This window comes from Gavia stellata, chromosome 7 (genome assembly GCF_030936135.1).
Source record: "Gavia stellata isolate bGavSte3 chromosome 7, bGavSte3.hap2, whole genome shotgun sequence".
NCBI classification, from domain to species: domain Eukaryota; kingdom Metazoa; phylum Chordata; class Aves; order Gaviiformes; family Gaviidae; genus Gavia; species Gavia stellata.
The window spans coordinates 7,646,524-7,718,339 of NC_082600.1; the positions used below are offsets into that span (position 1 = coordinate 7,646,524).

A 71,816-nucleotide genomic window follows, 5' to 3' on the forward strand; every position below is an offset into this window, starting at 1 on the left:
TATTTAAGAGAGGTTTTTTTATCGTTACTACCTTAGGGCTCAGTTGTGAACCTGAACTCCATTTAACTAGGTACAATACAAGGACAGAACAAAAAGGCAATCCCCACCTCCAAGGATTCACAGTAGAAGTACATGGTATAACCATATTACCACTTTGCAGACAGCTGCACTGCTTTTAAGAGATTACAGCTCCCAGCTGCCATTGCTGTCCCGCTGCTGGAGGTTACTGGTCTCCAGTTAAGTTGTGGTCATGCGTGTAATACCTCCTCCTCATCTACTGGAACCCAGAGTCAGCTAAGTTAGCTTTCCGTACTTTCAACAGTGATACAAATTAACCTTACCGACTGCACCGAGGAATGAGGAGCTACTGCACAGTCCATTTACTGTATCTGCACCATGGGGGCAGTAACTGCAAATAACAAGTGGTAATGAGCAAATAGCACTTTGCTCTCAAGCAGCCCCCACTACAGTGACAAGAGGATCTCTGTCTACACTTTCAGACCAGAGATAGATGTAGTGAGGTGGGTACGTAAAAGACAAAACAAAATTACATTGGTCAATGATGTGACACATGTTAGTCTTAGCAATCCAGCAACATGACTGCTATTGATTTTATAGGCACAGTAACAAGGGATCATATTTAGGCAGAATTTGACAGGTACTAATGAAAAATCTCAGTGCATGTTTATAAGCAGATCATGCCCTTAGATCTCAGAAAAGTATCCCAAATACCAAGTGATTGCCCTTTCTGAAGTAGCTTTCTCTTTTATGTTATTGATCAGCCTATCCAATTTGTGTAAGTAAACATTCAGCAAGACCTAGAAGTGTGGTTTCCCCAATTTCAGCCAGCAGCCTTGACTACTGGACTGTAATGGCAGGGACATGGATGACAGAATTCATCAGAAGACAGAAAAGCAAGCTTCAGTTACGGAATAACTGAGCAAACAAAATTGTACTCTCCGGCTTTCCAAATGATCTCAGACTATCTGCCAGTAATGTACCCTAAAATACTACCCCAAATAACATAGACAGGCTCTCAAACTTGCCTCTAGCTTATGTTTTTCAGATTGCAAGGTATGCAGTAGATCAGAAAAACTGTTTAAAATAGATTAACATGGAAACCCACATTTGGAGAGCATGAAGTCCACCAAATCCACGTGGCTCACTTATTAGCTGGATCTCAGCAGCGCTTCACTAAAACGTCCTGAATCCCTCTCCAGTTAAAAAAAAAAAAAATCAACTTTCACAAATGTCTAGGCACAAGTACTTAAGGAGAAGCTGGGCTGCACAAAAATAGTCCTAAGGCATTTAGAAGTTTGGCAGAAAACAAGTAGTGCCATAGATAACCAAGCTGTTGGTCATTCAGGGCTTTGCAAGTCAGCAGAGGGAAGGGGACTCTACTCCTGTTTGGACTTTGTCGATATTTTATTGGCAGACTGTGCAGACTATACTGGTAGGATGCTTTTTGTCAACTTGTCCACTCAGTCCATGTGCATTTCTGATTACTCTGTACATTTGCAATGTGTTCTGTGAAGTCTGCTGAATGATGTGGTCTTTTCTTTATTTGCTTCGCTTCCTTTTCAGCATTTTGCTTGCCTGCTGTCAGGCAGGGTGTTTGCTTCATAGTAAGTGACTGAGAAACCCAAGTTCCCGTATAAATTCATAAGGAGTTTCAAAAATCAGTAACCTATGTTTCACATGTAACAGAAAAAATAAATCAAAAGTGATCTGGTATTTCCTTCAAAGGCCATAAATGTGAAACTGCTGGTTCTAGAGAAGATGATTCTGAGGGATTCACAGGGCTGTGGTGGCTCAGAACAGTCAGCATTCCTTGCTGAGTAACCCTGATATTGTCTTCACAGCCAGCCATTCCAAAAGTAAAGACATTTGCGGAGAACTGGTGGATATACTTGTACTGACCACAGTTAGACTTTGGGAACTGTCTGCTTTTGTATCTTTTTTTGAAAGATTATAGATAAAGAGGAAGGAACTTGTTTTCAGTGTTTCAAGTCAGAAAGACAGAAACTGAAATGTTAAGTATTATAATTGCAACATTATTTCACATCAGATATTAAGAAATACCTAGAAAACTTTACATAAAATTAACAAAAGTGTTTATTTTAAAAAATTCATAAATATTCTGTGTATAACAGCTAATTTAAGAACATTGTCTTTAACTCAAATTCAGCTTTTATTGCTACAATAAACAGGTACCCTTACTAACGCTTTCTATAGAAGTTATTAGTTTATATCAGAGGCTGAAAGTACTCATCTATAAGTTTAGATGCGCTCTCACAGATATTGAATTAACTCAACACACTACCACACTACTGTAAAATGATATTTCTGCTGCTTGTAAGTGCCAACTTAGCGACAGCATATCATAACCTTTTATGAAAACAACATATTTAGAAACTAAATATGAAAAATAAAAGCTGCATCTCAAAGCATGTGTGCCTGATGAACATACACATGCTCTTGCAGCAATTGCAATAATGTATTCTTACATGAAATGAAAGGAGAAGATTAAATGCTTTGTACTTTAACTTAAGAAACTGAAAACATTTGTCAAGGCTAAGTAGGAAAAGAATTTAAAAGGAATTCAAAGGTATTCAAAAGAATGTAAATGGCTTTGTATTTTGTAAGGAAGAATGAAAACCTTTCACAGAAGGAGACTGTGATGATCTCTGATCCTGTCCAAATGCAAATGGAAAACTAAAGTCATCTTTTCCATCTCCAAATGCATGAGAAGTCGATTCCGAGGGGAAGGGAAAGGCAAATGCATCCTCACTTTCTGATTTCCCAAACAAGCTTCCTATATGGAATACATATTATATTTATTATTAGATTAAATTTTATTGAAAGAATACTGCATTTAGCATAATATGTTTCTTTAATGATATTGTACTCCCAACATCCCGCTGAGTATCAGCCTACAGTTGTGTGTTTATTTCTGCACTAGAAATGGTACTTCCAGGAGGGCATTATTAGAATCTACATAGAACAAAGTGTGAAGTACTTGAATGATTTAGAACAAAACAACACCTCTGCATGATATTCTGGGTGAAATATTTTGAATACTAAGCAACAGAGGTCTTTGTAGACTGACACATTTTTGCAGATTCATTCTTCTCTAGAGAACAATGCAATCCACCACTGAAATACTTGGAGAAACAAAGTTACTGACAGAAAAACACCCGAGTTTTACATTTAGTAACACAAAATTCACACACTTTTCTCTACAACAGTTATATATGAATACAACCTTATATTCATCTGCTTCAGAAAAAGTAGCTTTGCACTTGCAGCACCTCAAAAAAAACAGTAATTACAGTTCCCTTCAGAAAAGTGTTTGATTAAGAGTAAGTTTTGATCCTAGTGATATAATGAAAAATTGGCTTTTCATTTCAGTAAAGCCAGGATTTCACACAGAATGTGTAAATGTGCGTGGCTCGCTCAGTATGAGTGGAAGATACTGTTTATTAAGTCTGATTCTCCTCTCTCTTACTTGTGCTATTTTTATATTGTGTACCTCCAACGGTTTAAACTGATGGAAGTCAGTTTACTATCGAGATTTCTTTAACCAAATGGGAACTTTATTTTCATTTTAGTTGAGGGAGGAAAAAAAAACAACAGATGTACTCTTTCCAACACTAAGCTGGTAGTCTTAAGTTAAAAAGTAGTATTTACCAAGTACTATAGCTTTTTATATTAAAAGAACTGTTCTTTTTATCAGTAAAAAAAGCTTTGACACTTAAATTTCTCTTCTCCCTTGCAGGTCCTCTCAGTTTGCTTCAAACACGCCTAACATGATCCCTATTTCTATCTCATGCATTTGAAGCCAAACATGCAGGGAAAGGTTTAAGCTAGTCAAAACGCAAATGAACACAATAAACCACTGAACTACAATATCACGACTGAACATCCTTTTAGGCAACCAAAGGTGCCCTGTTAAGCAGGATCACAAGCTTGTCAGTCACATAAGCACAAGTAGAAGACAGCTGGTACACACAAGTACATCTGAGTTTCAGACTTACCAATATCTTTGCGTGGGGACAGAGGGTTCAAGTTTCCCACAGAATAACTTTCCTCTATCTGAAAAGTAAACAGCCATTTTATTTAACAAATGAGAAAGGCAAAAGATAAGCTGTAATGCTGATATGTAATAAGTTCATTTGCTTTTGGTGAGAAAGACACTGTTCCAGTGAGTGTCAGCAGCCTTCACAAAATCTGCATTTAAATGTATGTATGAGTCTCTAAAGTTGCAAGGTAAACTCTTCAATGAGATAGGTTTCATGATATTTGCTTACATCTGCAAACACACTCCCTCCATTCTTCTGGAAAAGACATCAGATTGAGAACAGACCAAAATCTCATCTGGATTACTACTGTTTTTTAAACTGAAAAAGATTCAAAATTACTTCATTCTGTGACATTTTAGAAAACCTCTAAGCAATAACTTAATTACTGCCTACATGATATTGCCAGAAAGAGTAGCAGAATAACCCCTCATCACTCTTGAGAAGAGTTCTTAGACTACATTTATAACAGATACCCAAGTCCTTCAAAACTACCATCTAACTTCAGAGAACCCTACATGACTGCTACAGGCTGGTAAATTCTTGGTTTCTGCCACTGAGCAGGCACAAAATAATGTGGGTTCTGACAGCACTAGACAACTTAATACCTACCTCGTTCCTAAACAATTCACAAACTACTCACCAGTGTATTTTCTCCTACACACAGCTGATGCTAGGCAATATCAACAACAGGTATGTTGCCAAGCACAAAATAAAATGGTGTTTTTCCTCTTCCCTCCTTCAGCTTTTATCTAGTAACCTCAAGACTGAGCACACCCACAGAAATAGGAGATACCTGGGTTCAAATCCGTTATTTGCACAATGGAGCTTGAATCTACATTGCCAGCACCTAACCACACAGGATAGGCAACTGAGTTGTGAATTCTGCTAGGGTACCTAAAGTTTTGCATCACAACGCTGAACCAGAAGCCTTTTTGTGAATCTAGTCACCTGTATACTTGCACAAGATCCAGTCTTGCCCATATGGGAAAGATTCATACTTGATCAGAAGTCATCACACATCGCCAGGAGAGGAGATAAGCATTTTCAAAGGATATCAAATGTAAAATAAAGCAAGCTATTAAAAAAACTATTTGCTACAAAGATAACCAGTCTGAAAAACATCATTCACTGTCAATGCTGTTTTCTTAGCATATTTCACTTTGTGGAAGTTTAATATTCTCAAGTACTCATTTTTACCTCATCAGATGAATTTTCTCCCCCAAACACAGAAGAATCAAATAAATTAAAGCCAGGTGACTTCTGGGAGAAGTTCATGAGAGAAAAGAAAGCAGGAGATTTTGATGTTCCTTCTTCACAACCTAGATTGTGAATACTGTAAAGACAGAAAGGAAGAAACTAAATTGATAATTTTTAAAAGTAGTGTAGATGGCTTTTTTGATCTATTTTTTCTTTTTCTGTTTTGTCACTTTTTTAGATTCCCATAGCCGCCATCAATAATTGCTTCTTGCAACACAGAATGGGTAACACAACTCTTTAAAGCAAAGTAAGTGGGGTGGTGTTCTAACCAATTCCCTATCTTTTTACTAAAAAAACTGTTTAAAGATAGAAATTGGTGTAACAAATATTACTGCAGGAAAAGACAACAATTTTAGCAAAGGACCTAAAACCTATCTAAAACCTGTGTCTCTCATATTTCTAAGCAGACTCCCCCTCTTTCAAAAAAGCTTCAAGTGGAAATGATACTGTAAGAAGAAAATCTAATAAATTACTGAGCATAACTCAGAAAAACATTTTAATATTTTCAGAAGAGCTTTCTAGAGAAGACTTTCTAGAGTATCTTTCAAAAACAGCAGAAATGCTTCTACAATAAACATCAATACAATTTTGCTCAAAATCAAAATAAAAGCTGAAATCATACAAGTCAAATGGAGCGGTTTTAGAGAACTGGGTTTTCTTCCCCTTTGAGTCAGGCATTCCTACAAACTCAGGTGTTTCAGGTGCTCTTAAAAAATGTTCTGCACTTTCTTCTGCTGTGTCAGGATTATCTTCGTTTGCCTTAAAACATGTATGTATGTCCTATTAAAAAGAAATATCCAATAATGTTTATGGCATATAAAATTTCCCAAAAACATCATTAACCATTTACCTATAAACATATTCATTACATGTTTTAGGGTTAGTTAGTTATTTTTATTCTCATGAAAAATAAAAGGATTTTAATAAAATGCTCACAGTGACATAGTCACCATACTTAAAACTGTAACGTTAATTTACCTAATTTAAAAAGGACTTCTTGTGAATGAAACTATACATGAAAATTTTCATCCAAAAAATAAAGAGACTCATGAACTGACTGAAAACACTGATTTTGAATAAAAGAATTATTTCACTCTAAAGTATGTCTTAGCATAATGCTTAAAGTCACACTGGAATCCTCTTGATACTCCCTAGTGAAATAAAGAAACATCACCATCAGAATATATTTCAATTGACTGAGATATTTCCTCTTCCTCAGAAAATGTTAAATGAGAACGTACACTTGGATTCTGCGGAGCAATTTCCACCAGACTCAATACTGTTTTACAGACATTCTTCTCCACCAGCTGCCTGCAGGCATCAGCCTGTAGTGAGCCAACCAGAAGATGAGGAGTATCTCAAACTTGATCTTGTGTACTGGTTTTGGCTGAGAGTTCATAGCTTGCACGGTGCTATGTTTTGGATTTGTGATGAAAACAGCGTTGATAACAGAGGGATGTTTTATTTACTGCTGAACAGTGCTCACACAACGACAAGGCCCTTTCTGCTTCTCATGCTGCTCTGCCAGCGAGTAGGTTGGGGGTGCACAAGAAGTTGGGAGGGCGCATAGCTTGGACAGCTGACCCCAACTGACCAAAGGGGTATTCCACACCATATGATGTTGTGCTCAGCAATAAAAGCTGTGGGGAAGAAGGAGGAAGGTGGGGATGTGTGGAGTTATGGCATCTGCCTTCCCAAGTAAGCGTTATGTGTGATGAAGCCCTACGTTCCTGGAAATGGCTAAACAACTGCTTGTAGATGGGGCGTAGTGAATGAATTCCTTATTTTGTTTTGCTAATGGGCACAGCTTTTGCTATACCTATTAAATTGTCTTTATCTCAACCCACAAGTTTTTGCACTTTCACCCTTCTGATTCTCTTCCCCATCCCACTGTGGGGGGAGCGAGCAAGTGGCTGTGTGGTGTTTAGCTGCTGGCCGGTGTTAAACCACATCTTGATACCACCTATACATGCAAGTTGTACACACAACTGGCTTGAATACTATGGCACGGTGAGCTTGATCTCACATTCAGGCACAGCTAGTAAAAGCAATGCTAACAGAGCCATACAGACTCTGTAGCCAGCACAGAGCCTATTTACTATAGTTTTGTGGGAGAAATGAGTTTCAAATGCAAACATTTCTTTAAAATGTTTCATCAGCTCACACTGATGAAAATGATACGCACCAATTTATACAAAAATGATGATATGCATAGGATAGTCATCCTAAATAGCCTATTATTAAGGTAGCATAAAACCCCGCAGAACACTGACATGATCAAGAGCAATGATCACTATATTAGTAATCAGAAGGCATGGATTGGCTTCTCACCTATTGGGTGCCTTATAATGAGTCACTTTGCCAATTTCTGAGACTTACCTCTTGTCAATAGATTGAAATATGTCAAGATACTTAGACTATTCTAAATAAAATAATTACTCACAACATAAGAAATGCTTTGCTTACTTGAGGTATATACGAAGAATCTTTTGGCTCATCTTCTGCTTCTTTATCACCACATTTCGCCTCTTGGTTTGCTATACAAAAGAGACAGCGCTGCTTGTAATATAACAGCATTTTAAATGCATGAATAAAAATTACCTTGTGGGAAAGAATCCTTGAGAAAGGTTTACTAACTTGGCATCGCTATTCATAAGGAAGTGTTCTGACTGTAGCTTTCATAATAACTCACTTTGTGGCTATGTCCATAATAGTTACCTCTCGTTCTGCCACTTACTCACTATCATTAAAGCAATGCTTAGGCAGCTTCATATGGTTTGGTATGTTCTTCAAATCTAGCTATTGTTCCCTGAGAGTGCTATGTTTGTCTAATCCAGCTATTGGCCTCTGAGAATGCTAATACCGGTCAATAGAAACCAGGTAGAAACAATATAAAAAGCACATCCATACGACACCAATGAAGTGTATCTTGAAGAACTGGCAAAAACCAGGATGAGAAATGAGAAAAATGTTATCAGACTTTCTGCTCTAAGTTTCAGACTGTGCATCATTTCAGGCACTGTGAGTTAAGATCCTGTGTTTCAGGACACATAATTAGGATCCTGTAATTTTTGACATGCATCTAAATTGGCAGTATAATTAGAAAAAAATATATTTAAACTGAAGCTCAGTGACTTGTGATTTCAAAAACTATAGGTGTATTTGTAACTACCCTGTTTTGTTTCTGTAAGCATTCTGTATGTATTTCTCAAGTTAATTTTCATATTTAATAATCTTAATCTGATGCCTCAAGATTCCTAAATTACTGAGTTTATTGTATCCCTTTTCTTTGCATTTTCTCATGCCTTCTGGGCAGATTTTCAGACTGGATTTCATTTTACCCCAGTAATTTGAGACTAGAGCGTGGATTTACAAAAGATGCTGGAAGGTTCCTTTCATTAGCAATGGTCAATGCAGAATGAATCCCACATTACTGAGCAGTTCAATCTCTATTTAAATTAGGACACTGCCTGTCTGCTATACTCAAAGTTTGAACTAAATAATCAAGGTGGTGGCCCACTTAATACCAGAATGAAAATTTGGCCTGTAGAATTTTCTCTCCTATAATTATCCAGATCCAGCATATCCAGATCCAGCATACAGTGACAGCAGAACCTATCAAAAAAATGACAGTGGTACTTTACCTATTACTGCATTTTCACTCTCAAACTCTTGATTAGAAGTCTTCTGCTTTGGAGGAATTACCAGTCTAAAAGACAAAAATTACCGTTTGTCTAAATATGGATTATTTCCATAAACCTCAACCTCAAGAATGAAACCTACTTTATTAAAGAAAAGTTACCTGAATTGCATTTGGTTTTGTAAGCTTGCTATTGATGGAACTTGGGCAATTTGTGGGTTGTTAGTCCCTGCAGTGTCAATAACCATCTAAAACACAGCAAAAAATTCAAATTATGCAGCATATGAAATTGTCACTTCAACAGTATCGCTCTGATTTCTCCTGAGACTGTGGAAATCCCTTCTTTTAACCACTCTTTAGGGGTCAGGTAACATAAAAACTTTTTTGCCTATCTTTGCTTTACCTACATTTTAACAGCATGATATGCAAAACCACTTCTATAATTTTTTATGAAGTCTCATTCACAGCACTGATAACTAGATATGAATAATTAAATTTTCTGTTGCCCAAATAACACTACATAATTTACAAACTTTATCCAGGTTTTCTACTACTGCAGCCAGGTTGCTCCTGCTTGACAACACAGAAAGGGCTGGAGCCAGGCCTATCTCCACCTCCGAAGGCCAAAGTGAGTCTGCACATGAGTGAATATGTCTCCTGTGTGGATTTAAAAACTACAGAAAACATGGAAATACTCCCGCCTCACAGATTTTCATCAGATCAGAAGGCCTAACTCTTATATGTAGTATGTATTTGTGCCTTAAGGGCAGAGTGGCACTAGGAATCTCTGCCTCAGCATCACTAACACATTATTTCACAGGGAGCTGCTAGTTCTGGTTTGTTCTTAATTTGCAAAATGTATCAAATTGAATTAAATTTGGGGTGGGAGACAAAAGGGCTGGTTATGCAGAATCTGTGTGCCACTCAGCTCTTGTAGCTTACAGCATGCCTTTTCTGAAACATAGCAACCTTCTTTCTTCCAATCTTTTTATTTTTCGTTAGACTCCATCTTCTTTTCCTTGTTGCCATCACCCTTTCTTAAAGTTCCCTTCACCTTGACTTACTGCTTCCCATTATACTCTAAGTGCAATTCTAGGTCCCAGATTCCTATCCTCATCTCTGGATTACCCTGGCAACAGCTCTTCCATCATCCTCATCACGTCCAACTCCCTCAGCCAGTCACAAATCAGAATTCCTTGAAATTTCTTCTGGTCTTGTTCCACCCAGTCTTGCCATTGCCCTTCATGTTGTCATATCTTATGAAGTCATCTTCTTCTACCACAGGCTCCATCCTAAACCATTTAGTGATTCACTCACTTCATCCTTCATTCTTAAGAAATTCTTAAGAAAATCACAACTGGTTGTGTTAATTTTTCACTTGACAAATTTTGTTTTTCATTAAAATTTGATTTTAAACAGATACAGCAAGATGCCCGTTATAAAGAAAGGTTTTCTTATAGAAACTTCCCCAAACTTCTGCACAACGAACACAGTTACAAACTATTTCATCTCTTCTCCCAAGTGACAAGTGATAGGACAAGAGGAAATGGCCTCAAGTTGCACCAGGGGAGGTTTAGACTGGATATTAGGAAAAATTTCTTTACTGAGAGAGTGGTGAAACACTGGAACAGGCTGCCCAGGGAAGTGGTGGAGTCACCATCCCTGGAGGTGTTCAAGGAATGTGTGGATGTGGCATTGTGGGACGTGGTTTAGTGGGCATGGTGGTGTTGGGTTGATGGTTGGACTTGATGGTCTTACAGGTCTTTTCCAACCTTAATGGTTCTGTGATTCAGTGATCTCCTATGGCCTTACCTTATCCGAGCACTCCTTTTATACTTTAACAATCTATTGGTCCTATGCATGTTCTTGCACTTAATGAGATTTTATTAGTGGTTTTCATAACTGTGCAAGTTGTTCTCCAACTTGTTTCTGGATTGTTTTATTGTGTTTGTATATATAAGATATTAAGCTGCAATACACTTCAGCTTTTCAAACAAGTGCCATAGGAACTACTTGTTTATGGGTGAGAGATGGAAAATGTAGTTGTGGACTGCTCAAGTGTACAAAGCAGTGCTGCTCGTGGTTTTATTCCTCTCAGCCCAGATTTTTGTTTCTGGTTGAACCTCAGAACTGAGCTGTTAACTGTAGGCAGTCCTGTATAGCATCCCGCACATTTAGTCCTTTATGAAATGCTTCATTATGGAGTAGATGACTGACAATTAATCAGTAATAGAAGATTATGTTCCTCCTTTAGAATTCCAAAAATTTGCTACATACAAGCAAGTGAATCTACAAAGGTTATTCTAAATTTTAAAAACTATTATACAAAATTATTTGGATAGATGGTCCACCTCAAGTTTGGCTACCAGTTGCACTTCGTAAGAACATAAATATTTTCAGTTGAATTAGAAATGGCACCAAAGAAACATTTTCATTATGATTACCAAGTAATAGCAGATTACCAAGATTAGCATCCTGGTTCCAGTGTTAACAATTTTAATGTAAGATATAAAAGCACCAGGTATATTTGAAGTGTTTTAAATCTAAACAACCACATAAACCAGATTATATAATCTCATGTTTTTACCAGTGGGAGAGCTGCATACCTGTGACGAGTTTTCTGCAAGGCTGGAGGAACTGCTAGTGGCCACTGAAAGTTCCATAGGTTTTTCTTTTTCTTCTCTCCCTAAATTAACAAATATTACTTAATATTGTCAATAGGTTTAAGTATCCAAAGCATGGCATTGTTAAACTGGACTTGGAAACAAAGCTTATAAATTTTCTTGTTAATAGAAAGCTAAAAGAAAATTATCACAAAATACGAAAGTATTGATCAATTTACTGCAAATAATACTCGGTTAATATTTACTGCATTTATGCGAACAGTGCTAAAGGTATGTTTCTGATTTTTCTGACACTATGCATCAGGTATACCTGTCGTGTTACTTTACTCATTGCACAGTTAAGAGAGGAATTGGACATAGAAGATTTTCACAACATAAAGACAGGTAAGTATATAACTTCCATTGAAAGCCTGGCTTCAACTGTCACAGCAGGAGTGGTTCACTAGGTTTATTATCATGGTTTCCATTCATTTACACAAAAATAATCCGAAATCCTCGCAGAAAGACCATTAAACACACTGCACCTGTTTCTGTTTGTTGCATTGAGAATCTAATACTCTGTACAGACTGGACTAATTTCCGAGGAATGCTTGGGACATGTAATGATTTATACAGTTGATGTTTCTCATTTAGCAAAGATGGATGTTCGCTCTCTTCAAATATCCTAAAAAAAAAAATTAAGTTAAAAAAAATATTAAGTTAACAATTGCAAAAGAAAGGAAATAATAAAATACAACTGTTTCAAGTAAGTGGAATTTTCAAGGGAGATGCATGCTGCGAGGGAGGTTCTACCTCTTTTTGCTCCAGCAGTTGATAAAAATTGAAGTTTTCTTTAAATAATATCAGACAGAGAATATTGCTGAAAGCAGAAGACATAAAGTAGTAATAAACCAATCATAAGAACATTACTGACTTAAATTTTGTCAGCATCAAAGAAAAGTTTTAGTAGTTTGGGGTTTTGCTCTTTGATAAAAGTACTTCACTATTGTAGTTCTGAAATCACATTTTCATATTTGAAACCACTTTTTATCTCTCTGAGATTGTCTGGAATACTCACACTATACACACACAAAAGACAAAACTGCAGCAAGTGTTTTCATTTGTGGGGTAATTATCTGTGTAGGGTAAATAGCCTTTTACAGTGTAGAAAGACAAAGGTTAGCAGAACAATGCAGCATAAAGTGGCCATTTGGCACAGGAACATTTACCATTTTTAAAAATAATGAGTTCTATTTTATTTTCTCTCTGGAATTCCTGCTTAGCACCTCTGTGCTTCTAGCTACAACATCTGGTTTATAGCTGACTAAACAATGATATTCAGAACAAATGAAGAACTGAGTCAGTCTTTTTGTTCTTCTTGAAATTTTCCATAAATAAAAATAAGTTAAAATGTAGGACGCACTTTATAAGGTAGTGTGGAGTAAAATTAGCAACACTACTAAATAAATACCAAACTAGAAGCAGTGGTTAAGACATATGGACCTAATAACACATTAAGCTAATATACACGCACAACTGTGATCACATAAAACCACAAATGCACCTCAGTCAAATAACTCTGATGAAAAGGACTATCTTGACCTGTAAAGTTACATATACACCTAGTGCTGTGCTGGACTGAGACCTAACTATATAAACTATATAGGACCTAATACATCAATCAAAAAAAAACAGGAATAATAAAAGATTTTAAAAAAAATTTTAAAATCCTTATTTCTTTCAGTTACAGTAATTATAGACATTACCTGCATCAAGAATGAGTACTACAGGAAATAAGCTGTGTATATGGCTGGCGTATCTTTAAATTCAGATGCAGAAGAGCACAAAAACAAGGAGAAATAAAAACAGAGCTGAGCACAGAACCCTTGTTAAAACTGCTTCACTTTGTTCAAAATGGCTTACTTGGCCACTTTACCACAATCATCATTCAAAAATGAATTGAACAAAGCTGCTGCTGCTGAGGTCATGAGTTAGATTGCCATAAACCATTTTTTTTACAGAACTTAGGATGCCAAATTACGTTTTTAAAAATTCCTGGAATCAGTTTCCATGTGCTTCTGTAGAGCCTAGTGGACAACTCTATATTTCTAAAAATTCACTCTCCACAAAATAAAACATTCTTTTACAATGCATATCTATGCAGAAGAAGGTATTGATGACAGAGTTACAAACAGGAGTCAGAAGCTCTTAAGATATATATTTTTTTAAGTAACAAAACTTTCCAAAAGAGCCTGCAATTAAACTTTATGCATATGTACTACACCTGCTCCCTTCTCTCCCCAAAAACACTATTGAAAAAAAAAAAACACGTGCATCTTCTCTGACATAATTAATAACCATTGAAAGAAAAATCAGACTGCATACTGAAGCTGAAAATAGTCCAAATTGCAGTAACAACAAGAAAGATAATTTTTCTTCTTTCTCTATTTCATTGTTAGTAGACATCTGAGTAGATAAAAAATCTTTATCTTGATCCATACTGTGAAATAGACAACTTTTTTTTTACTAAAGTGCAAAGAAAAAAATAGATATTCTTAAATCAAAATCAAATCCCGTTTCCTTAGCAGTAGTTTCTTCTTTGTAGCATAATGAAGCCCAAAGATTAATATGACTCTATCTTCACTATAGGAATCAAGTGTATTTGAATCTACACATGAAGAATCACACTTGCTGCTGTGGTGTTTACCAGGACTCTCTACTGAAGCCATTCAGAAGTTCAGTATTCTAATCAGGTGCATACCAGCAAGTCCTTTTGGAAGCAGGTCTTTCAATAACTAGTTGCCATAATAAATAGTAACTAATAATTGCCTATGAGGTTGTGGTCAGCACAGGGTTGACTCTTCATGTATGTTTACATTTAGAAGTCCAGAAACAGCTTTATAAGTATTTTTGCAAGAATTATATTATGAAGTTTTTTCTTTGGTCAGTAAAAGCTAATCACTTGTAATGCAAAAATACTGAAAGAACTGCAATAATCCACCATGGAACATCCTTTACAAGAAGTTTTAGCAAAAATCTCTCACTTGGAATGTAAGATATTTTAGGTATTCAGAGGTGGAATTAATACATAATCAAATAGGAAAAAAAAAAAAAAAAACCAGAATTACAGAATAATGGAATTAAAGCTTTGTCAAATACTTTACAAAAGCAGAGAGAATGAACATGATACATGCCAAAGCACAGTTCAAGTTGTCAGCCTTTCTATGTAATAAATATAATCTCTAATTGAGAAATCAAGACCAGGGCTTCAAAAGAGTTGAATCCTGTTCAGTGATTGATGAGAACTCTTGATTTGGAAATTTTAACTATGATACTTGCCTGTGTAACTGGTGAACTGTGAAAGCCCACTAATCAGAGAAAACAGCTGGTATGAGAAGAGGAATCTGTGTTTTGCAGTCAGCCTCATCAACGACTAGCCAGCCAGCAATGAGTGATTCAAACTAAAATGTTCCAAGACTTTTAAAAGAACAGTTACCACTGCCATCCTCCTGCCCAAAGGAGAACATGTATATCAGCACCTATTCCTTAACTTGCAAGTTGATTTCTTGTCTTGTAGGCCTCTAAAGCGTTTCATGGGTATTAATTTGTACATTGTTCTGCTCAATGCTTCATTGCTCTGTTTAGTTCTTTCCCTTGATGCTGCCAGTTTCTCTTCATCCTAGTCTGCATCAGTTCATGGAGATTCACAGTACAACTCTTATTTTTCTTCTTTTGTGGCAGAAGACGAAGATATCTCCTTTTTCTTCACAAAGCTCTCTTTGCTTGGTAGCAGCCTTTTAGTGACTGCAGAACAGCTCACAGGAGACTACTGCCTTTGGTACCCATATTCTGCTATTTTATTTTTGTACCTTGCCTTGAGTCTGCAAAGGTTTTCATTCATATGACTCATAATCTTAGCACATTTTCTGTTTGTGTTTTTTTCACAGTGATTATAATCACAGATTCATAATACATCTCTTTTTAACATCAGTAGTTACTTAAATGAGATACTTCTAAGCTTTCTAGTGGAAAAAAATTGTAATACATTAATGCCAAATAGGGATTTTAAAAAAAAATTTTAATGCCATTTTGTACAAGCCTTTCTGTTATGTATATTTTTGACATAAATAAGCTTTAAAATTTACTCTAGGAAAAACATATTAATTAATAATCAGGTTATGGTCTGATACCATATACTATATCACGTAAATGCATACATGGAAGTTAAAAGTCAATGTGAGTTAGCGTAGTGTAAAATGTTTACATCTTATAACTATGATGCAAGCCATGGAATTATTGCTTCAGTAAAAGCACCAAAAAGATCTACTTGTATGCAATCAAGACACAACTTCAGGTGAAGGGACAAGCACCATAAGACTCCATGACATGGAGGTAAATGTACAAATGGCAGGTCTGCCAATGCACCCTATGAATTCCTTCCCACGAGGAGCCTGAGTGAGTGCTTCTTACACCTCCATGCACAGAGCATAGATGTCTGCCTTTTATGATAGGTCTTTAATTGGCATTTTGCTTTCTGCAGACTGAACATACATGGTTTCTTTGAAAATTCAAAGAGAATGCTTCCCATCTTTTTTTTTACCTAGTCTTAAAACTAAGTGGATTTCTGGCTTCCCTATGTTTCTGAGGTCTTGCCAATTACAAAAAGCTTATATAAGAAGGTAGAATGGGTGTAAGGGCTTAAAACACAAAAAAATAATCATCTGACTAAATCATAGGTCTGTAAGAAGATATTAAAGTCCTAAAATGCCCCTGTGGAAAGGATCTTAGGGATGATTAAAATGACACATTTCTAAAGATATAGTCCACTAAATCCCTATTTAAAGCCCTAAAAAGCTTCTTTTTCAAGCACACCGTAATGTAAAATCACTTGAACAGAGTCTTTTGGACATATTTTCAGTTTAAAATGGATTTTGGTCTAAAAGCATCAGCTCTAAAGGTGGTGCTTCAACATTCACAAAGACTCCAGGTAAGTGCAAGATAGTCCTGATGGTGATTTTCAGTCATTGTAATTGAGCCCAAATTAAAGTGAGTCCCAGTTTTAAGTGACCACTGACTAATTTGCTAAGCCATTAATCCTGTCTATAAAACTTTCACTCATGCTTGTTTTTTAGAACTAAATTCAGAGTTAAATTTCTTAATTAGTTCAGAGCTGAGGACAAATGACATGTGGAACCCTGACTTTTTTCCCCCAAATATGCGTTTAGTAGAGTTAATGTATTTTATCTCTGACAGCACAGTAGCTGTATGTCACGGTAGTTGTATTCAAAACTCGTACAAATATTCACATAGATCTATCAGCAGTAGCTGTGAGGAGCAAAGATTTCTACAAAATACTTTTGAATAGTATATTTCCAGATATATTTAGCTTCCAAGAATCAAAATTTGCCACCATCTTAACCCCAAGAAATAAAAAACTTTTAAAATTACATCATTAAATCACATGACCAGGGTTAGAGAAGCTTACCAGTTATTATTTATGGTTGGACTTGATGATCTTAAAGGTATTTTCCAACCTAAATGATTCTATGATTTAGCAACAATTTGTGTTTTGTGGTAGTCTTTGTGTAAATGCTGAGATAGTACTCTGGATGAAAGCAAGGGAAAGAAATAATTTTTAAGTGTACCTTTCTTTCAACTCCTTTGGCTTCTCTAGACTTTTCTGATTTTTTCCTTCAATCATTTTGGAATTATTCTGGTCTTCTGTAGTCTCTTCAAATGTCTTAAAAGATAAAGAACAAAGAACATAATAATTGAAAAAACTTGAAAAATTATTGCTACATGCTGCAAATGTTTTCTAAATCTGATTAATCATGCACAGTAGTAGAGTTTTTGTAACCAAGACAGTCTGAAGAAATGAGCAGAACAAGGTTAAAGAGAGGCAATATTTTTTTGTTGGACCAATGGTAATGACTGGAATAAACACAGAACATTTTAAACACAGGCGCTACGTATCTATTCAGAACAAGGAGCTCCTTACACGGTCTCCTTCATAGTTATAAATAAATTTGCCACATTTCTTCTTTCTGTATGTTTATACAACACATACCACATTAGGAACTTTAGTCCGTAACTAGGACCGTCAAACAGAATTACAAAATATAAATAGAGAACACCACCTGTGCACAATATGCTTCTATCAGCTTAAGGCTGGCTGAAGGGACACGGCTGACACAGCAGTAAATGGAGTCCTTGATCATCTGGTCCAGAGAGGTAAAAGTGTCCAGATGCAATACTATAAAAACTTACGAAACTCTACAAGGTTGGTCTACTGGGCTACTCAGGCTTAGGAGAGACCTTTTACATCCTAACAGGGGGGTGGGTCAAAATGCTGTCCTGACAAAGTCCTTTTTTTGGAAGACCATCCCTTTGGAATCAGTGTTTCTTCTAGCTAGTGGAACTGTACTGATCTCCTGTCTAAAATCAGCCCATTTTACCTCTGCGTATTATTTACCCACACATTTGTTTGGGGAGGAAAAAAAAAAGAGAAAAAAAAAAAGGCATTTACGTGATTCTTATTGTAAAGCATTATTAAAAACCAGTAGGACCTGTGAAGGCTATACACTCAAGCCCTGGGGCTCACTAAGGAATGGCCCTGCTATATTTTGAAGTGTATTCTCTGGCCCTGTTGAGTTAGCACGAAAGTCACCGTGACACAGTGCCTTGATGGAAATTATGGCGTAAACTGAGGTCAATAGAAAGCAAGCTTTAAGAGCCTTTACATTCATGGACCCCTCTTCTCTAAGAAAACATATGTGATGCTATCGAAACATAATCACTAATACTGGAATCATCCTGTTGGACTGTGTGCTTGAAAATGGACTACTTTTTTTAAGTTTCAGAAAATATAATGGTGGTATATATAACTACATATATAAAATCTATTTATATAAAATAAAATTAAAACACAGTTACCTTTTTTAAATAATTTATTTTCATTTCTAATTCCTCTGCTTCTTTTTGTAGTTCAATGGATTCTTGTGTAGCAACTGCAGCAAGCTTTAACATTTCCTGTGTTTTTTGCCTCGAAGAAGCACTTTCATGTTACGGAATATATACTGCAGCATTACTTTTTTCAAGCAAAGGATGCTATCAGATCCCTGACTCTGCTATGCCGTAAGCACAAATGCTAGAGGAACAGAAAGCTCTGACAAACCTGCATTTCTTAGACAAGTCTTCAAATCTAATTTCATTTAGGCTTCTCCTCCTTAATGAAGCATTTTGACTGATATGTCATCAAGTGAATTTTTTTTCCCTCAAAATGCTCCCATAAATTTAAACTGAAGGGTATTATTTGACCTTTAGTTTTCTCACAGAGAAATGCCAGTGCTGCCCCTCTAAACATAAATATATAAATAATTATTTTACTTTTTAACAAAAAGTTGTGAAAGGTAAATATAAACTTTCTTGCCTTGCATAAACACTACAAATCAAGGATACATCTGTAAAGCCCAATCATTTAGGGATTTAAAAGGAACAGGCTCTGCAGAAATAAAATTTCATTTCAGATCATTAATTCACAAATCTAATTTTCGTTTCAAATACAAGATAAATCAATAGAACAGGAGCACTTATCTTTACTTAGTATACATACAGAAATAGCAGTATAACAGATGGTAATGACATTAAAAACAGCACAAAAAAGTATATGAAACATAAATTTAAAATTTTGAGAGGCTTGTTCTGAAGTAATTTTAGGTCTTTTTTACCCCAAGAAGCCCAATGGTAAACCTCTTCCCGTTACATTCATGGGTTGGAGGAATGAATATTAGTATGTATACTCTAAATTCTTGTTCAAAGTCTCAGTTTGTTACAGAATTTTTTCCTAAAAATGGTGTAACAAAAATAGGACCTTTTTATTAGCTTAAGAGAAACTGTGGAAAATTAATTAGAGGATTTCTGTATAGCACTTTTAATGTGCACTACCAATAAGCTCTACTGTAAAAGCATTGATAAGAGCAGTACCCAGAATATCCAAGCAAGCATCTTCTTTCAATTTATATTTTTCAGACTGTTTCAAAACTCTGTTCTGGATTTCTTCAAGCTCTTTCTTTTTTTTGTAATACTCCTGTGCAAGAGCAGTTTCTGCATATTTTTCACGGTGTTGCTTCAAAATCTCTTTATACTGGGTTATGTAATCCTGATACATTTTCCTATAAAAATACATGTAATTTATTTTTTTTCACATGAAGCCATTGTTTATAAGGAAAAAAACTATTAATGTATGGCATCAGCTCAATTAGATTTGCTGCTGTCTGGGAAAAAAGTCAGATTATATTTAGTATAGCGCTATTTGGCTCTATTTTTTTATCTTCCAGCTGTTTTCAAGGAAGACTATGCTGTATGTAGCGAAGAATACACTCATGATGTAAAAAACAGTCAAACCTCATTGTTTTGAAAGGAATGTAGACCATACCATATTCAAAGGCAGCCTGGCAGATGACAAATGTTTTTTTCCCTGTGTAATTATCATGAAACTCACTGCCGGCCAAATTCTCTGTTCATGTATATTGGCACAACTCCGCTGGTTTCGGTAGAGCTGTATCAAACTTACAGTAAAAGAGAATTTGGCCTAGCATCCCATATTTAGAGCAGCCTGATGCATCACTGGACTAAGAGCTGCCTCCAAGGAGATGTTGAGTAATCTCTGTCTGACTCAGGGAAGCCTTAAACACACACATTAGTCACACTAAAACAATAGGACTATTCATGCTTAAGGTTAAGCAAACACTTAAATGTTTAATTGGCAAAAAGCCAGAATGCTCAGCTTCTTGTAGGACTGCCCTCTAAATTAATGTTACACTAATATAATTTCACTGACATAATGTGAGTACCTAGCTACAAATTATTAAAGTTGGTAGCATTAATTAATGTTCATGGCATTTTAAAAGCCTAAATCGGCTTTTGAAAAAATTATACTATGAACACAAACAAATACCACAACAAGTAATAGGATGTAACTCATCACATAAAGCTGAAAATTGATCAATGTTATGTTTGGAAAGATGAGAAAGAAAACAGCCATCCTCTTCTGTTAAATCAATGACAGTGCTTACATTGGAAAAGACTTCTTTTTTCAGGTTTTCTCATTCAGGCAAGGAATTTACAGGATAGGTCACTAATGGCAGACCAGATATTCAACTATCTCATTGGCATGAGTCTCTTATTACACCAATAATACTGCTAGGCATAACTTTTATTACAGGTAATTTCCAGTACAAAAGTAGTATTTTTTGGGAAAACTGAATAATTAAAAATGCAATCAAGGAACTGGTTCTGGTTCTTAATGTCACACACAGGTAATCTAAGAATAGACCTGCAGGAAGTCTGTATTTCCCACATAGGCAAGAGTTAACTATTAATAGTTTTTAAAATTATGAGTAATAACAACCAGTGCCCAGTAACTATGTTTCTCTATGCATTTGAAAGCAAAAGCTTAGTAACTGCTTAAAATTAAATTCAAATATGTCGGGTTTTTCACATGTTGATATTTTATGCCCCTTATTCCTGAAAAAAGATAAATTTAGGCATATGCAAAATACATAATAAAAGTTTGATGGTGAGTGTTTATGCAGATGGCATATGTTTATAGAGATATCACAGCTACAGACATCCAGCATGTATCATTAACGCAGACTAGTCATTTAACTAAGAAAGAAATATTACAAAAAGTTGCTTGATATTAGAATAAGCCAATATAAAATCACAAAAGGTGAAGGAAAAGTCATCCTCTAGGAAAAAGTTATGTGAACAAGAGAGAGGGGCAAATTTAAAAATATTAAGTTATTAGTACACCTGTAGATTATTCAGAAAATCCTTTATGAAACAAATTATGGTGCATAATAGCAACTAAAGCCAGAGACCCACCTATTTACCTGCACTATGAATAAAGCCTACATTAAGAAACAGCTCTCACTGCTTGCAAAGCATACAGTATTCCTCCTTAAAGAACATATTTTATCTCAAACTGCTATTAATCATTTAAATGCAGCATGACTGAAAGGCAGACACTCCTGGCTGCCCACTGGCTAGCCCAGGCAATGGAAGAGAGAAAAATTTTTGTCCAAATTCAACAGTAGAAGCTTCTGCTCTTACAAAAGGAAAACAGAAGTCACAGGAAAAAGAAAGTAAGATCTTAATTTTCAAATAAAACTACACTCCAGGCACTAGTTCCTGTTAAATTGACTGAAGTTCAATACACCCATTTAGGGGAAAGAAGTTGTAGATCACACTGTGAAACCAAGGAATTGACACTTCCCAAACTCCAAACTTCATGTAGAAAATTAATCTATTTGGTTTTCCACATGGATGGTCTCAGGAATCTAAGTTTCCTGATTTACTGAATATTTGTGTATACTGTACAAAATTTCCCAGGTATGAAAGATGGAAAATATTCCGTTCTAATTAGTTTAATAGATGCTACAAACAATAACTGAGCAACAAAGAAATTTGCTGATACACAATTAAGAATGCATTACAAATAAATTTTAAAAATATAAATAAGTAAAATAATTTGTTGTAGCAGGTACGTTTCAAGCTTCTGAAAATAATCGTCGAAGTTTATATTCTTTTCCCAAAATGTATTTTCCACAGATTAATATTTATGGCCATATTTATGGTATGGTATGGTATGGTATGGTATGGTATGGTATGGTATGGTATGGTATGGTATGGTAGTCTTGAGAAATTGTCACTATTTTTAATAAGTAATTCACATCCTCCAGTTCACACAGTTAAACATAGGCTAGTTGGAATTCAGCACTGTTCACATAAAAGTAATCAGAAAAAGTTTTAATCTAATGACAATGGGAAAAGGACAGCACCCACAAAACCCCCGAACATTATGTGGATAGCTATTTATTTCTCTTTTCCTTCTTCATATCACTTATTTTCAGGATGAACTTCCAGTACTAGGTGTTCTTATATGTTCTTGAAATGAGTAAGAATGAAAAAAATGTGGAACTTACCTCCATAGTAAGTGCCTAATTAAATGCAAACTGATCTGCCCATCTTTTTAAAACATCTTCCCATCTAAAGCAGTATGTCCTCCGTGCCCCCAAATGCTAGGCTAAAAAGCACATTCAGCACATAAAGTTCTAAAGGTACTTATTTTTCTTCCTAATTTAAATACTTAGAATTTGCTGAATGCACATCTTGCTGATTTGAATATATCATCAAATGCTTCTGTACAGAGGGACTGTATTTGTGAAGACCACTTTTGTAAAATACATGAATTAAATTTATTTTATTATTTATAGTCATGATGTCTTATAATTAAGCTCAGGAAAACAGATCAAACACTTTCATGTTGGAGTTGAAACTAGTTATCTAAAGAAGCAATTTAAAAGTAATGCTTCTTTGGCTTGTCAGCTCAAATTAGTGAAAGCCAAAATGGCTTAATCATATACTCATAGAAAGCCAATTTAGCCTTATTTTTGACCAAATATAGAGCTCTGAACAGGAAGAAGACAGATAAGCTACTAACTGAGTTAATTAAAAGCCATCAGGCATGCTATTTCTGCTGTCTTGGAGAAAAGAACCAAAGCCAACATTTTCAATTATCTAAAATTACACCTCTAAATTGGTATTTAGGTATCTAGATGGATCTGCCGTGATCTTTTCACCATAGGGCAAACGAACCTCTTCGCCTTCACAAGCAGATCAGTAAAGGTGAGCAACGTCTCTAAAATGAAGATCAATTTTATATGAGTGTCAAATAGGATTTCAGAGGGTTAACTTGGCACACCGCATTTTGAACATTTCAGTGAAAATCTTCAGGGACTTTTCTTTCTTCCATTGAATGTAGGCAGCTACATTCCACAACTAATCATTTCTTTAAAATGCAGAATCTAATTAATGAAGCTGAAACAACTGAAATGCCACTTACTGAACAGAATTGAATTTGCAATTAATACTGACTAGAATCTTACCCACAACTGGTCTTAAAATGGTTTTAGACCAGGCTTTCCTGAGCCACTCACTCTATTTTTTCAGTATCTAATATTGAATTTGCATGCTTTGTGGTTATTCTGAAGAATATACAGCAGTATACAAAAACTTAATTTGTATATTCTAATAATCATATGCAATTAATATTCACAAATAAAGAAAAGCATAAAACTATCTGAATGTTTCTAATTGTTATCTTACTTAGTCCATATATTAATTTAAAGGCCTAGGTTCAATTAAGCGATGCTTCTGAAAAAAACATAAAACCTGTGTATTTTCAAAAAAGTGTTCCCCAACCTGAGTATCTGAACCTACTGAAATCACAGTATACAAGAAGACATGTAATAATAATGGCAAAAAAAATCATTCATAGATAAAATTCATGTATGCTTTTGTAAATATGCTCTGATATTTCATATTTTTACCAAAAAAAAAAGCTGAAACATTCATTGTCTTTATTTCTTGGGCTTTTCTTGAAATTGTAGGCAATTGAACAATGTTCTGAAAAATTATAATAGGCATTTGGGAAGTAACTGAATTTGAAGAAGCCATATTTTATCCTATTCCACTGGTAACTACAAAATAACATATGACCTCATAATAATGTAAACCAAAAATTCTTTTAATTATTCAGTCACTTATATCATCCTGAAAAGATTACAACAACTTTTTGACACAGGCTGCACTATCATTGCTGATAAGTTTAGACAGGTTAATAAGCACTAATGCTTCTCACGTGATCATAGATACCTCTCATTTTCTGTAGCTTCTTGTAAAGCTTCAAGTTCATTTTTCAAATATTCTTCATGCTTGCTAAGAATTACATAGGTGGGCTTCCAGCTGTGGAGAAAGTAAAAAAAAAAAAAAAAGCAAGCATATAAATGGTCTTTCCTAATAAAAAGCCATTCAGAAATGAAGACATCAAGTTACTTTAGCTAGCTTACTAGAACAAATAATTAACTTAATGATTTAAAAGTCAAACATAAATGCATTTAGTACAGAAAGCTTTTACATGCATACATTTATTTTCTTAAGATTTTAAAGCTGCAAATTCAAGAATATCTATATATATAGGACTAACAAAGATTATAAAGCACTTTTTAAGGAAAAATAGAGTAAGATTCACAAATTTTTGGAGCCTAATGCTAAGCAATTAGGCATCTAAATCCACGTATGAGGTATTCAGAACAGCGCCATCAGTAAATCCTTTAGATATGTATGATCTTGTTGTTGGAGATGCACACAGCTTCGTTCCCATCGATATCACCAGCACCCATCTCATACCTCTATGCAAGCAGAAGTCACAAACTCAGAATTTCCTCCATCTGCTAAGCAAGTCCTGCTCAGAAAACAGCCAGAAAGAGATGCTGTCTTTCAGTACAATAGCCCAGACACTGGGAGCACTGACCTGGCAGTTTGGAGTCACAGATCCACATACCACCTATTACTGACTAGATTTGAGCTCAAATTCTGTCCCTACAGGAAAACATGCCAGCTAACAGTTAATAATAAATTAATGATGGACGAGAACTGAACTGCAGTTGCTGTCAAGTAACATTCTTTTCTGCCTCTAAGTCATCATCCACATATATTTTCATATTTCATGCAGTTGGTATCTGGCTATATAGTATGTCTACACTGTTAAATGCACCCATTCCAGAAACCTGTCTCCAGACAAGAGGTGCTGAGTGGCTCGTACCCAGCTCATAACTAGATTCCTCTAGAGCAAACTGATGGATCCACATTCTGCAATGCTTAGCCTGGATCTCCTCTCACGTGGCTTCCCTACAGCCCTGAAACATAATTAATTCATTTTTTGTTGTTCTTCTCACTTCAGGAGCTTCCTACAATGTAAAAGCTATGATGCAGCCCACCAAAGTGATTTTCTTACAGCAGAATGCTGTAGATTGTACTGAAATCGCAGCAACTTCAGGGAATACATGAAGGACTTACAACTAGTAAACTAATAGTACTTTTTCAACATCCAGGTATTAGAGATGCCTCTTCACTGGATGTGTGAACTCTAGAAGAACATGCAGATGAACTTTCTGATTCAAGTGAAATTCAGATGTGATCTTTAGGAGAGGCATATAAAGGGTCTTTAAAAATAAAGCATCCTGCCTGATGGTGTAAGGAGCATGAGCCATCCAGGCCTAGATGTCTCCTACCCTCCCAGCTGAGGTAAGAGCTATCAGAAAAGACATTTTCACAGAAAGTTGTAACTGAACAAATGGCCAGGATCTTGCTCAGTTAGAGATGGTCGGAAACAAATTCAGAAACCTCTGGTGCATGGAGCCTCCAAACAGCGAGTAATACCTTAGTAAGACATAACAGACACCAAAGTGTTGTGAAGTGAGGGAAAGAACAGAAAAATTACTTGTCTACTGAGCTAAATAGTCGTGTGTGCTACTGACAAACACTCTGTTCATCAGAAAGAATAACTTCTGTAATGGCAGGTTGTCAACCGGCAACTTCTGAGATGCTGGGAGCTGAGATTCAGATGATGGCCGAATCATCTGAACAGACTGGGCTAGAGTAGGACAGAGATCTTATTTCCGGTGAAAAAAAAATCACATGCTCCCTCCAAGGGAACCTTCTACAGCAAAAATTAGCACACCCTCTCTCTAGTCAGGGCTTAAAGTGATCTATAAATTCAGCTTTTGTCCAGAATACAAGCTACCCTAAGGCAACAAAAACACCTGCAATGAAGTTTGCCTGAGTGGAACTATCTGTCCTAGGAGATGTACACACACAACCCAACTTTAGGAACACATACGTAGATCCTATCAAAACTAAACGTTGAAGAAATAGAAGAAGGAAAAATCCGTAAGGACTGAAGAGACCAAGTGTATCTGGAACAGCAGAGATACAGTTACATTTAAAGAGCTACATCAACAAGGAGGAGGGGAGAAATGGCAATACAGAACTAGGTTGCAATTGAACAAAGCAAGTAATTCTTTACTGGACAGATGAGAGCAACTGAGGACGTCTGGTTCACTTTGACTGCATATTCATGAGGGGGGTAAGTAAAGGGCATTTTTGGATGTGAGTATGCCCTACAGTTCAAAACTGGAGGGTTTATAGCATGCAATCACACAAAGTACGAATGTGCATTTGGACAATCGCTCCAAAGGTGGAATAAAATAGGGGCTTGAGTAACCGCTAACTTAATGCATTTCCATCAAGAAAATAAATAAATAACAAAGACCTGACAATTAATTTGCTAAAGTCCAATAACCTTGAACAAAAAATAATGTACTCCAGGTGGTGAGACAACACAACATATAGTCAACATCTATAACAGCAGTAAAGTTTGTCAATAAAACAGCTGACTGAGAAATTGCAGCATCCCTTCAGGAATCTAGCACTATTGGTACAAATTGTTTGACACCACTGGTGATTAAAAATATAATTACAAAATGCTACCTCACCATGTCCATTGCAAATTCAGCAGAAAGCTAAATTTTTAAAGGATCAGATTTTTAAAAAAGTAGAAACCAACAGTACTTATATAAAAATGTACTGGCACACAAGCACTGTGATCTTCTTCTACTCAGAAAGCTCCATGCCTTTCATTGGAGGGGGGGAAAAAAAAAAAAAACAAGCAATGAAAAAGCTATAGAGTTTTTATTAATCAAAGTATATACCATGCTATGCGTTATATTTTGTGTTCACATCTATACTGCAGACATGCAAAAAACACATAGTACAAGAATGCTGTTTGCAACAGAACAAGGTATACAGGATGCAAGTAGCTCATCTACTAGTTTGTTAAAAGCATCGCTGTTTCACAGAGGTTCTTGGTAGCTATCACATTTATTTGTCCTTCCTTTCATCAGCTAGGGTACAAAAAAATCTTTATCCACACTAATCAGAAAGCACTAAAAATATCCTGTAGTTTAGCTAGTGGGACAAGACAACAATTTCTTTCCCAAATTAGCAACATTCTCAGTTCATCTGGCTTTTTTTTTTTTAATTTCCATTAAATCTCATCATCCTTGCACCCAAATTTAGAAAATAGAAGAGAAACAATGAAATTGGAAAAGGTTCCATCAGCAGTATTTCACCACTTCTTATTGTTCTGGGATCCACACTTCTAGTTTTAATCATTATTACAAAAATGTCATCACTTGTCTAAAAATATATGCTTTGTTTTGGCCATTTTGTGCCTTCAGTTCTTTGTTATATAGACCAATACGGATTTCTTTAGAAAACACAGTAGTATCCCAATACACCTGACTCATATATCATATTTTCTGTAGACTTGTTGAATATAGGAATCCCGTCTTTTGTTTAAAGTCTTCAACCATGCCTCAATATACTTACGATGTCTGGTAATCCAGACAAAATGTTGTTTCTTTGTGAGCTCTATTGAGCATTACTGGCAATTAGTCAGTGATGAGGTTGATTGTGACTCCAAAACAAGATTTGAATTTACAAAATCAACATTAGAGTCATGCCCAGTATATATGGAGTATCAACTAGACTAAATTTTAGAAGTTTAAGAAGATTCTACTATGTAAGTGTTCTAATTGTCTGATCTTATAGCTAGGGCTTGGTTATTGTCTGACCTTATAGCTAAGGCTTGTTTATCACAGTTTTCAGTATGTCATTAAATGACATTTTCAGTAATTTAAGTCAAAGTCTCTACTCTTCTGCAAGCATTGTCCTTCTGTGAATACATGTATTCATTAATGAGTCACTCCTCATTTTCAGTCTCTTTACACTAATACCATTAATTATTCTGTGTAGGACCTGAGCCAAATCCCATTGAATTCAATTATTAAAATTTAGATCAGAGCCTTAGTTCTACCCTTAATTTTTTATTTCTTTATTTGCATCACTTAACAGTTTGTGATTTGCAAACAGACTCACAGCTTCAAAAGATATCTAAGGAAGTAGTGTGGATGGTTTCAGAAACTTACAAAAGTGGTCATTCTATATACTGCATTGGAGGCAATAATTTAACATAAAGGAAAACTGGAATTTTCTTGTCAAGGTCAAACCTTTCCCTAACACTTATGATAAAACTACAAATGAGTACGGTGTGGCAATTGATTCAAACCGCTAGCCACTATACCCACTTCATTCACTAGTGATTCCATTCTTTCTTCTGTTTTCAGATAGTTCAAAATAAACCTAGAAAGGACCCTGATGCTATCTTTACTTCTATTTTTATTCTTAGAAACACCCACATTCTCCATTCACATCCTAAAAAAATTTTCAGATATATGTTATAAACATTTTTGTTCAGGTACTTATCTTTAGGTATAGAATTGCAAGAAAATAAAACAGGTAACATTTGCTAACAAATCATCACTTCAACTGCCAAGGAACTAGACAGACTGTGGAGAGGTGAACACTGCAGTGAAAAGACAGGATTATATCATCTGGACCAAACTCTCTGTATCGTCAAATACAGATTTGCCTTTTTAGCTATCCTTGCAAACACCTGAGATTTTCATTTTTAAAAATTAGACATTCCATGTCAGTAAGAAAAAACTCCTTGTAGCCAAATTCTTGCTTGAGAAACTTAACTAAGAAACTTGCTAAGACTCAAAACTGATCTGCATTTAAAACTTGCACTAACAATCTGATAGAAAAATTTCTATGAAGAAAACTGAACTGCAGCCCATTGCGTTCATCAAAACAGTGTGCCTAGAAGAACATTTTTGCAGTCTGTGGTAAAAATTATACCAAAATCTGCTAGTAGAATTACACACATATCTGTACATAGAGGCAGTTATGAAACATCTTAGGAGACAACATGTATAGAACAAAAAGTAATGTGAAACATGTTGTGAACAAAGAATAGAAAGATGCTTCAATTTCAGGAAGCCCAATTCAGAATTAAACAAAGAACAACATAATGGAGCCTTATTGTCACTGATAGTTAATAACATTTTAGTTTAAAAAAAACCTTTTTTTAACAGTATTCCTAATAATGTTCAAATTTGACAGAACTCAGATACATCCAAATATAGAAAAATTAGGTTTCTATTACCTTACTACTTGAGTACTTTAGCATGCTGCAAAGACAGTACCTGTGATCACTGAAAACTATTGATTCTAATACAATCTAAAACAAACCTACTTAAATGTAGTCTGTTTTTCAATAATTTACTTTTTCAAGGGATGGATAACACTGCAATTTTTCTACCTGATGATTTGCATCTTGAAAAAAATAGAATACTGAAGTTTTCTTTAACATCACTGCTGTCTAAATACAGACATACATATTTTTACACTACTTCTTCATGCCATCTATAACTCAAAGTTCAGGCTATATTATACTTACGCATTACAGCTCTCCTTACTACTCTCATTCTGCTTGAGCAAATCAGCAATTGCATCATTGCTGTTATTTATATTTTCCTGCAACCTAGCGATTTCATTCTTTTTTTCCGTGATTTTTACAGTATACACTGAAATGAAAAATAAAAATAAAAAAGTAAGCATATGTGTTTTCAACATATCCATGAAATAAAAAGTCTACATTCAGAATGATTCAAAATATTTTCCAAAATACTTGATCTCGATAGTGCCAGATGAGTCGACAGCCTGCAATTAAGCAAAGCAACAACAAAGTGAATCAAAAATTTAGGGAGTTTCAGCTGTGTGGTGAGTACCTTAATTATCATCTAATATTGTGAGATTGACTTTGGAAGAAAAAAATTATTTCTGCTGTTTGTGCATCCCAGTCTATATAAAACTGAAATAACTATTAGTGGTAGAAATCAAAGCATTCAACAGTCAGAGTTTTTGCAGTCCACAGCATCTGCAGATACTAGAAGTAGTGTACAGGGAAACCAGAGTGTAAGCCACTTTGCCCTCGGTAATGCTTGCAACTGAAGAGACTGACTGGAGTACAAAAGTTGCTTGAGATAAAAGGTCTCTTTCAAACATTTGTTTTCTTTTACAGAAGTCCAAAAACTCAAATGTTTTGAATGGGAAAGGTGACTACAAGAAGGGAAAAATGAAAGCATCACTAATGGCATATAAGCAAATTATTACTAGAAACAGAAACAGAGCAATTAAAATAAAAAGGGAATTTACTCAAGGTGGTAATGTGTAATGTGTGACAAATTAATACAGGAGACAGAAGTTAATTATGAAAAACATGCATTATAACAACAAATCCTCAAGCACTATGATATTTGCAGAGGTTCTTAAGGCAGGTTCTTATTTCTGCCATATCTAAGAGCAGACAGCTGACAACATTTTCTGAATGAGAGGTTAGTAGAGAACCCGTATCGTTGAACAAGATCAGTGTTCTCTGTCACACAAGTAAAAGCTGTGAGAGCTATCATGCATGCTCACGTTGCAATGCAATGCAATGAGCACAACTAGGTGCTAATTTTTTTCTCTGTGCTGTTTCTTATTTTTTCATATGAGGTTTCAAACTTATTAGTGCCAAATCATCCCTTGCCATCAGCGCTGCCCTGATGTGCTGTACACCAAAGTTGGTGACCCTAAACAGAAGTCAATCACAGACATCACGCCCTTCTCATCTACTTAACCGGGAAGGGCATCTTAGTTATGAGAGATGTGTCTTGAGTTGTTTGAATTACTGCTCTAGAACTTCAGGTCATCCTGAAGTTTGAGTCTGGTTTTGCAGTACTTGCCATATATTCACTTTCAATGCCAGCTGCATTTATACTAGGAAAAAACAGTTCTCAGAGAGAAACAGCAGCCAGTGAAAGCAAAAGATTCTCGATATATTTCAGTATCTTGAGTTATCCTGTACATCTTCAATAACTTCATATTTTCAATATCTTAAGTCAGTAACTTGCCTTTACTTAGCATGAAGCATAACTATCGGACAACTGACATATGCTTCATTTCTATAAAAACACAGGTGTATTTGGAAGTATCCTGCAGATGACATTTTGAGATTTACCAAGATATAACATAACTGTATTAACAAAATATCTATTACATAAGCAAAGCTATACACTTAACATTCCACTTAGTATTTTCGATAGACGAGCACTTCTATGACAAGTGTGAGTTGTTCTACCCACCGTTTGCTTTCACAAGGGCCTTGTGGATGAGATCTATCTCACCCAACTTTACGATGCAAGCATCTGCATCTAACCCATGGCTCCAGCCGCACTCAGCAGAGACAACGGACATTTTTTAAAGCTTACGTTGTCTAACCTACTTTAAACTCTTTCTTCAGGATGAAACAAATCACACCCTAAAAGTGCCTACTTCCCTCCACTGGTTATAAAGGGGCTTTAGCCAAAAAGCCTGATGAATCTCACACTAAAAGTCCAAGGCTGAATGCTACAACTGTTCCTCTGCCAGGTAATACTCACACAGAGACGAAATTAAATCAGTGTAACTATTTCTGGGTAAGTTTTTGAAAGATTTAACCCAAACTTTTAAAAGTCTGAGTGTTGGTTCTGAGTTCACACATATTTAGGTATCTCTGAACACAAATAGCTATGCCATGTTACTACACAGCCTTTAGATTTTCCCTAAAAACATGCTCATTTACCATAAGCTTGCATAAACGTTAAGAAAAACCTCAACTCTAAGGTTCAATTATGTGACTGAGGAGTTAAAACAGAATTCTACGTGTACCAAGTTTAGTGTTACAGATGTTTTAATGTTTCAGATGCTTCAATTTAATACTGATAATCTTCTTAATGAATAAGTACTTGCTTTGACATATCAGTCAAGATCCTTAGAAATGCTGCCATCAAGAGGAACACCAGTCAGACCAGAACTCTCTCTTGTTCTTTTTCCTGAAGGTTATGAGCTTCAGTCTGTACCTATGAAGTACCAGTGATGAGCACATATGTCATCAGATTGTCTAAAGAATAGTTTCTCTAACACAACCATTCTCACGAGTGAGTAATACCACATAGTAGCCTGGTAAAAAAAAAAGTCCGTCCAGAGCTAAGTCCATAATATTGTGCTGTCTGTTAGTCCTGGGGAAAAAGAATTCGATGTGGAGCAAGAATTTCTCATTGGGTTTACTGTTTTGAATTTCAAATAAAATTAGCAGCTGCTTGATTGCAGAAAAGAAGAACCAGGCTTGAGTAGGTAGTAGCAACTGAAAACTTTCATTATTATAAGAAAACAGAAAGAGAGAAGAAGCGGTGAGGCAGAGGTCCAAATCTGGAAAGAACAAAAAACATGAAGAAAAAAAGGGAGGCAAGTGGCAGATGTATTGAGCAAGCACAGCTGAATCAAAGAACTGCCAGTGACTGTGAGGAGCTACAGAGTAAGAGCAGGAAATGGCGCAGCATGAAACTGGCTGTCCATGAGACAGCTGAAGAGCATTAGCTGAAAGTCACAAGCAAAAGCAAAGTCTGCTAGGGAGAATGAGCAAGTATTGATGGCAAAAGATGAGGTAGGGTGAGAGCAGGACACGGGACAGCTTTCATTATTAGGCTTGCTTCCGCCCCTGAAACACAGAACATGTACCAGGACTAATGAAACAAAAGCAGTGTGTTCAATGTCTAATAAAATGATAATTTATCACTACTTACAATTTATCTGTTGATTCACATGTTCCTTAGCATAAGAAGTTTGTTCTAGCTGGAAAACTAAGAAGAAAATAAACCCTTTTTCATATATACACACACACATATATATACGAGTTGAGCTGAGAAACAAATGTATGTTGTGCAGCATTAATTGCACAAACACTAACAAAGATTTTAACAAAATATCTAAATAGCAATTTTATTATTAAATAGCTGTTAGTATCACTCTCCATGACCTCACAGCTAACAAAACATTATGTAGGCAAACATCAAAACCTTAATATTATAAATTTATTTGAAGTTAATACAACTGTTTACAGCAGAAAACATAACTATATGTACTGCATTAGTAATTATTAATTAAAAAATATATGATATAATGACCTACCACACTCGAGCAGAAGTTTGTCCAAGTTGTTCAAAAGCCTGTCACTCATTGTGTAAACTACAAAAGAAAAATGCAAGTCAAGGATTTACATAGTCAAAAACTTTATTGAGCCAATAAAGAAGTCAAAATTGCAAGACAATACCATGCATTTTAAAATAAAAGGGAAAAGAAAAGTTTTAACTGCATTTGAATTAGTATCCAAACCACTTTAGTGGAAACAAATTTCTCACTGATAGTGGTAATGGACTCACTGAAAGTCTAAACCATAGTTAGGAAAAAAGGAGCTGTATCATTTAGGTAAAGCTTTGTTCCTGGAGCAGTTCTACCTTTGAGAGGCTTAATGTTCTTAGAAGGCATGAAGAATGCAAGAAAAGATGATTGTGTGCAAGAAAAGATGCTTGTGTACAAGATGTGGAGCCTCTACTCCAGCTGGTTTACTAAGCCTATCGACAGCAATGCTGGTAATGGAAAAGCTACTTATCCATTCGGTACACTCAGAATCACAGAATCACAGAATCAGTACGGTTGGAAAAGACCTGTAAGATCATCGAGTCCAACCTGGGGGGGGGGGGAAAAAAAAAAAAAAAAAAAACCCAACACAACACAACCACAAAAAACCCACGCCACACAACAACAATAACAAGCCACAACCCACCCAACACCACACAGCACCATGTCCATCAAGCTACATCCCACAATGCCACATCCACACGCTCCTTGAATACCTCCAGGGAGGGTGACTCTACCACCTCCCTGGGCAGCCTATTCCAGTGTTTCACCACTCTCTCAGTGAAGAACTTTTTCCTAATGTCTAGCCTGAACCTCCCCTGTCGCAACTTGAGGCCATTTCCTCTAGTCCTGTCACTAGTCACTTGGGAGAAGAGACCAACACCCACCTCTCTGCAACCCCCTTTCAGGTAGTTGTAGAGAGCGATAAGGTCTCCCCTCAGCCTCCTCTTCTCCAGGCTAAACAACCCCAGCTCGCTCAGCCGCTCCTCATAAGACTTGTGTTCCAGACCCCTCACCAGCTTCGTCGCCCTTCTCTGGACACGCTCCAGCACCTCAATGTCCTTCTTGTAGTGAGGGGCCCAAAACTGAACACAGTATTCGAGGTGCGGCCTCACCAGAGCCGAGTACAGAGGCATGATCACCTCCCTGCTCCTGCTGGCCACACCATTTCTGATGCAAGCCAGGATGCCGTTGGCCTTCTTGGCCACCTGGGCACACTGCTGGCTCATATTCAGCCGGGTGTCGATCAACACCCCCAGGTCCTTTTCTGCAGGGGAACTTTCCAGCCACTCATCCCCAAGCCTGTAGCGTTGCCTGGGGTTGTTGTGGCCGAAGTGTAGAACCCGGCACTTGGCCTTATTGAACTTCATCCGGTTGGCCTCAGCCCATCGATCCAGCCTGTCCAGATCATCGATCCAGCCTGTCCAGATTACTCCTCCTGTAGTAATTGCAAAGTACATTCAAATCAGGAAGTACATGCCTATATTTAATCACACTATAAAGTGTGATTAAAGACAGAACTCACATACAATGGAAAGCAGATTATTACAAATCCATTCTTCTGTTTGTACAGTGCCACTATGTGCAGAAATTCAGTTGTGAGTTTTTAAACAGTTTGGGAGTCATGTAGTCTCCTAAAAAGGATGCAATCACCATTTTATCAGAACACACTAAATGCAGGTAGTTAGCTCAGATATACTTGACATTAAGCAAAGTTACCTGATACTTAACTGCTCCACAATGGCTTCGCCATACCCTCAGTATTGTGCGAAAAGTAAAGCCACAACAAATTCGTGATGAGGATGAGATCCTAATCCAGGATAAAGTGGAATAGAAAACAACAGCAGAATTGAACTGAAGTGGCATTAAGGCTACATACTGTAGCACTGAGACTGTGGAAATGGGAAGGGGTGGGGGGAGCATTTAAAATGCTGGATGTTTGACAGAAATTAATTTGCCTAATAGTTAAGTGAGGATCAGAACACCTAATCCAAGTGACTGGATTAGTATAGGCGGTGATAAAAACTCTGAGAAAGAGATAATAGTTTTACCAAATGTATTTAAAAGCTTGGAACCCTAGTTCCTGGTGCCTGGAAACACTTAAGATAGTAAACAAAACATTCTCTGAAAATACTAAGAAATACTACCTCAAGCCACAGGTCAATATTTTTGCTTTTACATGATGTGAAAGAAAATCCTAAGTAATTCTTTCAGATGCAAAAATTAGTTTGGCGCATATACTAAAAATCTGTTCTCTAGAAACAGTTTAACAATGTTTGTTAGTTGTTTCCCTGACAGTTCCCATAAAAACTGCAAGACGTTGGGGCGTACACAGATGAATGCAAAATAAAAAGCACAAACATTACTTTAAGCAGCGAAGAATTTCTATTCATTGGTTTATAAATCACAACACAAAGTTCACCAATAGAGCAGACTGTACAGCTGCACATTATTAAGATACATACTATTCTATCATCTAGTCACTAAGAGAGTTACAATTAATTTTATCTTTTCAATGCTTTTGTAGAAGAGAGAAACAGAACTAAAATGACTATTTAATATTTTTTCTGTAATTTTACAATACCATTTAGGTAAAGGGTAAAGTGCAGAAAATTGCAATGCTTCTGAAAGCATGCATATGTAAAATACCTGCTATTCTGGATATTGTTAAAATGAAGTAACATAACTGCAAATGACAAATGCTATTCTGTGTTGTGAATTAAGAGGATACATGTGTCACTAGTAGAAAGGGCTGAGAGATTCAATTGCACTGGTACTCTACAGGGCGGCTGTAGATTTTAAAACAGTAGTTAACACCAGCCTGAAACAAAAGACATCTAAATTTTGGACAATTGATGACTTCCAGTAGCAAAGATTGATTCTTGGTCCTGCTGGAGAAAAGTAGCACTGAACCATTAGCCAACTCTGGATGACAAATTCAGAGGATGTTCTCATATGGTGCTGTTATTTTTGTTAAAGACAAATATGTAATACACAGCAATGGGTAAAACAGCTTCAAACTGCATATATTATTTCTAATGGTGCTATTCAGAACGCTGCCAGAAGAAAAATATTATTATGCATCTTGCATTTTTGTATCACATTAATGTAATTATATGGAATTCAATTGTGGCAATAAAGTTCCATGTATGACAAGATGGCATTGAGTGCAGAAACCAGAAACAAACTGCCTGATGGAGCCATTATCATAACTCTAACATTAATGCCACTTCTCACAGCAGAGTTACAGCAGTAGCTTCATGTCCAATCTGACAACGGCCATTTCTAGGTTCTTCATTAAAAGGTGAAAAATACCCATAATCTATCAGGTATATTTCTTCCTTAAAATCAAACCCTCAATTCTACCCATTGCCAGCTGTGCAACAGTATTAATTTCTGTTGGGTTTATATAAATAATTTTCATTCCAGCAGAGTTGTTTTGAGAGCAAGCCGTATTTCTCCCGTGCTGTTGGTTAAGACTCTCTTAAGTGACTGGTTATTTGATTCTTCTTGAAATTCAGTAGAGTTCACATTTCTGGACTACCTTTTCATCTCTGTTAAAAAGAATTGTGCCTCTCGTCGTGCCGTTTATGTTCCTCTGCCCCTCTTCTGCAACACCGTTTTAGGAACGCTGTGAGGAGACTTGAACCCTGCATTCAAGGTGAGGACGTGTCATCTGTTTCAAAACCCACCGCTGTTTTCACCGTTTCTAACAACACCAAAGCCCTTTCCTGACCAGTGACAATTCTAGTTATTACATCTGAGTTAACATAATTGTAGGGCTCTTCATTTATGAAGTCCCCGTTTCTAACACTTACGTTTTAAAGCGCATTGCCACTGTGCATTATGTACTGTGCTTGCATTACTACCGATGTATCTGTCAAGTCCTCAGAAAGTCAAACACCTCCTGGATTGCCACATTTTACTCAGTCGGGCACATACCAAACAAAAGGATATTGCTGTAGATTATTCCCTAAACTCCTGGAATTTAGAAATTAAACTGATTTTTGTCAAAATGGAAGAGGGAAAAAAACATCCTGTGTGATACCACAGGGGCTGGGGATGAGCGCCACAAAATGGCGGCGCAAGAGAAGGGGAGCGGGTCCCCCACTGCGGAGAGGGGTGACGGGGCCGAGGCAGCCAGGTGGCCTCTCTCCATTTTGGGGGGCCATCAACACTTGGAAAGTGATCAAGACGTGCAGGCTCTGCACCGCCTGAGACGCTGACAGAAGGGGAAGGGCGAGGAGAGTCATGAGAGCCGCCCAGGGCCTCACCCAAGGCCGCCAGGCTGAGGGGGCTGGAGCATGGCCACCGCCCCGCTCCCTCGGCTTCGTCCCCGAGGGTAACATCGGCGGCCCAGAGCCGCCGCCAACCTACCCCGGGACGAGCCCCGCACCCCGGCGAAGGGCCCGCTCCAGCCCCCACGGGGGCCGAGCACCGCCTCGTCGCTCTCCCTCACAGCTGGCCGCGGCCCGTGCCCCACCCCGGCGAGGCGGGGAAAACGGCGGGGCAGCCCCCCGCGCCCCTAGGCGGGCGGAGGGGAGAGGCGTCGGGGAGCCGGCAGGAGGAGGCGGAGCCGGGCTGGAGCAACGGCAGCTCAGCCCCGTCAAACGGTGCGGCGAGGGCGGCAGGTGTCACCTCCCCGCCGCCGCCTCGCCGCCCTCCCTGCCGGGGCGGGTGGGTGAGGGCGAGGGTGGCCGCTGCCTGCCGTCGGGCTTTCCGCTGGGAAACCTGGAGCGGCTTCACCTGCCGGGAGGAGCGGCTGAGGCCATTTTGCCAACAGGTCAACAAGCAGCGCCCGGCGGGGGCCGCCGCCCATCGCCAGGAGCCGCAGCACGCCGCTCCCTCGGGGGCACATCCGCGGGGTGCGTGTCCCCCCAAAACCCGCCCGTTTGCCTTAACAGTGACAGTTGTAAGGGGAAAATCAACATTTCCGAGGGCTTCGGGGCGGAGGGCCGAGCCAGCGGCGCCGGCCGTGGCTGAAAAGCGATGAGGATGCTCCATCTACCGGGGAGAGCGCGCAGGCGGGCGGGAGCCGAGCGGCCGCCGGGGAGGGGAGGCAGCGCCGCTGAAACGGGGCATCTCCTGGAAACGTGCTGAGGGGTTAAACACACCCCCCGGGATGTAACACAAAAAAAGAAGAGGCCGCAGCGTGGAACTTGCTTCACCCACCCTCCGGGCCCCACGCGTGCTGCTGAGCCAGCTGGGGGGGTGAGGGGGGCGGAGGTGTAGGGACTGCATAAAGCCTCTTCACACCTCACGCCTAAAGGTGTGCCGAGCCCTCTGACAGTTTAAAAACGCACTAAAGCGTCACACTTCACATCCCGGGACAGCGCTTCGCCTTGAAGATGCTGGGGACATCACCAGCCCCGGCCGCTCTCCCGCGCAGGGCAGCCTCGCCGCTCGCCTCAGCACCACTTGCGCTAACAAAATTGTGTGCGTCTGTTTAGTTATTGATGTGCAGCGTTACAAGGCAAAAATGCAAAGCCCGGGCACGGAAGAAAGTAGAACATGATACTTCCCTCCAAACTGCGGTGGCAACGGGGTTGTTTTTTCCTCCCTATTGAGATTACTGAGGCGGGGGATGGGTTTAAGACTATCAATGAGGAAAGGAAAATAAATTGGGGGGGTGGGGGATACAGGGTGGAGGGGAAAAAAAGACATCAGCATGGCTGATGAAAGAAGAAAGGGCAAGGAAAATAGCAACAGGACAAAAGAAACGAGCAGAAAAGTATTTCTGCCATCCGCAGCACGGGCGTCGGTCAGATGCGATGCTGCTTTCAGAAGAGTCAATTCAACCAACAAGAAATGCAGCTTCAAAGAGAAATAGCTGACCTACCTGGCTGCAGGTCAGAGATGAAGGAGGGGAAAGAAAAGAGAGAGAGAGACAAGTGGAAAACGACGTGTTCTTTTGGAAGCCACATGCCTGCGGCCTCCGCGCTGCGCACCGCGCTGGCGGCGAGGCTCGAGATCCCTTCCAAGAGCATCTCCGTGCTGCTCCCACCACCCACCTTCTCTCCCTGCCTGTCCCCGAGGGCGAGAGCCGCTTCCCTGCCCGGATCCCCAGGGACACTTTAATTCCTAGATGCCCCTAAAGCCTCCGCAATTGCTGCTTTGCAACTCCTCTTCCCAAATCATTAAATAAAACCCAAGGAGAAATCGCTTCAAAGCTTTGTCCCGCCCTAAGCAATTCTCTCAAAGACACCCCCCCAAACTTCTAGAAATAGGAATTTAACAGCGGAGTAGCAGATAACGTCAACAATGTTCATTAACACCTCCCGGTGTCACGGTAATTTTAAGCAGCGGTGTCAAGGGAGGCTGGGGTTCCTACAGATCCGGGGACCCGAGCTCACCCGGAAGGTTGTCAGTCATTTCAACAGGCTTTGGATAAAGCAGGGGGTCTTCCCGGTTAATTCCCGCTCAGGACTGCCAAGAGCTGCTCCCCACCGGGGCTTTTCAGGGCCCGGGAGCTCCTTTAGCCCATCTATTTATTACAAAGACTCCCGACCCGAAGTTATCTCTTTGCACCCACCAAAAAACGCTTTCTGCAGCTGCAGAAAGGAGGGCTTTGTGTCCCGCTGGTTCCGCCTTGTTTGTTTTGCCTTGCTTCCCAAGAGCATCCCTCTAAAAAAAACAACCCCAAAGTCATAAACAACCACTTTCTTTACCAGCCGGCAAGCAGGAAGGACTCTTTCATAGTATCATCTCTAATCAACGATGAATGGGGTTGCATTCCTCTGAAAAGAGATATGGTCAATTCAGGACTCAGAAAGGGCTCCCAAACACCACCACACACACACACACACACCCCCGCCGCTGGCAGACCCCCAGGCCCGTGACTCCGTTAGCGGAGAGCCCCGACACTGCCTCGCCGGGGGCTCCGCTTTCTCCCCCGCCGCCTCCTCCAGCTGACGGAGGGGGCAAGGAAACCCGGGACCTTCCCCGCAGAGAGGACAGGGCACCCTGTGCCCCCAGCAGCACCTATGATCAAGTTTGGGAAGATCTCTCGGGACACCCCCGCCAAATCCCCCCAGAGAAAGCAGGGGAGCGTCGTTGCCGTGTGCTCCTCGAGCCTCCCCTGGCTGACCTCCCGCACGGGGAGAGCGGCCGGTGCCTAAACTCGCACAGGGGTGTAACGACCGGCGGGGAACGGGGACCCTGCAGTGTTTGGGGGACACGGGGCGGGGGGGAATGATGACGGCTGGAGAGCGACAGGGAGAGAGTAAACGTGTCCCAAACAAGTGCCTTTCTTCTCAACCTGATTAACCAGCTCAGAAAGGCAGGTAACGCGGAGAGGCTGAAGTACTGGCCCTTAAAACTCGGCAAGGTTCAGGGACCTCCTAGCACCTCCTAGCTGTTATCTTTCGGGGGGAAAAAAAAAAAAAAAAAGAAAGAAAAAAAAAAAGAAAAGAGGCATGACAATTTCTCGCGGTAAGGGATGGACGATTCCCGGCCTCATACGGCTGCTCTCGGATAAACTCGCTCCTCGAAGCAGCGCCGTGAACGCCGGAGCCCAGGCAGATGCCCACCCTCCGCGGTGGCCCCAGTCCTGTGTCCAAGCCCGGGGTGGTGCCAGGGAGCGGGACTGGCCTGGGCGTGATGCTGCTGACTCCCACAGGGCACCCGAAGCTGCGGAGGAGCTTCCTCGCCAGAAACCGGGGACCCCAGTTCCCGAGCAGCCTTCATCCACAGCAGTAAGGGCTGGAGTCCAGCTCAGCGCCAGCGCCCAGAGCAGCCGTGACACAGTATTTCTCCCGGACTGAGCCCCACACATTCAGCCCCAGAAGCATTTAGACACTGCGCTATCTCAGGGTATCTAATCCTGGTTCTTCACCCTCCCCCAAACACGCGAATTGTCCCCATTCCTGCTTTCTGCTAAATAAGTGTTTTCGTGACAGCCCTCGTCCCCACCCTGGGAGAAGATGTAATATTTGAAAGGGGTTTTTTTGCATTTTCATAGACATGAAATAGTTTTCCATACGATTCCTGCTCTCAGTTCCCCGCTTCTCACGGGAAGGGAGCCGCAAGAATACCTTCTTTTCCCGAAGAACCACTTCCCAGGGGAAAAAAATAAGGTTAAAAAAAAAAAAAAAGAAAAGAAAAGAAGGACTTACTGGGGGGAAAAGACACCTGAATGGTAAAAAACTTCTAGATATTTAATTATTCTATTTAGATATTCTAGTATTTAAATACTTTGGCTTTTTGTTTGATTGCTTTTTTTGGGGTTTTCGGTGAAAACCCTGGTGGAAACCGGGGGTTTTAAGCAGAGTGAAGATTTTACGTGAACACACCTCAGTTTAAAAGGAGATTTGGTGGTGTGTGTATTTACCTGCAGGTAAAGGCAGCCCCCAAAGAAATTCCGATGGATCGGGGACTTTAAAACCAGGCCCATAGCTAAAGCCTAAAAAAGATTAAAGATAGATCTTGGGCGGCAGATCCTTTCTGCCTGGAGCCCTGGCCTTGACCAGAGCGCTGTACAAGGAAGGTATTTCCTTACCAGTCTGAAAATAATTCAGTTTTTTGAGTTTTCGGTGCTTCTTTATTCTAATATCAAATATACCAGCCACGGTCTGATACTTCGTATTACAGGTAACCTAAATAATACGCCGAGGGACAAAGATTTAATGAATACACGGTCTGAGAGAGTGAAGTGTGTGAACATCTCTGTCGGTCCGACGGCATTTCAGGGACTTTTCGGTGCTTTCGACGGTTATCGGTAATTTAAGCGAGGATCCAACCTGCACACTCTCCCTAATATTAAGCAGATTACAGCTTTAAACAGAAGTCTTTTTAGGAAGAGATGGAGGGATTGATAGCTGCTATTTCAACAAGTATGGCACTCTTAAAAATAAAAAGGCAAGCACGCGAAACACATCGAAACACGGGTCGTTTCCCTGCCACGCATCCCCCACCCCATCACCCTGAGCTTGCGGTCCTCCCTCCACCAAAGCTCCCGGGTGGCTCGGTGGGAAACGCTCCCCAAAACCCCGGACCCGGTCCCCGGAGGGGCTGACACTTTCAGTAACCTTTTCCATAAGCGACAGCGGGGACTCTCCTCCGGCTGAGCATCCCCCCTAACCTCCCCCGGGGGAGCGGGGTAAAAGCCAGCGGGGCTGAGGGCAGGGAGCCGCGCCGCTCCCCGGTGCCCGTTCCAGCCCTGCCCGAGCCGGAGCGCACCCCGGCAGCAGGCTGGGTCCTGCCGATACCGATCCAAGGCCAAAAAATCCCGGCTGATTTCCCAGGTACCCGCCCGAGGGACTGCCTGCACTCTGGCTCTCTCAGCCAACGCTGCAGACTCGGTTAGCATCGCTGAACGAACTCCCGCACCTCCGGCAATCCTACCGAGACCCTTAAAGTGGGGCTTCTCGTTCCCGGGGGTATTTTTTTTTAATGCAATACTTAATGCCAATCAAAGGTTTAAAAAATGTATTCGCACCTCTGCTGCGTTTGGAAACTCCCTCTAGATAAATAATCCCCAGGGATTGCGACTCTGGGTCCCAGGATAGCTGATAACTGCTGGCACGAGGATGTATAGATATGTTGCTCAGCGTATTTTTGCTTTAAGGCTGGGGGTGTGTGTGTGTGTGCCAGAGAGCACACGGTGTCCATGCAGGCCGTCAGGCCGATATGGATCCCTGGCAGTATTTTTGATCAATCTTTTTTAATGTGCAGTTTTATTCCTCGTTCTCCAGTGGGTCCATCCCTGCAGGGATAACTCCTCGCGCTACCTGTAGCAAGGGTCAGAGCCGTGACCTAAATTAAGGTAGTTATCATTGCCGGCTAGTAATGTCACGAGTAGTGTCCCTATTACATGGGGGGGGGGGGGGGGAAGAAAAAAGGGAAAAAAAAACAGAAACGAAGCGGACACACCCGAGTGCACACCCAGGCTCGCAGGCAGCTCTAATGAGACACGGGGGCTGAGCCAGGAGCCTGGGCACCCCAGAACCCTGTGCTTTCCCGGGGAGCCTCTCTGCGAGTCCCACGGGGGTGGGGGTCTATCCCGGGGGGCCCGGCAGCGCTGCGGAGGCAAAGCCCGGCCCGGCCCGGCGGTAAAGCTCCTCCGGAGCGACGGGACGGGGGGAAGCCTGCTGGGGTCCTGGCCAGGGATGAAACGCCTGAGACAGTAGGAAAGGGCCGGAGGGGCCCCGTTGGAGCTGATCTCTCTCTCTCGGCGCTGGTGGCACAGAGGAAGGAGCCCTCAGGTCCTTCTCCAGCCAGGGACAAGCCGGTTCCCCCAGGTCTGTGCCACTTCCCAAATACAGACCCCAGCGTTCACAGCTGGAGAGGGCACAGAGCTGCTGGGGCTGGGCTGATTTTACCCCTCGGGTCAGCCTTTAAATGGTTAACACAGGGTTCCTGGGTCCATTTCGGTGTTGCCTTTTCTTTTTCTTCCTCTCTGCTCCCAGCAGAGCTGCCAGCATCTCCCCATCCGGGCCGGTTTCTGGGAAACAAAGGCTGGGGACCTGGGGGACAGCCCCTCGCCCCTGCGAGCTGCCCTCGCTGCTCTTAATGAGGATTCATTTCTTTAGCCTACAGTCCTGGCTTTCATTATGGAGCCTGTCTCGCTCTGTTCATGGTCATTAGGCTGCAGCCCAGTGACTCTCTCGCCAGATCATGTGCATGCTTTAAAAAAAAAAAAAAAAAAAAGAAAAAGAAAGACCTTCAGTAATATTAGTCATCATCATCATCATCATCATCTAGCCGGTCTAAATTAGCTACCCATTCACACGGCTTCCCGCCCTTCCTCCTCTCTCAAAGCAGAGGTTTTTCTCCCTCAGCCCCTGTCCCGGGATGCTTTCGGGGGCTGCTGGCCGCCCCCCGAGCGGGGGCTCCGGCGGGGCAGCGGCTCCCCTGCCCGCGGGGACGCGCCCGGCGCCGCGGAGGTCGCCGCCTTCTCACCCGCTCGCTAGGGAAGCCCGATGCTCATAGCGAGGAGGTTTGGGGTTTTTTTATCCCTGTCCGCAAAGGTTATTTGGCATCTTTCATTGAGCTGCTCAAATTACTGGTTTTCCCTGGCGGAGAGGAGAGGGATGGGGTGGAAGGGGACTCTCCCTCAGCAATGTTTACCGATGATATTTTCCTCTTCTCTGATTTTTTTCTTCCCCCCTTTTTTCCCCAAGCGGATCGGCAAATCAAACCTGGGTCGGTAAAGTAAAGCCGAAGAGTCTCCCCTTTTATTTCTTAAGTTTCTGTGGAGTGTCTCTGAACTCGCGAGTTTTGTGTGTGCTTTTATGTCTCCCCAGCTCTGTCGGGTTTTATGAAAATGAGCAGTATTGAAAGCTTTTCCATCCCGCTAGCTGTGAGCCTCACATAAATGATGTAAATGGCTCGAAGGGTTTTTTTCAAGTGAACTGTGTAGATCTGTGAAAATAATATCAGGGTTTTCCGTCAGAATGAGCTTAGCACTGTACTGAGGCGTACCATAATCTGACCCGACACCTCCGACCATCTGCGCTATCTATCTGCCTTCTGATTTACCAAATCTTCACAAGCAAAAGACAAATTGTACTTGATACTAAAGAAAAGACGGCGAGCCCCAGTCCAGCTCCGTTTCTGCGGAGAAATGATTGGAGAAAATGTAAATCTCTTTAATTTCGGTCTACAGGCAACTAGCGAAGGAGCTTTCTTACAGAAGGCAAGACAGGAAAACAAAAAACAGTAAGAAAAAAAAAAACAAAGAAGAAAATAAGGGGGAAAGAGACAACGTCAAGGTATCAAATTAAGAAGGCATTTCTTTGACAAGCGTTCTAGAAAAAAAAAAAAAAAACAACGGCATTGCAAAGAGCAGAGGAGAGAACATATTGAGCTTAATTCAAAATACATGCTGCCTTTCCGAGCACGGTCCCTAATGTTCCGGGGAAGAAATTGCCACTGAGCAGCTATGTGTAGGATAAAGAGCGGCTTCTTCATTTCCCCCCCACCCCCGCCTTCTCTCCAGAAGACAAATCGTATCCTCACAGCTCGGAAAGCGATTTCATCCCTGCCCCGAGACGGCTGGAGGTTGCCCCGCTCCTCCGAAGGGCCGCCCGGCCGCTCACCTCGCCCCCAGCCCCGCGGTCCCTCGCTCGGGGCGCGGGGGGCGGAAAACCCGCGGGGAATGATTACTACTAGGTGATCAATATTTCAAAAGATTCCTGAAATCTGCTTTAAGTCGCTGTCCTGACCTACAAATGACTTCTCACTCCCCGCGACTATTCTCGGCGTCTATTCAGGGCCATTCAGCCGAAAACAATAAGGTTTTAAATGTTAGGGAAAAATATATGTATAAAGCTTTAGTTGAAGGGAGAAGGGCGCTGGGCTCTTTGCAGGCAATTCCTCGTCTTAACAGAGATGGGAAGTGACCTAGAGGGGGAAGGGGGAGAGTTTTTCCCTAAATCTCCGCTCTTCTTGCGGTCCTCCGGCTGCATCCATTGCCACTGACACTCCCAGCATCACTGTCACTGTTCTGCAGCCGGTTTTTTTCCCCGATTTCTCAGCCCTGCCTTATCCCCCTCTCCGACCCCGGGTGCGCCGAGCTCTGTGCGTGCAGCAGCGGGCCGGGCCCCGCAGCTTTAGCGGGGAGGGTGTAGGGGGGTCCCGGCCACCCCATGGCGGGGGCTGCTCCCTCCAACTTTCCACAGCAAACCGCGGCGGGTGCCCCCCTTCTCCGCCTCGCAGCCTGCCGCTCCCGGGGCGGGTGAGCCGCTCTGCCCCTGCCCGGAGCGGAGAGGCGGGGCGGCGGGGTCGCGGCCCCCGGGGAGCGGGACGGGACGGGACGGGGCGCCCCGGGGAGCGGGGCGGGGAGCCGGGGCGGGGAGCCGGGGCGGGGAGGTGCTGCGGGCCGGCGGCGCGGGGCCTTCCGCCGTGATTGGCAGCGGCTGACAGTGAGTGGCAGCCCCGCCATGGAAACCCGGGAGCCAATCTGCCGAGCCCGGCAGCAAATCAGCCGCTCCCGCAGCAGCGCGGCGGCGGCGCGGAGCTGGGCTTGTGCCTTTTCTTTTTTCCTTTATTTTTTTTCCCCTTTTTTTTTTTCCCTTTTTTCCCTTCCCTCCCTCCCCCCACGCCCGCCCTCCCCCTGCTCCATCCTCCTCCGCCTCGCCCCTGCCCACCGCCCCCAGTCGCCGGAGCCGCCGAGCGCTCCCCATCGCCTCTCCGCCCTCCACCGTCCCTCCCGCGGCAGCTCCGCCGGCGCCGGAGGAGGCAGAAGCGGAGCGAGGGGCGGCCGCCGGGCCCGCTGCCCCCTTCCCCGCCGCGGGGGTGTGCGCGGCGGCGGCAGGCATCGCCGGGGGTGCGCGGAGCGCGGAGCGGAGCCCGGCGCCGCCTCCATGTTCCAGCTGCCCATCCTCAATTTCAGCCCGCAGCAGGTGGCCGGGGTATGCGAGACCCTGGAGGAGAGCGGGGACATCGAGCGCCTGGGGCGCTTCCTCTGGTCCCTGCCCGTGGCCCCCGCGGCCTGCGAGGCCCTGAACAAGAACGAGTCGGTGCTGAGAGCCCGGGCCATCGTCGCCTTCCACACGGGGAACTACCGGGAGCTCTACCACATCCTGGAGAACCACAAGTTCACCAAGGAGTCCCACGCCAAACTGCAAGCCCTCTGGCTGGAAGCGCATTACCAGGAGGCGGAGAAGCTGCGGGGCCGACCCCTGGGGCCGGTGGACAAGTACCGGGTGAGGAAGAAGTTCCCGCTGCCCCGCACCATCTGGGACGGCGAGCAGAAGACACATTGCTTCAAGGAGCGGACGAGGCATTTGCTGCGGGAGTGGTACCTGCAGGACCCTTACCCCAACCCCAGCAAAAAGCGGGAACTGGCTCAGGCCACGGGACTTACCCCCACGCAAGTGGGCAACTGGTTCAAAAACCGCAGGCAAAGGGACAGGGCAGCAGCCGCTAAGAACAGGTAAGGTGCTGCCCGCCCCGTCGGGGCACAGGGCCCCCGCTCAGGGAGGCCTCGCCGCCGCCCGCCGAGGCCGGGGGCTGGGGGGGCCGGTGCGAGGCTGCCGGCGGAGGCAGCGCGGCCCCGGCGCTGCGGCGAGCCCCGCCTCGGGGGACGGGGAAACGCGGCCGGGAAGTTTCTCCTTGGGAAATGCAGCGAGATAAAGTAGGAGCAGCGGGAAAACCCTACGGCTATCTGCTTATTTACTTAGTTTTAACAGGGGAGGGTCCCCGCCCGGGCTCCCCCTTGGCCGCTCCTCGGGGAGCGGGAGAGAGACGGCCCGGGCGCGGCGGCTGGCGAAGCTGCCGTGACCCCGGCAGGACCTGGCGGTGGAAGGGCCGTATCCAGCGGAGAGAAACCCCCCGTCAAAGTTTTGCCCGGACACATAGATACCTATCTCACAGGTATCCGCCTGGAGCAGAGCCGGCAATGCCCCTCTGCGGACCCCGCTCGTGTGCGAGAGCCGCCTTGCCCCAAACCTCCGCCGGCCCCAGCCAGGAGCGTTTCTTGGGATAATTGTCTCATTTCTCTCCTCCTCTCCTTTTTGTCTTTCGTCTGCAAGAACAAAATCGCGGCTCTAAACGCGCGGTGTTACCCCGACGCGAGCGGCACAAGCAGACGCCCCGGGAAGCGGGGCCGGGAGCAGGGTCCCCCCGTTGTCCCCTCTCCAGGAGCCGGGGGGGGGGTTGTGGTGGTGGTTCCACTTGTCACCCCGCAGCCCCGACGGCCACTGCGCGCAGCCGGGGGGCCGCACGTCGGGGGAATGCGTGCTGTCCCCCGCAGCCCCTCTCCATCGGCTGGGAGGGAAGATGTAAGGCCTGCTGGAGGGGAACCGCCGCCCGGGAGATGCTACAGGGAATGACCGACCCCTCGGATGAGTCCCGGTTTGGGGCCAGGCGGCGGAGGGCGGGGGACAGCCGCCCCCCGAGTGTGCCGGCCGAGGAGCGGGGCTGGCCCTGGGCAGAGCGCCCAGTCTCTCGGGCAGAGCCGCCGGACTGGGATAACCGGTGTGAGCTGGAGGTGGGGGCAGCGGCGTGGGGGTGCCGGTCGGGGGAGTCCCTGGGGGGAAAGCGGGGGGCTGTCGGGGGGTCCCCGGGGCGCGGAGGGCCGGGCGGTGATGCTGTGTGTGCCGGTTCCTTGCAGGCTACAGCAGCAGGTCCTAACGCAGGGCTCGGTGCGCTCGCTGCAAGCGGAGGAGGAGAGCGGCGGGGAGGCGGTGGGGGCCGCCTCCAGCCCCGCAGCCAGCCTCTCCAGCAAAGCGGCCACCTCCGCCATCTCCATCACATCCAGCGACAGTGAATGTGACATCTGACACCACCGCCATGACAAACCGGGGGGAGCGGGAGGCCGAGCTAACCGGTGCCTGCTCGCCTGCCGACACGGCCGGAGCAGCGGGGCTTGCAATCGCCCGGCCGCGCTCGCCAAAGCCGGGGGGGTACGGGGCGCTCCCCAGCCACACGCCGCCCGCCCGCGCCTCCCGCCCAGCCCCGCGGCAGACTGCATTAAAAAACGTGATAAAAATCGTTGTCGCCTTTATTTCGAAGGATTTGCAGAATTGATGCCTAAAAAAAAAAATAATAAAAATTAAAGAAAGCCCACAAACCGTTTAAACAAAAAACAAAAACCAACAAAACAAACGGAATGCCAAGTTGCAAAATGTCTGGGCGCCTGCCCTTACCCCGCGGGGGTGTTTCATGTTGAAAAGACGCTGTTCTTTTGGTTGGGTTTTGCTTTACTTTAAAGGGTTTTTATATATATATATAAAATATGTTTATTTACTTATTTAAGGGATTGCTATGGTAGATTTTTTCTATTATTATTATTATTAATTATTATTATTTTTGGCTTGTTCTCTATGTGCACAGGTGACTTGTAGAGCATGTGCAGGACGAAACTGTATGAAGCAGCCTAAAACCATAATAAAATATTTGGTGAACGACCCTCGCATCTGCTTTGAAATGACGGTGTCGGTCTCAAGCCCGCCAGTTTACGCAGAGCAGATCTCCGAGGCCACGGGTATTTCAGCATCAGCTGGGCAAGAACCGAAATAGCCGGGTCCCCGGGCCCGGGGGTGATGTCTTTGCAGGGCAGGGAGCCGGGGGGAGCCGGGGGGAGCGGGGCCGGGGCTGGCGGAGGATGCGGGTGCTCGGGGAAGGGAGGGAGAAGGCATCGCCGCAGCTTCTCCTCTCCCAGGGGCTGAGGCTTTTGGGATTATCGGAGGCGAATTTTCGGACGGGGACGAGCAAAAAGGAAGGGAAAAAAAAAAAAGGGGGGAGGGGGGAGATAAATGGTCGGGGGCAGCCCAGCCGGGGAAGCCAAGCTTCCTCCCTCACCTGTCAAACGCAAAGATGGGGAGTTAACGGCCCTCCGTGGCCGGGAAGGACCGGATCGGGGGAGAAATAACCCCAAATCCCGGTCCCTGCGGCGTGCCAGGGGCTGTCCCCCCCACCCGCCTCCCTCGCTCTGTTTTGCGGCCGTTTTGCTGTAAGAGCCCAAACGCCGGGTCTAAGCAGCGAGCTAAGCTTTTTCCCCCAGCAGAAGGATTTTATATTATACAATTTGACATTGATCTTTAAATCGCCTGAGCTGTGCTTTTTTTGTCTGCTCGGTCTCACCGCGTTTACTTCCCTGTCCTCAGAGAGCTGCTCCCCGGTAAGCTGATTGCTCGGCTCGTTTTATTTAGCAGGCGAAGGCTTGCACCGGGGGCAGCCGGGCAGCGCTCACCCGCGGCGGCTGCGAGAAACGCCCCAGCTCCGCCCGGCTCCAGCTCCGCTGCCCCGGCACGGGGCGGCCGGGGGGGCACAGGGGCCATTTCAGCCCCGCGGTACATTAATTCAGTCCCGCCGCCTTTTATCGGGAGGCATATTCCCGTCTCGGCAGTGCCTTTCCCCTCTCTGCCTAAGTTTGCGCTTAAGGCGCGGGCACCGCCGGTGTCTAACTCCGCGTTTCATCCCCGCTGCCTGCGCCTTGGTTTTCCTTACAGACCACGACAGGGACGGGGCAGGTAGCAGGTTTTTATTAGCTGGTTTTTAAGTCCATCTACAAGGCACTGTTTCCCTGGCGGGGGGTAATTCCGGGTGTCGGAAGAGGCAAATAAGCTGTATTTTGCGAGTGCGGGAGGAGCTGGGGCGGGGAGCGGGGGCAGCGCGGGGCTTTCCAGCTCCCTTTGGGGGGCACCCACCTGCGGGAGGGGCCGGAGCCCACCTTGCACCCCAACCCTGCGCCAGGTTTGTTGCCTCTTAAACCCCACCGGGTTTGTCCCCGACAGAGCCGTGCAAGAGGAGCCCGGCTTTGCGGCTCAAACCTCAGACGCGGTGGGATTGCTGCCTTGGTTCTGGGGTTGGTGGGTTCGCTGGCGGGCAGCGCTTCCCAGCCACGGGTTTTGGGGGGAGCAAAAGCGGATTTCACCCCCAAAACGGAATCGGCTGAACCCCACCGCGTTCTTTCTTTCTTTCTTTCCCCGGGAAGCGGTGAAGCGGATTGCCACTTCTCCATTGGCTTCTGCGGGCAGCGTAGCTAGCGCTTGTCGTGGGGAACTAAACCTTTCGAAAAGGCATATAGAGAGGGGGAGAAGGGTATGAACACATACGCTCAGCCTCTGATAACGTGGAATTTCTTTCCAACTAAAAAAGCTGGAATTTGGACAATAGGCAGCGGCGTGAATATTATCCATTTCGACAACGGGTGTAAGTGGTTTAAAGGCTGCTGGATCTCCCGAGTGGGCTACGGAGGGACCCTCCCGCCGGTGCCCCGTGCCCCCCAGCCGCAGCGAGGGCACGAAACCGCGGCCGGGAGCGGAGCTCGCAGCCCCCCCGAGAGGAGCAGCCCCTCTCCCCGGCCTTGCTTGGGGCGGGGGGACCAGGAGAGCTGAGCAGCTCCCAGCCCCGCTTCTCCACCGCCGGAGCTCCGCAGGGGCCGGGGCCGCCTTTGGCTGTACCGGTAAGACCCACGGAAGAAAAAAAGCTTTTTTTTTTTTTTTTTTCCTTCTGCCCTTTCCCTTCCCGCATTGAAAAGGAATGCCCTTCCCCTGGCATTTTCACCATCTTTTTTTTTCTAAAGATCAGCCCAAGCCGTCGCCCTCGTCCCGCCTTCGGCTGTAATAATAATAATAATAATAATAATAATAATAATAATAATAATAATAATAATAATAATAATGGGAGAAAGGGGGAGCTTGTATTTACGTTAAACAAAACACTCAGAAAAGGGTCGCTAAAAAGTCTGCCTTGACCCCTCTCTCTCCGGTTTAACAAAGAAGGAAAATATTGTATCAAAAGTGAAGTGAATGGGGAGGGCGGAGAAGAGAAACAGCTTTTCCTCTATTCAGCTGGGGGGCGGGGGGGGGGGAAGAAATGTTTGAATATTTCCGTTTCTTTTGAGAAGCGGGGCAGCCCCGGGCAGGGCTGAATGGGAAAGTCTTGTAAGCGGGCTGGGAGGCTGTCAAAACGCTCAGAGTAATCACTGCTAATGAAGGGGTCTCCAACCCTCCCTGGGACAAAGGATGCTTACGAGTGCTCGCCGGGGCTGAATAGCTAATAAGTTTGCAAGGGGGAAAAATGAGTGAGCTGTCCGCAAATTGATTTTGCAAGAGCAAAAAAAAAAAAAAAAAAAAGGAAAGCAAAAGGCTTGCAGGTTGGGGAGAGCCTGGCCCCGGTGCAGCTGGGGACAGAAGGCCCACTTATCCGGGGCGCATTGTCCCAGCCCTGGTGCTGCAGAGGAGGGCTGCTGCTGTTTGCGGTGGAAACCGGCGTGGAGGGAAGGCTGGGGGATGGAGGAGCCTTGGAAAAGCCACACCGGCCTTTCCAGGCCGGGAGCGCTGCCCCAGCTGCTGCCTGGCACAGGCGGGTGCTCCCCGCACGCCAATCTTCGCGCTCCAGTTTGCATGAGCCTTGCAGTGCGCTCGTCCCGGCCCCATCCCGCAGCCCGATCCCACAGAAGGGAGCGACTGTTCCGTAATTATTCTGCCACCGCCTTTTGCCCCTCGTCTAACTACCGCATTTTCTTTGCAGAACGAAAAAAGGGTGGGTGCCTGGAAAGCTATTGAATATTTTGCAGCCACCAGCACCCTGCTTGGCTGGGAGGGCTCCCTTACAAAGGGTCTGCTTTGGCCTGCTGGCCTGGGAGCTGGCTGGTAGCAGAGGTTAGAGAAGAAGCTGGATTCACTGGGAAGAACCCTTGTGTGACAGGAAGATGGTGCATCTCATAGCTGGGGGAAGCATGAGAGTGAGCTGCGTTTTGGACCTTTCACGCATCCAATTAACGGCTTGGGAGGATCAGACTCTATCGCAGATCCAGTTACCCCTGGCTGATGCAGGGGTAATACCATGAGAGAGAGCGTAATACTCCCCCACGATGTCTGTACCTGCCTCTCAGCAATGCCGGGCACTGGCTTTTTTATATGCGTGTTATTTCTTTCTTTTCCAGGAGAAGATCCAAATGTGTTTGCTGGAGGGGAGGATGGAGGTGTGAGAAGCCAAAGGGCAAGGGCACTGTGGGGTGCAGAAGTTGCCAAACTTTGACCTGTCCTCTCCCCTGTCCGCTCCCCAAGGCCAGCCTGCAGCCCCAGCGCCCACAATGGAGCCTCAACCCTGGGCTGACCTTGGTGTGCCCCCCCCGAGGGGAACTCAGAGGGCGAGACCTAGCTGGGAATCAAGGGAAGGAACATGTCATTTTAGATCCCCTGAGGGATACAGCACTTTGCACTCTATCGGCATTTATTCTCTGCACAGGGGTGATGGATAAAGCCCTTGGATTTCTGTTCCCTTCTGTTTCAGGACAGGCTGCAAGACCCTCATCAAATGGCCAGAGGATGGCTCCTCTCCCTTCATCACTTGCTACATTCTATCTAAGCCCCCCCAAAATGCAGAAATTCCCTGGAGATCCCATTTTAATCCTGCTGCCTTCTGATCTGCGACGCAGACCTCTCCAGCACACACCTTCCCCATAAGAAATACAGTTTGGAGGAAAGTTTCCAGCTTCAAACCTTATAAAAGCAAAGTGGGTTCACATATTTGTCCCCTCTGGCTTTTCCCAGAGGTGGGGGAGAGGCACCATGGCTCCACAACCCTCCACACTTCATTACGTGTCTCCCTACACTTAGCAGAGCAGTACCTGGTGCCACTCCATCCCACTGGAGTCAGGCCCGGGGCATCAGCCCTCCCCACCGCTTCCACTGGTTCTGTCCCAGAAAGCTTGAAAATGGTGCCAATCACACAGTACTCCCCTCTCGCAGCCTCTTCTTGCGCTATATAAAGTAAAACCCAAGGGGCTTTTCTTGCATCTTGGGATCGCCCCATAGTGCTGACCTAAACCCACCCCTGTGGCCTTCCCCACCATGACCCATGCACATGGCATGGGTGGGACAGGGGCTGCGCCCTCCCCAGTTATTGCTGGGGGAAAAATATCTCTTCCCCAGTGATGCCAGAGGAGAGTCTTGGTGGGACCTCCAGGACTCGCACCCCACCGTGCCTATCCCAAGCCAAATAAAAATGGAGATGGTGTCAGACAAGACTGGGACCTTGCTGTCCCCAAAATCTGGATTTGCAGCTCAGCCTCAGACAACCAAGACAGCCTTGTTGGGAGGGTGTCCACATGGAGACCAGGCTCACAAGGTGGTCTCTCTCCCCCAACATGCCTTCATCCAGCATGGACTCCTGCCTGGAAAACATCCGGCGGGGTTTTAGCTCTTCATTGGCACAGTAGAGACCTGCCATGGACCAGGCAGCCACTTTGCCATGTCTGTGCTATTAAATGACATCTCCTGGCACTGCTGCCCACTGATAGCGTCCCTGCTCCATGATTTTCAGCCCTCTTACCCTCCAAAACAGGGTGGCTGTGTCCGTACTGCTGATGGGAAAGGCTCTGCAGCCCTATTGAGCCGTTCCCCAGGGACCATGTGGGACAGCTCTGCCTGGTCTGAGGCAATCCCCTGCCAGGGCCTCTTCTAACATTTTAATTGGATAAGTGACGAACCTCAGTGCCCTCATACGTTTTAATGTACAGATACAGCTGGACTAAATCACTTCAGATATCCTGAACAACCTAAAGGATTTAGACACATCTCTTTATTTCCATTTAAAGCTGTTCCTCCTGATACTTTTTTTTTTTTTTTTTTTGTTAGCAGTCTGATATAAAGCAAAGACGTGAAAAGAGAGGTTACCATAATCTAGTGGTAGGAGCAGAACAGGAGCATCCATTTGCCCTGAGCACCCGTGCCTTATTTGCACTAGTCTCAGAAGTTCAATCCTTCAAAATCCTTCAAAATCCTTCAAAACTTCACACAAGCTGCACGCAGGTGTCGGAGGGGAACCTCCAGGAGACACAGAGCCACTGCTGAGATCTGCATCTGCGTCCACACACACAGGTATTGATCAGCAGAACAAGCTTCTCAGCCTTTATTCGATAACTCCATAGTAACCCGCAATGACACACTATTTGGGGCTTCACTAGGACAAATGGGGAGTTTTATTCTAGCTCTACCTTCTCTTTTTCAAGACCAGTTGATGTCAATGGCGAGCTCTACAATGGGAGAGCAGCACATGATTTTTTTCAGCTGGAAGACTTTCGTTGTGTTGAATCTTTTTTCAATGACCATTAGTGGCTCCATTCCTCCCAGTTTTACCTACTGAAATACATGTGTTTCTTCGGAAGCAATTCTTGAAATGCTTTCATACCACGTAGTTGTAATACCAAGGTAGCTGAGGACAGAATGACAGCTCTTCTTCTGGAACATCACACTGTAGGATAATTCCCCATTACATGTACAGTGAAGCCAGCCACACATAGGGACACACAGATCCAGTGTTTTTCAGGCACTTCAGAGAAACACAAGGACACGCAACTGTTCTTCACGGAGCAAATTGCTGTGTCTATAAGCTGGGAAAAAAAGCCCTCTCGCAAACATCTCTGTCAGGACACTTATACTGGAAACCACTCTTCAGGCCAGGTTGTTTTTCAAGTCAATTTGAAGGCTTTGTGGGTTGTTCTTTAAAATTACCTTGGTTTGCAATCACTTTCTCATGTGCTTGCCCCTGTGCAGGTCGGCAGCCCGGTCCCTGGAGCCGCCGTGGGGACGGGTGTCCCCAGAGCTGGCATGAAGGAGGTTGATCTCCGCAGGTTGCCACCACGGTCAGTGGGATAGAGAAATTCTCACATAGGTGACTCAGAGCAGCTAATCCCACTCTAGTTACGCTGGTGCAGTAATCCAGCACTGTCAATCTGGCTCTGTTGCCCAGAGAGACGGTCCCACCCTCCTCCCCCTCCATCCTTAGCAGCAAGAAGATCTAGGCAGTTTTAACCAAGATCAGCTCTCTAATCAAGCTGACCGTCTGCGAAAGCTTGTCTCTGCCCATTGACCACACAGGTAGGTGAGACTCCCGAGGCCAAAGCTGAGTTTCTGTGAGTATTGTCCCCACTCAACCTGTGATCCTTTTTATCCCTTGACATCCCCAAGTGCTGAAGGAGCGATGCTAACCAATTTGGTTGTTAAGCTTAAACTGCTGGAGTATTTCCCAGCAGACTCGTTTGGTGGGTCACTCATGGGTCAGAAGTACTTTGGGGCTTCAGCAGTGGCATGTCTCTGGTGGGGAATGGCTCTTCAAGCAATACCAAACTCACACTGGTACCTGCGAGCACATAGTTCATGGCTCTTTGGCAGATCTGCTCACCCGGTTCCAACATTTTAAGCTGTTTTTCCTAGTAATATTTCATTTTATTACTATACAATGCTAATAATCATTCCTATTACAGTATTTTAGCTGGTCTCTGCCGTTTTCTTTTGGCTTTGCTTCTGCTGGAAACCCACTGTCTCCAGGAGCTGAGAGGCCAACAGACTCGTTTCTCTGTTCCAAAAGCTCTTCCCTGAAGAGCTGAGCCACAAGAACTCAGCTAAAAATCTTCTGTACGGTGGCACCCTTGGTGTTTGCAGGGTTTGATGGATATGGTTCTTCACCCTGGGCCCCCGCAGCGTTAGGTCCTGCCTTTCACCCATCCTTTATCACCCATTGACTTTCAAGTGTGTCATCCCAAAACTGTTTGTAGGACTAGGGCTTTAAACAGATGAAATATAAAAAGTTAAGGTTTGTAATGCAGCCTCAGAGTAAAGTGAATGAGCTGCTCTGTCTGTGCCTTGTTTTTTTAGAGACAAGTATTTGTTCTATTACTTATTGATGTTGCTAATTGCCATCTGAGGGTTTGGACGGGAAGGGGAGCCGGCTGAGTTGCTGGTCTTGGAGCCTTTCTGAGATAAATGAGCTCTGAGAAGTAAAGAATTTGCTGTAACAGTCCTGGAGTATGTGCCGCATTTTGCAAAGACACCCAGTGCTCTGCATCTCCTTGCAGAGAGAGAGCTGCCAGTGCTCAGCTCTTTTATTTAGGAAGCCACAAAAAAGAGCTGCTTTGTTTTAAAGTCTTGAATTTGAAAATGCTGACCCAAGAACTCAGGTTTGGGGCATGTTTGAAGGGAGCAAAAAATCCATGTTAAAACATTTTTTTAACATCTTTGATTTTGGAAAAACGAATTGAAATACTTTGTCTCAATGTGGTATCAAACTGCCTCAGCCAGGAAACCTCTGCTTTCCTGAATCACAGGCAGAAGTCTTCTCTCCCTCTCTCGTGCCCACACGTCACACATGTATACACACAGGGAGGGAGGAGAGGGAGGAGGATACGAGGGAGGGAGCTCTTAGTGTTCTGTATAAACTAAATGTCCATTAAGGAAATAAATGTGCTCAAAGAAAAAAAAAAAACATTGCATCCACATTAGACATTTAATAGGTTACTTCTTTACTTGTACAGTATACACCTTTTTATATAGCTGATATCTCTTGTATTGGAGCATGAACATTAACCTCCTACAATTCACCTTGGTTTGCAAACTGTAAGAATCAATTCACCTAAGATGGATGTTCACATCTAGTTAGCTTTCTGCATTATCTCAGCTGGAGAGGTCACTAAAAATAGTTGTATAGCACTTTAAATTTTCAACAGGGAGACTTTATTATCGTTTAGATCCATCATCGTTACTTTACCTACCATGGTTCTTCCAGCTGAAATAATGCACATAGCTAGTAGTGGCTAAGTGTTTTCAGAGTTCATGCACTGATGAGCAGGACAGCTTGGACAATATCTGAATTGCTAGCAACAGCAAACGGAGCAAGCTGCATGGACAGTGTGACACTGGTTCAGTAAATCCCCACTGCTTCAACTATTTCATCAAAAATGCCTTTTTTTTCTGCTCTTCCGCACTGCGGAAGCAGGACTGAGCTGTCACTGTGTGCTACCCTGATCCTGCAAACCGTTACCTTCGTGAGTAGCAGACCTCAGCCTCCCCCCTGGTCCCGCGGAAGTCAATGGGGCTATTTGTGCCAAGAAGCACTGGGGGGCTGCGGGGTCACATCTGCATTGTGCGAGACAGGGTGGCAGAAGAAAGGCTGTTCTTAACGGTGCTGCAGCATGATTTTCATTTGTTATCTTTATTACTTTTAACAATTTCCCGTGCTTTGTTAGGAGTAAGTCACCTTGCTGAGGCTCTCATGGCCTTCCAGGCATTAGAACTTGCTGTTCACATGTCACCTCTATATGTCACTGTACATACATATAGATGTAGACATACGTTTTGGCTGTTCAGTTCTGTTTGTGTTACTAGACTGACTCAGCCATTACGAGGTTTCTAAGTTTTACCTTCCACGTACACACACATAAGAGCACAGCGAGTGCCTTGGCCCAGGTGCTCACACTGGTATTGCTGATCCTGTTTGCATTTATAGCATATATTTATTTAAGCAATGGGGGCAAGGCTCAGAGAAGACATGAAATGCCTGGGAGCAACAGCAAAGTATCAGAAGACACAAAAAGCAATGGAGCAGACCAACTCCTTCATTACATTGCGAAGGAGGTGTAATTCATGAAATGCTTCTTTCATTTCTTCAATAAAATGGTATTAATTATTTGTTGCATAAATAAACACTCTTTCCTTCAGCATTAGCTGCTTGAGCTCTACATCGCATCTCGCTGCCAATTCATGCTAGACCCAAACACTTAAGATTAGCAGAAAGGTACCTGTTGACTTCAGTGTCTATTAGATCAGGTCTTGATACAACATGAAATTGCAGTTTTCAGGGGTTTAATCAACTGGCCATTAAAAACTTTGTAACAAGATGCACAACAAAGCCTAAGACAAATCTCTTTCCGCCCTTGCAATTCTTCATTGTAACTTCAGAAGAGGCTGTGTCCCCAGGCATTAAGAAAGTCCAGAGAGTACCTCACTGTCCCTCACTTCCTTGGAGCTTGATGAAATGGGCTACAGCTTTCCTACCGGAGGTAGAAGAAAACTGTGTTGTGGTGGGAATCAAAATGGATAGGTCTTTAGTCATGTCAAAACCAAAAGATGTTGACCCAGATTTCTCAGTCCAAGTGCTATATAAGTCAAATTTAAGTTAGCCATCAAGCAGAAGGTTGGGAACATTTTCAGCTGCCAACATCTTATTGAATGATGGAAGAAGTACGCACCTGTGGGTGTTGTGTGGTCATATTCCTGCCTCTCATTTCTGCATCAGAGAAACTTCAGGAACTGGTCCTAGAAAAATGAGCTGCCTGAATTTTTTATCCTGCAAATGTTTGTTCCCAAGGAGCGTCATTTAATGGGTGCTGTTCACACAAGTCAGGACTGATCATATCCAGCTGGGCTCTCCTAATACCCTGGGATGAAACCTCCAGGTTTCAAGGAAATTGATGGACCTTTAAGTCAGGGATACACCAGATTAACAAAGCTCTTAGTAAAAGTCAGCAAATGCAGAAGTCTGTAAACTGGGGGCTATATTGACAGGATGGATTAAACATGGCTTTTATGTCCACCAAGGATGAAGCACACAGACAACCTAGCATGACATACGCTCACAGAACAGCTTTGTCCCTGCCACAGCTGCAGCTCAAACTGCATCCCAGTGGCCTCTGCCATCCCTCCCAGGGCACTGGGATCTCTGCAGCACTGAGAGGTTAGAGGTGCGGACTCCAAAGCCAAGAGGAATTGGGACAAGTCTGAGGAACTTGAACAAAGTGCTTTAGTGTTTTCATGCTGGATCCTCTGCCCTGCAGTGACTGCCCGTTTGCTCATGACAAACCCTCCCTCAACCATGTGCTCTTTGCTTTAGCACCATTTCAGCCCCTGTGGTCCCCTCCTTTCTGCTTTTCCTCTTCCCCAGCCCTCTCCCATCACCCACCAAGAGCCCCTCTCCCTGTTACCTCTCCAGAGCTTATCTAATTTCCCCCCCAGGCTCACAAAAAAGACCTGGCATCAACGTGCTGCTGCCACACAGACCCCACTGCTAATGCTACATGCCACCTTCACATGCCCTGCTTGCCCTCGCTGCACCAAGCCTGAAGGTCAGTCTGACCTGACGGCAGCTAAAGAAGATGACAGAAAAGCGCAGAAGAACATCACAGTCCTGCGAGGCTCCCCTCCCAGAAGAGGATTTCTCTCCCACGAACCTCCCTTTGAATGGTGGAAACTTGTACCAACCACAGCATCTCGCATCTCAGCATACCTGAACATGGTGCTTATCATGCTCAGCACAATGAGTTCTTGTCTAGCTCATAGACACTCTGGTCACACAAACGATTACATCTTAACGGGTCGAGCTGTGTTAATTGTTGCAGCATTACCTGTCTTGAAGCTCTGCTTTGATCGTCTTTTTTTGCGTCATGTATAAGAAGAAAAACAAACAAACAAAGCGTTATTTATCTCCTGCTGTAATAATCACCCGTCTCTTAGAATCATATAAACCCATGAATGCTTCAATGTTAATTCAAGATTTTCCCTCCTCAATTATTAACAATTAAAGCACTAATTATTTTCAATATGGATGTCTTCTTGATGCAAAATACGCCAGCAAATACAAAGGCCACCACACATGGGAGGGATCCAGAGTTGATTAAAATGAGTTTGTAACTCACATTGGCCACACTCCATGCATAATGCATTTTAATTTTATGGGGTTTAGGGCTGCAGGTCAAAGATTTACCTACCTGGAGAAGAGCCTAATAGCACTGAAAGAAGCAGGGGGGATTTCAAAGGGAAGGAGAGATTCTCCTAATGGATTTTCAGTCTCTACCCTCACTCTGAAAAAATACTCTGGTTTCTGTGCTGTGTCTGAAAGGAGCGTTTCCACATTTAATTGCCAGCAAAGTGGTGGGCAAGCAAGGGTGGGACTGCAGACGCCCTGGTCCATGTTGGGTGCAGAGCCAGCTGAAGCCCTTAAGGTGGCCTTGGTGGAGCAGAGGGCTAGACCTGATAGTAAACAAGAAGTAGAGGAGCCAGTGCCGGGTGTATAGACCTTGATGGGCACTATAGCACATTCAGATTTATTTGCACCCCCATTTGCATCTATAGTCCTCTGGAAGCCCCTCTGAGTGTGCGTGGGGGCAGGGGTTAGCACCGACCCCCCGTGTCTGTGCGGCTGATTTCAGACCCCAAGGCCAAGCGTGCCATTTCTCCGGTAGCGTGAGCGGGTCCCCTGGCATCACCTCTGGGGCAAAAGCAGGTAAACTCAGGCTGAGGAGAGGAGGTGGTGCTGCAGCACACAAAAACCAGCCAGAGGGGACTGTCCCTTTGCCTTTTGGGAAGGGGCAGCAGCCTGGATTAGGGTTAAACGGATTTGTGCTTGCAGGACCCTGGGCCTCTAATTGGGTTTTTTTTTTTTAATTCCTGTAATCCTGGATGATTTGCAGCAGATGCTTCAAGATTACTGCCAGACCCAAAGGTGACTGCAGGAAGAAAACAGCCTGTGCCTGGCTGGCAGCAGCGTGACGGGCTGGGGGTGTCCCTGTGCCCGGGGGTTCTCCCCTTCCCCGCTGCTCCGAGGGGCCACAGCACCAGCAGGGATTGGTCTCAGCTGGGTTTTGGCCCTGCACCAGGATTTGGGGTGACTCGAAGTTGCTTTTGCCCTGCCAGCAGCCTGCAGCCACGGCGGGACGGAACCCATTTCCCAGGAGGCGGCTGATGGGAAAGACAAAACCATACGGAGTTGCCAGAGAGAATTTATTTTTCCTGCCTGCTCCCAAGCACGTGTGAAAATCCCCTGGGTGTTGGCAGAAACCCTTGCACCTGAAACACCAACGCCAGGCTGCGAACGTGCCCCACCAGCCGGCCGTGGCCTCGGCGGGTCCTGAAGGCGAGATCTCTCTGTGTAACCCATCAAAGGATGAGGCTTCAACTGCTGATGAATATAACACATTGAATATTGATAGGGACAAAATTTTTAGTAGGGTCTGTTGCAACAGCACAAGGGGTAATGGTTTTAAACTAAAAGAGGGTAGATTCAGGCTAGATATAAGGGAAAAAAAAAATATTATGAGGGTGGTGAAACACTGGAACAGGTTGCCCAGAGAGGTGGTAGATACCCCATCCCTGGAAACATTCAAGGTCAGGTTGGACAGGGCTCTGAGCAGCTTGATCTAGTCGAAGATGTCCCTGGTCATTGCAGGGGTGTTGGACTAGATGACCTTTAAAGGTCCCGTCCAACCCAAAGCATTCTGTGATTCTATGATAACCTGTTATACATGGGCTCAGTCTTGGCTTAGCACCATCCTGCAGCTTTTCTCCAGGGTGCTGCTGGAGTTGGGCAGCTCCTGCCCAGCTTTCACAGGAAAGACCAAGGGATGGTGTTGGCCAGAGAGACAGCAAGAGGCATGGAAAAGGAGGGAAATGAGTTTGGTCCATGCGGTAAGTGAAAATGAAGTTTCCTCTATATCAACTCAGGGAATTCCGAGGATATCTCAAAAAAACCCAGCCTATAACCACCTTCTGCACAATGTAAAAATTCATTTAAGATGATGCCCAAGAATACTTAGTGAAGTCCTTGGGTATTGTTGGCCCAACAGGACTCCTTGCTGCCCACTTGCCAGCTTTTCCTTCCTCTGTCTCTTTACAGCTCCAGGTAGGATGAGCTGTAACCTGTATTTGATCTTTGGGAAATGGTTGCCTAACCCAATACAAAATACTAGGAGCCTGGATCCAAAAGCAAACCTGTGTTTGTCTGTGGGTTCCAGCAATAATTTTGCAAGTCTCTAATGCTGCAACTTCAAGCAGCCATTTAGGCTAAAATCTCTTCTCTGATCTTAAATATTTAACAAATACCATACAAAGATATGTAATATCTGCAATATTCATAGTCTCAGCAGCAGGCTGAAAACACTTGGATTTGGCATGGGGTTATCTGAGGTTTTCCTTTGAAGACCAAGTAGATTTCCATTGCTTCTTTGTCATTGAACATCTCCATACAATATTAATTACATGTAACTGATAATTCATAGGCCGTTTGGGATAATATAATGGCCCAGAGATGGTTGGAGTAAGCAAAAACGTATCTTAAAGAGCTTAAACAAGATGTGGTGTACAGGCCGGCTTGTATGAGGCAAAGATAACTACGTTATTAATAATTACAAGCGCCAAGCCAGGAAAGCACTTAAGCACAATCTTATGCCCCATTGGCTTCCCAGGGCAGCCTCTTCATCAACACCTGGGAGACTTCTGCGTATACCAACACTCAGCGCTAGCCCAGGGTGCGCAGGAGCCGGGACCGTGGTGCCAGGGCTGCAACGACCCTCTCGCATGAAAGCTGCCGCACAGGTGGATGGCAGCGATGCTTTCCTCACGGGATGGGTATTGCTTCCTCCTTCGCTTGGAAAGGAAGAGGAGAGTTTATCTGGTAACGTTGACATTAAAGGTTTGGATAGAAAAGCTTACAGCCAGGTAGTTTTATCGCTGCTTGGCAAAGCCAGCTGCTTAGAGAGGCTTTGGGTCTGGCTATTTAAAGGCGCCGTTGATCCCCAGCCTACTCTGCGCCTACGAGTCTCCTCGGCTGAAAAAGAGTGAGACCTCAGACCTGCTGAGGGTGGCAGGGAGAAATGGGGTCCAGGCCACCCCCACTCCAGGAAAGCAGGAACGTGGGAGTGAGGACCAAAGGTGTATGTGGTGGTGTCGGCTACAAGAAGGAGACAGGGACGAGCAGAGCTATGTCTGGCTGTCCCCACGGGCAGTGCCATGCCCTGGAGCGGTCTCGGTGTCGAGGCAGGGCTCACCTAGCTGGCACCAAGTGACTGCATGGATCAGACACCCAAATACCCTCCTCACCCGTCCTGAGCCGCGCCACGGCTGGGCCAGACGAGGTGCTGGCAGGCACACAGCAGCAGCAGTGGGTCCCTGCGCACAGGCAGGGGTGTCTGCAGGGGAGCCCATGGCCAGGGCGAGGGCAGAAGGAGGAGCTGGAACTCTCAGGACTTTTTAAATTTTATTTTCTCCCAGACAGGTATACCTGCAGCAAAGTTCTGGATCAGGATCTGGGCTCCAGTTCCCACTTCAGGATGCCTTTAACCTGATTAAAGCTGCTCTCCCTAACTCAGCCCCTGGTTCCTGGCCGCACTCAGGAGCAAAAAGCTTAAATTTAGGGGGGATCTGGGGGGGACCCGTGCTTTGTGCCGGTGCCCCGCGCACAGCTGCCGGCACCCCTCCAGCCACCGCTTAGCCAAAATCCGAGTCTTTGAAAGAAAAGTAGACTCCTGTCTGTCCGGGTCCGGGTCCGGGTCCGGGTCCGGGTCTGGGTCCGGGTCCGGGTCAGGGTCGGGGTCCGGCCCCGGGTCCGGGTCGGGGTCGAGGTCGGGGTCCGGCCCTGGGTCCGGGTCGGGGTCGAGGTCGGGGTCCGGCCCCGGCCCGGTGCGGGCGGAGCGGGCGGCGGTGCCGGTGGAGCCCCCGCGGCGGCCCCGGCCCGGCCCTGGCGCGGAGCAACAGCTCCACCGTGTGCGGAGACGGGAGCGCGCCGGCGCTGCGGGCGGGGGGAGCCTGAGGACACCCGCCAGCTTCAGCCCCCCTTAGCCACATTTGGGCCTTTTCCGACTATTTAACTTTTTTTTTAAGTAAAAAAAAAAAAAGGCAAAACAAGAAAACCCCGCTGTTTCCAAAGGCATCTTCTTACCCGATTCTCAAGGAAGGACAGATTCATTATTGCAGGACTGGACAACCCAGGGCTTAATATTGCCAGAATTACAGCCTGCTGCATTGCATCTTGTTAGAGCCGGCAGTAATTCTGCGTGGGCTTGGTTGTTTGCTTTTACCCCACGTTTGAATGCTTGCTGAGGGATGCAGACTCTCACAGATTACCCTTTTTTGCTTCTTCCAAAAGGACAAGGTGACAGATTTGTCATTTTTTTGGTTTGACTTGCAATTTCTCCAAGGGCTGCAATCGTTCAACAGTCCCGCTGGAGTTTGCCTCTTGCCAGAACAGTCCAAACACAACAAACCACAAAGCCATATTTTGTGCTCACTCAAACATGCTTACTCAGTGTCCCATCCCATCCTTTTGACGGACTTCTCAGCTCAGTGCCAAGCATGGCCAGGACAGCGCTCACCCAGGGCAGCCTCAGAGCACTGTAGGGCTGGGTTTCTCACCCACAAAGCTTAGCAGGAGCTCCAGCAAACGCAAATGCTCCAGCTGGAGCAGACACAACCATGCCTGTGCGATGCCGGGGCATCGCTCCCGCTGACGGCCGTGACGGGGCAGCATTTGAGGCCACTGCTCCTGCTGGGGTGGGACCAGCTCTGGGCACACCCCAGGGACGATGTTTGTGGGGTAAGGGCTGGCAAACCTCGCCTCCCACTCTGGAGAATAAAAACATGGGACTGTGCTAGAGCTATATAAGAAGAAGGACCTTTGGGACCAAATAGGTTGTGTTCATTGTTCCCCACTCCCTGGGGTTTCTCTCTGGCTTTGCTGTCCTGTGAAAGGCAAACCTGCCTCACCTGGATACATCAGTCCTGAGTCCAGCTATGGGGTTATCTCTTACTAGTGTTTTTGGTAACTGCTGCCATTCCCCCCACCGCAACACACATCCCCTTGCTGCAGTTGTTTGCAGAGAGGGGAGTACATTTCTCTCCTTAGTGAGCTCTGCAGGTGTTTGCTGTCCGTTGCTGTCCTTCCCGATGAGGTCTGGTGGTCAAAGCCCCCGGGAAGGCAGTGGTGGGTGGCAGGGTTGAAGACTAACCCTTCCAGGCCAAATCCCTGACAAAACCCACATCGCACAGGCTTTACTCTTCCCTCTCCCCAGAGATGTCTCTGGCTGCAGCTGATGCCAAACCACCCCAGGAAAGCCCTAAATCCTGTGGGGTCTGAGCTCTGGTTGGAAAGCCCAGGTCTTCTGATGCCACCTTGTGGAAGCCTTGCTACCCTGCCATCACAGTGCCAGTGTCACCTTGGGGACAGGCGGTGGGCAGCAGGTTGGAGTGCTGATGCTGGGCAACATTTTGGGAAAGGATTGGGTGCAGCTGATCTCATTTAGGCTCAGCCACGCACAGAAAAGCTACTCTGGAGGGACGAGGATCATCCCAGCTGAGCAGCCAGGCAAGGGGAGTGCAGGACGATCCATTGGCAGTTGGACAGGATCAAGGTCCTCATTAAATGGTCTTTTCCGACCTTAATGATCCTGTGATTCTGTGAAATGCAATCACAGGTGCTTTCTCTCTGTAAAAGCCAGTCCAAGGAGGAGGAGCTGCACGTACCCACATTCACTGCAGCCTTAAGAGCTTCAAATGCTTTCCTCCCAGGAGAGCATCCTTGTCACCAGGCTACAAGCAGGAGGATACTGGATTTATTGGAGGATAGGAGGGGAACACCTTCCCTCCTGTTGAACCTGGACAACAGCAAAGTCAAGAATTTTCCTCTACTGTTGGTTCGCCAGGCTCATGCTTTACTGTCTCCAGTACGCAAAAATTTTTGGCTAACCTGGCAGATAAGTTAGTGTCTGAGTGGCACTTCTCTGAAAGACAGGCAGAGCTTTTCCCAGCCATCACACAGCATCAGACATCCCCCAGATCACAAAATCGGTACAATCTGTGTCTTAAATCTTTCTGAATATCTTGCTTTAAGCCTATATACCCTGATGACATGCAGCTCAGTATTTCAGCTCGTATCAGTATCTTCTGATAACCAATACAAGCATCTTCATGTAATTTTTAATTTGGAAAGTATGGGCAATGAACAAGTATCTTTAAAATCTGAAAATAAATAGGAAGATGATGTATTTTTGTGTGTTTTCTTGTATTTAAGTTTGTCTTCCCCTTAAGTTGACATGGTCTGGCTTATAGTTTAGAAACCACAATAGCTTCAAGAACTAGAAACCACAATAACTTCAAGAACAGCAAAAGCTGCAAATTAAATTACCATAAATCAAGTGCCCACATCAAATACAGCCAGTGGGACCTGGCTGATTTACATCCAAGTTGTATTTCAGGATATCGGGTCTTTCAAGGTACTCTTGCAAACTCGCATTACTACCTGGGGTACTTTGGAGGAGTACAACACACAGAGGAGGTCAGAAGCAAAATAGTGCTTGTTTTCCAGATGCAGAACTGGAAACCCAGCAGCATGATTGCTGCTTTGGGAGGGGAGTCCCAAGGATGCCGCTCTGCCATTTGCATGGTTGAAAAAGGGATTTATTGAGAGAATGAGGAAATACCTGCTAAATTCTGTCCTTTACCATAAACCTGCAACTTGTTGGATAATAACAAGTGCGAAATCCCACGGAAGAAGACATAACCCACACCAAGACAAAAGCTGTGAAAATGTGACCCTCTGAAAAGTCAGGCTAGGATTTCTTTTTTTAGCAGAGTCCGTTTGCAGCTTGGTATAAATGTTATCACTTGAACACCCCTTGTTTTGTACCAGTGGGATCACATTTGAAAAGGCATGGCATGGTCTCATGTTTTCCTTTCCTTTAAAAACCTTTAGGATTAAACCACAAATGGTATTTTCATATGAAATCCAGCTCCTCTGCCCAACAGACTGAATAGATGGGCAGTAATATAACGTTCCTTCCCAGGTTTGATGGAAACATGTCTACATTCATAAATTTAAACATCTGGCTCCATTGCAAAGTAGGTCAGAGCTCATCTGTCAAAGAAGGATTTGTCAGAGAGACGGGAAATTGTATTTTCTCCCTCCTGTCTCATTTGTGCGGCAGCAAAATAAGAGCAGCCGTTCCCTCTGTAGGCGCTGGGAGGTGGTGGCTGTCCCCCGAGGGTGTAAATGTTCCTCTGCAGTGGAATTAAAGTGTGAGCAGTCCCTCTGCCACTGGTCCTGTACAGCTCCCTTTTAGGTGACACTCATCAGATTGGTCTGTGATGCCACACCAGTCGCACCAGTCCAATCCAGCACACAGACCTGCTGCCCTAACCCTTGGCAGGCCAACGGGAAGAAGAGAACATGGGAGAAAGTCTGTATACCAGCGAGTGCTGTGGCTGCTGCTGGGTGTCTGCAAATGCTCTGCGGGCAAAGCTATCACCCCAGGGTTTAGGTGCCATAAGGTATGACCGTGGCCAACTTTGACTTGACCAGCTCTGGGGCTCCTCTCTCTTTAACCTGAGCATCATTCCAGCCTGGGAAAAAAGGCTTTCCAAAAAAGTTTATAACTACAGAAGATGACAAGAGAACAGTTTCTTGAAATGACATCTACTGGAAAGTCTCTCTGACATGCTGCTCTGGAGGGCAAAACCCCCAGGTCTGGGTGTAACCTCCGCAGCTCATCGCTGTGGTCTCTGGCACCTGGTCAGCACTGCAGCATCAGCCTGGCTACATCCAGTCCCCCCAGCATGTGCCCTTCCTCCTGCTGTCAGCAGAGTCCCCCTCTCCCCGAGGCGCAGCCCTTGGCACCGGCATGGGGTCTCCTGCCCAGAAAGTTGCAGCAGGAGCGTTTCGGGCTGTGTCATGGGATGTCTCAGGCCAACTGCATTGCCCACCCCAGGCAGCTTCCAGCTGCTGGTCCTGCCCTGCACATTTGTACCCACGCCCCATGCTAGAGGCAGGTCCCAGAAGCCCTTCAGACACCTCCCAGCCTAAGGAAATACCTGAAGCACATGCTCCACCCCGGCGGTAGCACAGCAGGGCCACTGTTGTCTCCCAGGCCTGCCAAAACCCCCAGTAATTAAAATCATTTCCCTGCAGTCAGCAAAGGACGCTGCGGTTCCCAGTGCCGGCGGCTGGGAGCTGACTCAGGGGTAGGTGAGTGCATCGGGCTGAGCCCCCCAGGGCGGGGGGGCTGCTTACCAAACGTGGCAGTGAAAGAGCCCAGACACCCGCAGAAGTGATCACGCCAGCGGGCAGCCGCTTCCCCTCCAAAAACAGCCAGCTGGGGAAGGGCTAACGTCCATCCGCTTCTGGGAAAGCCGGTCTTGTCCCCGCAAGGGCACTCCCAAGATAAGCTTTGTATCCTAAGTCCAGCTTTGCATCCCTGGGCTGGAGCCGGCACTGAGCTCGGGCAGCGTGGCAGGGGGGTTAACGCTGATTTGGACCCAGAGCAGAGCCCGAGCCCATGGTTTGGCCCCTATTTACTGCAGAGTTGCAGCAAATTGGCAGCAGTGAATCAATCATTTCCAGTCCTGGCTTTCCAGGGAGGGTTATCTGGGTAAAATCAGGGCGATGGGGTGTGAACAAGCCTGGGATCTCAGCAAACAGCTACTGATGGAGAAGAAATGGGGAATGTCAAAAGGTTCAGGGAAATCATGAGCCGTGAGATGGAAGGGGCTGATAAGGAGTAATAAATCCCCCATCTTTCTCTTTACAATTAAGAGGGGTCAAAAGGAAAGCACAGAGTCAAGTCTGGGTGTAACTACATCCATCTCCCTCATACCACAAATGGGATGGGCTACCAGGCCCCCTTCCAGCACTGTCATGCCTCTTAAGAGACACCATTTGCTTTTTTTCAGCGGAGGTTGGCATTGCCTCGATGCTCCTCACCAGAGCAGAGCCCCGCTGTGCCTGCGGGAAGATGGTCCCTGCCCCGCCGCTCTCCCAGCCTCCGCAAACACGGCTGGCACGGGGCACCGGGAATTGCTGTATTATTTTATTTCCATTTAGCACAACAGCTTGGGAGGAGAACAGCTGGGTCTGCTGAGCAGTGGAAATCTCGCCCGCGGCCCTGCCCACTGCAGGAAGGAGCAGACAGACGTGAAACGGCCATGAAGCATCTGCAGGCGCATGTGGGTCTCACCCATGGATGGGAAACAGCTACGGAGGGGTCTGTAGTGGAAGACGAAGCGGTGCTGCATTCCCCCACCAGCGCCGACCTCTCCTGGAAATTTTTCTTTAAAATCACCTGAGCAGTAAAAGGCACCGGGGGGGCCCCGGGCTCCCCGCCGCGGCCAGGAGCAGAGATGCTGCTGGGTCCGTGGGTGCACAGAGGCACCAGGGCACAGGTGGGCACCAGCTCCAGGAGCATGGCGGTACCGGGGGACGGACCTCACCTCGGCTTGCACGTCAGCTCAGGGACCACTCAGGACACCATCAGCTTTCAACAGAAAAGCCAAATTTGTTTGAGCCTATTTGGAGCGGGGTGAGCTGTGTCCATGGAGCTGGTGTGCAAGGAAGCCCTTTTGGGGGCTGTACCCCCCAGTGATGGGTTGGAAGTCAAAGGAGGATTAAGTTAGGCCCAAAAGCGTAAGATGTCATCTGAGAGATGCCCCTGTGCATGTATGGCCATATATTTGTAGCCCTCAGCTGCTACGAATGATGGCAATCGATGCTTTCCTACCGGGAGATAAGGGCAAAGTCACCCCCGATATGCATGTATGCATATGCATGTGTGCCCATATGCCAGGGCGTCTAAAGGGATGGCAGAGAAACTGGGGAATCAGACAAATGGGCCCTTTTTTGCCATGAGGAAGGACAGGGAAGGCTGCCTGCGAGCACGTTGCAGGAGATGTCCTGCACTGTATGTGATTCCCTGGAGGAGGCTGAGCTCTATTTCTGAATGCAAATGACACAGATTTCTCCACATTAAAACATGAATGAAATTTTTCCCATGATTTTTCAACACTCGCTTTCATCCCAAGCAGTGAGCAGGCTACAAAATATCAGCCCTGCCTGTGGAATAAAAAATCCAGAAAAAACACGCACACAGAAAACTCCAATTTATTGCCAAGTTTTCAAGCAGGAGGGACGTGGCTTGGTGCCTGCAAAGTGAAACGTTTACATTTCTTCCGCTGAATCAGATTCAGACCGGAGTATGGCACTCAGGAGCCCCAGCCCTTGAGGACAGACACACCGGGGAGCACCCTGCCCTCGTCTGCCCTTGGAGAGGGCTCCCCATCCCTGTGCATGATCCCAGAGCAGCTGCCGTGTGTCCACAGATGTGACCTGGTGTTGGGTCCAACGCACAGAAGGGGTTGGTGTCCACAGCACCCGTACCCCAGCTCCTGTGAAGCCCTGCAGGCAGCTGGACTTTGGCTTCAAATTGACCAAAAATTGTTATGTTTTGGTTCCTTTCAGCAAACTGAAGTGCTTTTCATTTTGATCCCCCCCACTAAACCTCAAGGATCCTGACAGCTTGGGCTGTTGTGTCAGCTGACTTTTCCATCCAAAAAAAATAATATTTTTGATGTGAAATCCTCGGCCTGCTCTGTTTTAACTCTCCCCAGAGCCCCGTAACTCTATGTGTTCAGGGATGTCTTTGTGTCCTCTGGCACGCTTTAGCAGATGGAAAGAAGAAAGAGCTTTTCCCTACCTGAATGCTCGCTCCCGTTATTGAACCCCTTTGAAGTCGAGCAATAAAAAGCCCCTATATCCAGGCGCAGAGCTCCCTGCCAGCCCTTTAAAGTCTCAAATGCAAATTTCACCCTAACCATACCAAAAATGTGGAAGGCTGCTCCAGACTATTTCATTGCTCTCACGAGTGAGTGGTTCTTCAAATAAATCCCTACGGACCAGAGGACAGCCTCGTCCCATCCACGGGGTACAAGCATCTCCTTGCTGGTGGCTCCTTTGCCCCCGATGCAGCCACAGGGCTGCGGTACGCCCGTGGCCACACGGCTGTGGACACCTCACCACCAAAAAGGCTGTAGGATGGGAAAAGGAACACAAATGAATGCCAAAAGAATGAAATAAATAAAAATCTGTACCCTTGCACTGGAATAAATAATTTAACAAGGGAAGCCAGGACAGTTCTTGCAGCAAATGCAGGTGTCTGCTTGTGTTTATCTGAAATTCCTCCTTGTGTTTAGCTGAAATTCAGCAGCCGTGGTGGGGGATGCGAGATGTGTACAGGTACAATAAAATACCCAGAGCCACCACAGCTTTCTAACGTGACATATTGCAGTGCCTTTTTCATGCTGCCTCATTTTTCCTCCCAATTAGACAGAAAATGGAACAAAAACTGGGAGGGGAGTGATTATTGTAACCCTGATGGCAGTAGGTGAGAGCAAAGCCTCATTCCCACAAGTGAGCACTCAGTTAGCACCCACCACCCTGCCCAAATGCACCCTCCAATCCCTGCCTCCATAGCTGGGGGCAATGATAGACCTCAGCCATGTATGTGCTTTTAGCTTGTAGGTGCGTGAAGCAATGTAACGGCTCTTTCCGTCTGCTCCATGGGCATGTGTCTTAGCTGAAGCCCCAAAAAAGCTTGAGAAACATTTCTGG

At 44.4% G+C, this 71,816-nt stretch overlaps 2 protein-coding genes across 2 annotated transcripts; one reads left to right on the plus strand and one right to left on the minus strand.

Annotated features, from left to right (window-relative positions):
- Positions 1-2,612: 2,612 nt before the first annotated feature.
- On the minus strand, positions 2,613-39,433 carry C7H14orf39 (chromosome 7 C14orf39 homolog). The gene is made up of 18 exons (XM_059819482.1): positions 39,286-39,433; positions 33,438-33,494; positions 33,053-33,109; positions 29,848-29,974; positions 24,300-24,389; positions 19,566-19,753; positions 19,041-19,083; positions 18,516-18,636; positions 17,228-17,322; positions 12,128-12,267; positions 11,586-11,665; positions 9,142-9,227; positions 8,984-9,048; positions 7,806-7,876; positions 5,962-6,119; positions 5,280-5,415; positions 4,038-4,095; positions 2,613-2,815 (listed from the first exon to the last, which is right to left on the minus strand). Exons 1-18 carry the CDS (start codon positions 39,431-39,433, stop codon positions 2,613-2,615), a joined length of 1,923 nt encoding a protein of 640 aa, XP_059675465.1.
- A 7,317-nt stretch (positions 39,434-46,750) lies between these two features.
- On the plus strand, positions 46,751-48,670 carry SIX6 (SIX homeobox 6). The gene is made up of 2 exons (XM_059819734.1): positions 46,751-47,322; positions 48,502-48,670. The coding sequence occupies exons 1-2, from the start codon at positions 46,751-46,753 to the stop codon at positions 48,668-48,670; spliced, it is 741 nt and encodes a 246-aa protein (XP_059675717.1).
- The last annotated feature ends 23,146 nt before the right edge of the window (positions 48,671-71,816 follow it).

Coding starts and splice junctions, on each gene's coding strand:
- C7H14orf39 (XM_059819482.1), bottom strand. CDS start 39,433: ATGCTCTTGGAAGGGATCTCGAGCCTCGCCGCCAGCGCGGTGCGCAGC. Junction 33,495..39,285: donor CATCTCTGACCTGCAGCCAG/GTAGGTCAGCTA, acceptor TTTCTTTTGTAG/TTTACACAATGAGTGACAGG. Junction 19,754..24,299: donor GAAGCTACAGAAAATGAGAG/GTATCTATGATC, acceptor GTATTTTTATAG/GAAAATGTATCAGGATTACA.
- SIX6 (XM_059819734.1), top strand. CDS start 46,751: ATGTTCCAGCTGCCCATCCTCAATTTCAGCCCGCAGCAGGTGGCCGGG. Junction 47,323..48,501: donor GCAGCAGCCGCTAAGAACAG/GTAAGGTGCTGC, acceptor GGTTCCTTGCAG/GCTACAGCAGCAGGTCCTAA.